Source organism: Eschrichtius robustus, chromosome 18, assembly GCF_028021215.1.
Source record: "Eschrichtius robustus isolate mEscRob2 chromosome 18, mEscRob2.pri, whole genome shotgun sequence".
Classification (NCBI taxonomy): domain Eukaryota; kingdom Metazoa; phylum Chordata; class Mammalia; order Artiodactyla; family Eschrichtiidae; genus Eschrichtius; species Eschrichtius robustus.
The window spans coordinates 24,795,820-24,867,908 of NC_090841.1; the positions used below are offsets into that span (position 1 = coordinate 24,795,820).

General features: G+C 41.1%; 1 protein-coding gene across 1 annotated transcript; it reads right to left on the reverse strand.

Annotated features, from left to right (window-relative positions):
* Nucleotides 1–18,502: 18,502 nt before the first annotated feature.
* Nucleotides 18,503–52,353, reverse strand: TNFSF11 (TNF superfamily member 11). The gene is made up of 5 exons (XM_068526489.1): nucleotides 52,117–52,353; nucleotides 45,177–45,344; nucleotides 24,911–24,956; nucleotides 24,732–24,830; nucleotides 18,503–18,924 (listed from the first exon to the last, which is right to left on the reverse strand). Exons 1-5 carry the CDS (start codon nucleotides 52,351–52,353, stop codon nucleotides 18,503–18,505), a joined length of 972 nt encoding a protein of 323 aa, XP_068382590.1.
* Nucleotides 52,354–72,089: the final 19,736 nt, after the last annotated feature.

The window sequence follows — 72,089 nt, forward strand, 5'->3', positions numbered from 1 at the left end:
TATGCAAGATGCAATATATCTGTGCTCTTATATTATATATCATTGGCTGCATCTTATAGTCAGATATAAGTTGATTCTTATATCTGGAAATATTGCAACCCATTTCTATAGCAATTTATTTTGAGCAGTCATCTTTAACAATGAATCAGTTCCAAAAAAAAAAAAAAAGTGGCCCTGTCTAAACAAGGCACTCCCTGAAGGTGAAGTTAGCAGCAACTGTGTGGCAGCAGAGGAGTTAAAGCTAGCTGAAGGGTGATGTTTTTCAGCGGTCCTACGTCTAATAAAATGCATGTCGAACTGTGACATGTGAATAATGTTACTTCTCCACTGCAGGCCTCGGTAAAAAAAAAATAGATGGATGTAAATGGCTCCCTAAAGACAGCACGTGACCCCAGTGCGGAAGGCAGGATTTATTAGTGTTTATTTTCACTTAGCGTAACCACTTCAGCCCTAGAACACCAGTGTCCAAACCCTCCTCCCAATAGATGGTAGTCAGCAAAAACTAAGGCAAACAAAGACCATCCTTGGTCTTCCTAAACGGAGGGCGGAGGAGGCTGAGCCTGTAGATCTGAGGCAGGCAACCGAATAAAACGACCCTTTGTGTTTTCAAACTTGTGATTTGACGTTGCCTTTAGAAGACCTCCAGGCAGAACCGACCCCACCTCCTCCGCCAAGCCCGCCTGGCTTTGCTGCACAGAGTCTAGCACCCAACTGCGGCTGCGCAGAGCCCGAGACCAGTGCGGTCTTCGCGGCCCGGCAACCTAGGGGTTTAAGACTCTGCCAGCACTGGCTTAAAGTTCTTAGTAATTTTATCTTTTAATTCCTTGCTTTACAACTGAAGTCTGTTAGAACAATGGAGCGTGAGCTGGGATCTTGGAGTGTCAGCTCGCTGGCAGTCCCACCTGCCACTGCCTCTCCCATCCCTGTCCCCATCCCCTCCCTGCCCCCAACTGCACCCCATCCTCCCCAGAGACAACTGTACCCCCTATGGCAACTGACATCCTATGGCGACCGGGTCGGGTGGGGGGGGATTGGGAGGAGGAGAAGCTCACTCTCAGCCCTTGGCCTCTGCCCCCAGCAAGCACAGGGAGGGGAGAGAGGAGATTAACTTCCCCATCGTCATTGTGTCCTGTCCCCTTGTGCACCTTCTCACACACTCCACTGCATTATTTACTAATTCAGTATTGTCGTGGTCAGAGGGGTCTATGTCTGAATGCTGTCTTCCTCTGGCTGGTTGCTGCCACTCTCCGCGCCTCTCCCAGCAGTGGGGCTGTGCCTGTTCACTCTTTCTTTCTCTCCTCCAGTTCCATAGTCATGAAGATAATAGTCATCATTTACAGTCTTAGTATCTTCATCTTAGTAATGAGGAAACTTTACACTGAGAGGTCTCATGGCTTGTTCAGGGTCACAGAACTAGCAAATGGCAGAGCCTAGACTTGAGCTGGATCTTGTGACTAAATCCAAATTCCAGATCCAGCCTCCCCCGCACTGTGGTCACTGGGGGCCTTGATTAGAGGACCTAATAAACGACGGTGAAGCCCAATTCCTGCCCGACCTCTAGAGTCTAAAGGTAATGGCTACATTTAGCTCTCAGTAACTGCTGTTGCCTGGTGTTTAGACAGGATGTGGATAGAAAATGGAAGACAGTGTATATCTGGCCCATTGTATTGTATATAATACCATGTTGCCTAGTGGCCTATGAAATATAACTGCCTGGATTTGAATTGGGGCTTTGCCACTTACTGTGTGCCCTTGGCCAAGTTGCTGACCTTTCTTGCCTCGTTTCCAAATCTGTACAGTGAGGATAATAATAGCAATTTTTAAAACATCTTTATTAGAGTATAATTGCTTTACAATGGTGTGTTAGTTTCTGCTTTATAACAAAGTGAATCAGTTACACACATATATATATATATATATATATATATATCTCCCCATATCTCTTCCCTTTTGCGTCTCCCTCCCTCCCACCCTCCCTATCCCACCCCTCTAGGTGGTCACAAAGCACCGAGCTGATCTCCCTGTGCTATGCAGCTGCTTCCCACTAGCTATCTATTTTACATTTGGTAGTGTATATATGTCCATGACACTCTCTCACTTTGTCCCAGCTTACCCTTCCCCCTCCCCGTATCCTCAAGTCCATTCTCTAGTAGGTCTGCGTCTTTATTCCCGTCTTACCCCTAGATTCTTCATGACCATTTTGTTTTGTTTTGTTTTTTAGATTCCGTATATATGTGTTAGCATATGGTATTTGTTTTTCTCTTTCTGACTTACTTCACTCTGTATGACGGACTCTAGGTCCATCCACCTCACTACAAATAACTCAATTTCATTTCTTTGTATGGCTGAGTAATATTCCATTGTATATATGTGCCACATCTTCTTTATCCATTCATCTGTTGGTGGCAATTATTTTGTGGGAATGTTAGGCTTGATGGTACCTGGTAATCTCTCAATAAATGTTAATTATCATAATGTGATAATATATAATTATTGTTACAAGACAATCTTTCACTTTTTTTTGCAGCTTGGCATGGGGGTGGAATGAGGTGTGTGCCCATGTGTCCTTACTGTCTTTGAACGTCAGTATTTTGGATGCTGAAATCAGACCCTGCAGCAACAACCTTCTGACTGTTCTCCCCACACTCTTGCTTTCCCACCCCCTCGTCCCCATAATCTTTATTTAGCTTCTAAAGTGACGCCATGTAGGAAATTCAACCACCCTGAGGCAGCCGTGGTAGAAAGCACCTCTAGCCAACAGCATCAACTGCCAGCCATGAGGGAAGACGTCTCTAGATGATTCCAGCCAAATGGTTGCTTTATGCAACCGTTAAGTTTTGGGGTGGTTTGTTATGTAGCAATAATAATCAGAACAATGACACAAATATTGAAGTTATCAAACATATCAAACACAGATTAATCAGTTCAAAAGTAGATGACAAAAGGGAGAAGTTCAGCGAAAAACTACTTATGAAAAAAAATCAAATAGAAGTCCTAGAACTGGGACTTCCCGGGTGGCGCAGTGGTTAAAAATCTGACTGCCAATGCAGGGAGCTCGGGTTCGAGCCCTGGTCCAGGAAGATCCCACATGCTGCAGAGCAACTAAGCCCGTGCACCACAACTACTGAGCCTGCGCTCTAGAGCCCGCGTTCTGCAACTACTGAGGCCCACTCGCCTTGAGCCCGCGCTCTGCAACAAGAGAAGCCACCTCAATGAGAAGCCAACGCACACAATGAAGAGTAACCCCTGCTCGCAGCAACTAGAGAAAACCCACACGCAGCAATGAAGACCCAACACAGCCAAAAATAAATAAAATAAAATAAATAAATTTATATAAAAAAAGAAATTCTAGAACTAAAGAATACAATAATTGAAATCTATACATTAAAAGGAATTAGCAGCAATAAGACACAGTAAAGGCTAGGATTAGTGAGCTGGAAAACAGATCAGTAGAAAATACCCAGACTGAAGCATGGCGATCAAAAATGATGGAAAGTGCAGAAGAGAGTGTGGGATGCACGTGGAAAGAGTGAAAGGTCTAATATACCTGAAATTGGAGTCATAGAAAGAGAGGAGAGAGAGAATACTGTGAAAAGCAGATTTGCAAAGGAAAGCCCAGAGGAACAAAAAGAGGCAAATCATCTGACTTCTGCATTCAGGTTCAGTGAGATATGAAAATAGATGCATTCTCGGGACCTTGTGCAGTGACATCCAAGGTTTAGAAACAACAGAGAACTAAAGAGCAGGGAAAGTTTATGAGGTGAGAAAAGAGGGTGATGAAATCTGAGGTACCCAGAAGAGAAGATTGAGATAACTAAATTGTAGACCACTGAAGGCCATGTCTAATTCTTTTCTTTTTTAATGGCACTTGGCACGTGACTGGCACGGAAAAGACTCTCAGTATAACATTTGCCGAGCGAGGAGCATCTGTTCCACAGAGAGAAGGCTGTTGCTCGTGCTGTTTAGGCTGGCTATTGAAGAGCTGCCTGGGGCAGCTAGACACCCTCCAGGTGCTACCTTCAGATCTTTTCATTACCTTCAATCTTCATTTGTATTCTTGGCCAGAGATAAGACCTGAGAGGGGGATGAGGAGTACTAGGATTTAGGACAGCAAGTTGACCAACTTCCTTCATTCCTGCTCCCTCCCTCCCTCCCTTCCTTCCTCTCTTCCTTTCCTCATTAAATATTCCTTGGGCAGCCCCTAGTTGCTGTTCATCGGGCTGGGTACCATGCCCACAAAGATGAATTTTAAAAAAGTCCCTGCTCTAGTGAGGGGAACAAACAGTAAGTAAATAATTACAATTTAATCTTTGAGCACTAAACCAAAGCACCACAGGGGCCCAAAGAAGGGACCAACTGGCTGACGGTCATGAGAATAAAGAAAGTTTCGTGCAAAAGATGATGTTGGAGCTGTACATTCAAGGATAAGGGACAGATATGAGGCAGAGAGGGGGAAAGCCCACCCAGAACAGCGGGCACAGTCTCAGATGTGTGAAGGGCATGTGTGGCCAATGAGGTAACAGGTGGTATTTTGGTTTTTTTCATTTTTTTGTTTTGTGGCCACACCACGGGGCTTGTGGGATCTTAGTTCCCCACCAGGAATCGAACCCGGGCCCTTAGCAGTGAGAGTGCAGAGTCCTAACCACTGGACCGCCAGGGAATTCCCAACAGGTGGTGTTTTGGTGTGACTGGAGCATAGCCTGTAGAGGCCAGGGGACAGAGGTTTCAGGAGAAAAGCTTGCAAAAAGAGGTTGATGCCAGTAGATGTTTTGCACGTAGTCTGTTGGCATTGAGAAATGATGTACGGCTCCAGTGAGTGACATGACTGTGACTGTGTTTTAGAAGATCGTCCTGTCAAGAGAGGACTGTGAAGGGGGATTGGGAGCCAGCAGAGGTGGGGGTCGGGTAGGAAGAGCAGACTGGGCTTTGGCCGCATCAACTGGCTGACACAAATTCGACTGTTGTTCAGTTGAAACATGTTTCTCCATCATCTGAACGACCAATTTTTGCAGTCATTTGGGCCAGTCGTGCAGTTGATCCAAAGCAATTGTTAAGTCATCTCAGAACTCAAAATGACTACTGATCTCATGTTCTGAACAGCCAAACAGGTTTGGAAGAACAAGCCTCTAGCAAGCCAGGAAGGGCTCATGTTAAAAGAACAGAAAGCTTCCATATTACATCCTTAGTGTATTGGCTAGAGCAGGACATTTAAGGGGGATTTCAGATTTCAGGAAAAATGTGTGTGTGCTGGAAATCCAGCCCCAAAGCATTACTTTTAAGCCAAGTAAGCACGGAGGGAAAGGTTCAGGTGAAGGTCACACAGCTGTGAGTGGATTAGTGCTCAATGGGGTTTTGCTGCAGAGAAATCCTCCAGTTTGCCTTCTGTACACAAAAGTGGTATAAAAAATCCTTATCAATATGGCTTTCCAGAAGCTGTGCATACAGCTCGCTCTGCTCTCATCTGGCTTCTAGCTAGGAGCCGGCTTGTGGGAATTGCAAAACTTACTCCCTTCACTGCTGGGAGCCCCTCAAGGGCACTGGCTGAGACTGGGCTAGCCGTGCTTATTATTTTTTCCTCTCAACATTGTTGTATCCGGATTTGATGCCCGGAACTGCTGTGACCATTTTGCTAACACCAAGAGGGTGAAGCCAACACATGAAGGAGAACAGATCAAAGGGAACAGTAAGAAGCAGACCTGGAGCCTTGACATATTATACCTGTAGCCTGATCGGCTGCTGGATTTCTTGTTATGCAAAAAAAACAATTTCCTAATTCCCCCATTGTTTGTTTAAGTCACTTTGAGGGTGACTCTCTTACTTACAGATAAAAGCATCCTGAGTTATACTTTCCAAATACACATGGACACAACACACATGTGCACACCCCCCCAAAATATCTCTTTTCTAACCAACCCTTGCTGTCTGAAATGCTTCTCCTTATGAGCCATTCTTTTTATTGGGGAATTTTCCTTCTACTGTAACACACATATCTCTTGGAGATCCTCTCTAAAACTTTTTATTTTTCTAAAAATTGGCTTAGATTTTGTTCTGTATTTTATTGAGTCCTTATTAAGTGCTAGACACTCTAGGCTGTGAGGATTTTAGATAGAGGTGGTCTTTAAATGCTCTATTTTTTTTTTTTTTTTTAATTTGGCCATGCCACGCACACCATGCGGGATCTTAGTTCCATGACCAGGGATTGAACCTGCGCCCCCTGCAGTAGAAGCACAGAGTCTTAACCACTGGACTGCTAGGGAGGTCCCTAAAGAATCATTTTTTTTAAAAATGAAGAATTATCTCAGATGCCATCTCCATGGACTCCCCTCATTTTTACCACAAGCCTGATCAGCTCCCCCAGGCTGAGAGTGAGAAGTATAGAAGTGCTCGGTGGACGGGGAGGAGAAGATGGATTTGGTCCAGAGACTCTAATTCATCGCTACTTCAAGGACATTTTTACTTTGCCTGCAGGAAAGAGAAAGTGATCCATTGTAACTAGGATGAAAATGCACTCCCTTCCTGCCTTTCCTCCTTTCTCTTCTTTCCTTTAGAAAAAGGAAAGTTGGAAAGAGATGAGCTCAGCCTCTGGGATGGGAAACCAGAGCTCAACAGGAGAAAAACCACTTGAAATGTCAAATCAAAATAGAATTCATTTGAAGATCTGGGTCAACATAGAGACCAGCACATGAATTGATCCCATGGACCCCTAAAATCTTCCCCAGAAATGATTTCTGGTTGGGAGATGGTACCAAAGGGAGTGAGAATGAGCTGGACTTCAGGACAGCTCCTAGATGCCAATCAGGTCCAATTGAGTAACTGGTCAGACTGCCTTCAAGAATTATGACACGATTCAACCCATAGTATAATTTATTCCCTTTGACACGTTTGCACATTTGTTTTACTTGAACTCTCAAAAACGCAAGGTAGGTGAAGTGGCTATTATTATCCGTTGGTCAAAAGGTTCTTTCGGTTTGTTCTGTAAGATGGCTCTAGTAACGCTTAGTTGTCTTTAACTTAATTTGAAACAATTTGGTTAGATTGTATGTGACAGCTGTCATATCAGCATGCATTTTAAAAGACATCAAAATTGGTGAAATCTGTGTAGCCTTTTTAATATTGAAGATGAAAGAAAAAAAAGCAACATTTTCAGCATATTATGCTTTATTATTTCAAGAAAGGTAAAAACGCAACTGAAACGCACAAAAAGATTTGTGCAGTGTATGGAGAAGGTGCTGTGACTGATTGAACGTGTCAAAGTGGTTTGCTAAATTTCATGCTGGAGATTTCTCACTGGACGATGCGCCACGGTCGGGTAGACCAGTTGAAGTTGATAGCGATCAAATCGAGACATTAATTGAGAACAGTCAGTGTTATACCACGCAGGAGATAGCTGACATACTCAAAATATCCAAATCAAGCGTTAAAAATCATTTGCACCAGCTTGGTTATGTCATTCGCTTTGATGTTTGGGTTCCACATAAGTTAAGCGAAGAAAACCTTCTTGACCATATTTCCTCATGCGATTCTCTACTTAAACGTAATGAAAACGTTCCGTTTTTAAAACAAATTGTGACACGCGATGAAAACTGGATACTGTACAATAATGTGGAACGGAAGAGATCATGGGCAAGCGAAATGAACCACCACCAATCACATCAAAGGCCGGTCTTCATCCAAAGAAGGTGATGTTGTGTATATGGCGGGATTGGAAGGGAGTCCTCAACATGAGCTCCTTCCAGAAAACCAAATAATTAATTCCAACAAGTACTGCTCCCAGTTAGACCAACTGAAAGCAGCACTTGACGAAAAGCATCCAGAATTAGCCAACAGAAAACACATAATCTTCCATCAGGATAATGCAAGACTGCACATTTCTTTGATGACCAGGCAAAAACTGTTACAGCTTGGCTGGGAAGTCTTCATTCATCCGCTGTATTCACCAGACATTGCACCTTCGGATTTCTATTTGTTTTGGTCTTTACAAAATTCTCTTAATGGAAAAAATGTCAATTCCCTGGAAGACTGTAAAAAGCACCTGGAACAATTCTTTGCTCAAAAAGATAAAAAGTTTTGGGAAGATGGGACTATGAAGTTGCCTGAAAAATGGCAGAAGGTAGTGGAACAAAAGGATGAATACGTTGTTCAATAAAGTTCTTGGTGAAAATGAAAAATGTGTCTTTTATTTTTACTAAAAAACCTAAGGCACTTTTTGGCCAACCCAAATATTTTAATTTTTTGAATATAGAAGGTAAACTATACAGAAAGATTAAATGTCTGATCCAAAATTTGAGACAGTTATTGCAGGGGTAAGACCAGCTCTCTGATCTCAAAACATGAAATTTGTTCTGCTTTCCACTCTGTTGTATCTCCCTGCCATGGGATTTGATGTAAGGCACTACACCTGAAAAAAACACATAAACGTGGCCCCATTGGTTCCATTCCCCCTCCCACCACTCACCCCATTCTGTGTAGCCTCAGCAGGAAGTTGGGGCCAAAATTCAAGGGGCTCTTAAGAGCTACACACACAAGTTGGGCAGTGGATGCTTACGACTGACAGAGGACAAAGGTGAATTCATCAATCATGTACTCAACAAGCCTGTATCAAGTTCTTTTCGCCTGCCCCCCTCCCTTATCTGCTTGGCACATTTGTGAGTACAAGAGAAGCACAGAGAACAGCCTCCCTGGTACTGAAGCAGCTCACACCCCTCTTGGAAGGCATGACCACAACTTAGGAGACAATCAAAAGTGGTAAGAGACAAGAGATAACTGAGTCTTAGATTTGGTTAAAACACAAAGAACAGTGCTAAATAACTCTTGGTTAAATGAATGAATTATTAGACTGGATACTCACGTTAGTTGACTTGGAGAGTATGTATATCAGTCAAGGTTAAAAGGAGAGAAGCAGAATCACTAGAATAGACACACATACCACACACACACACACACACACACACACACACACACACATGCACACACAACCACAGAGAACAATAGGAATTCACAAGGAAAAGATGACTGATGGATTCATAGGGAATGTGGGGCTTACACAAGGTCTTGAAGGATGGTGAGAATCTGGTCAGGGGAGAAGCGGCAGGACATTTCAGGTAGAAGGAATGACAGCAGTCACACTGTCTGTGACTGCAGGAGTGCCAAAAAAAGCCTACTACATTTTCACATTCAAATCCCAAACACACAGACACACACACACACACGCACTCCAGATGTCACTTATTATTTACGAGTCTATAAAATGGGATCCTAACAGTCATTACATTGAATTGTACTGAGGACTATAATAGATTATGTATGAAAATAGCCTAGCATAATGTTCAATATATAGGAGGCTCTCAGAACCTGAAAAGAAACATGTCTTACTATTGCCCGATTCACAATTTTTAACCATGGGACTAATGCTGGCACGGATTTGGTAAAAGAGAAGAAGTAAAGGCAGGTATTTCTTAATCATTGATCAAGGCAAAGAAAAATGCATGAAAATGCATTAATAGACTTGATTTTTGACAATTGGATGTACTATAGTTCATAAGCCCTTTTCTGGGATAAGAAGGGAATTTTTTTTTTTTTTTTGAAAGACTGGTGACTGCAGTGTACATTTTACAGAGCCAAATTGGGTGGGCTGGAGGAGCTCATGGCTGGGGCACTTGAAATGTAAGAAGATAGAGATGAAAAGGGTATATTTACTTCTCTGTGTGCCAGGAAGGACTTCATGTTTATCCGCTGGGGCATCCGTAGAGATTTGGCTCCTAAGGGGTGTGTTCCTCTCATGAAAGGGAGCTGCTGTGCTATTTACGGGGGTTCTGATGAACATCAGGAGTCCTTTTACTGAGTGATATGCAAGTTTGGGCCAGATCTGAACTGTTCAGGACAGCCAAAAGGAGGCTTAATATTGCCACCAGCAGCTCCCTTCTCTGCCTTTACATATTCATCACTCTTCTCTCTTACATAAATCTTGAACCGATATTTTTAAATGTTATTTTTAAGTGGCCTAAATTGGTCTACCACTTCTGGGTCAGGACCTGCATTCTGGTAGACCCAGGACATTAAATGACTCATTCCTTCCAGGGGTACCAATAACCACAGAAATCTCCCTAAGCCCCCTATAGAAACAAGATTATGTCATATTATGGCTTTTTAAAAATAATTTGAAGGCTATGATATTAACAGTACACAACAAATTTCAAAGGATTTTATTGTGAAGCACAGATAAGAAAGGTTTTCTGGGACTTCCCTGGTGGCACAGCGGTTAAGAATCTATCTGACAATGCAGGGGACATGGGTTCAATCCCAGGTCCGGGAAGATCTCACATGTCACGGAGCAACTAAGCCCGTGTGCCACAACTACTGAGCCCATGTGCCACAACTATTGAAGCCCGTGCGCCTAGAGCCCGTGCTCTGCAACAAGAGAAGCCACTGCAATGAGAAGCCCGTGCACCGCAATGAAGAGTAACGCCCACTGGCCCTACCTAGAGAAACCCTGTGCTCAGCAACGAAGATCCAACGCAGCCAAAAATAAATAAATAAATAAATAAATAAATTTATTAAAAAAAGGAAGAAGAAGAAGAAAGGTTTTCTACCCATGTTTGCCTGTTTTCCTCCCTTTAGCCAGCCTTTACTGATGGAAAAGCAGAATTTTTGCAACGGCATAGGGCCAGAAGCCGAACCCTCTTTTCAGGCCAGTAGATGCTCTATAGACACCATAGCTTGCAGGTTTGGACTTCTATGGGCCAATATTTCAGACTTAAATAAAAATTCCTAGGTTTTGAAATACCGAAGTTTCTGTTTTTAACAAACGCCTTTATTGCCTTTATCACCAATCCTTATTATGTCACAAACAAAAGTGTTCAGCTGACTTGTTGAGTTCCTTTTAACAATCTAGTTTAAAAAAAAAAACCCACAACTCACACCTTATTAAACAGCTGTGCCACAAGGATGCCATCTTTCCATCTTTACCCAAGGAGCTTGCCAGCTAAGGGGACATTTCAATTAACTTGTCTCTGTCTGTCAAGCTTAGTCCCTTGTTGAGGGCAGAAAACAAGGTGAACAAGTTGTCAAGTCATCTTTAAAAATTTAACTCAGAGCCTCTTGGGTTTAACACATTCAGGAAAAGATTCTTCTTTGAAACTGTGCTGCTTCCTCATCTTGTCTTCTAAAATCAGGAGAATGGTGGAAAAACGTGTATCAGAAGAGAATGAGGGAATGTTGGATGATAAGCCCGTCCCTGTTCCTAATTTCAACACTGGGGAGAGGTCACTTCTTCTCATTCTAAAACACACTTTCCCCATGCTTCTAGGGTATTCCATTTCAAAATCACAGGTCCATGGACCTAGAGATTATCATATTAAGTGAAGTAAGTCAGAAAGAGAAAGATAAATATCATATAATATCACTTATATGTGGAATCTTAAAGAAACTGATACAAATGAACTTATTTACAAAACAGAAATATGCTCACAGACATAGAAAACAAACTTATGGTTTCCAAAGGGGATAGCGTGGTGGAGGGTGGATAAATTAAGAGTTTGGGATTAACATATACACACTACTATATGTGAAATAAACAACAGGGACCTACTGTATAGCACGGGGAAATATATTCAATATCTTGTAATAACCTATAATGGAAAAGAAGCTGAAAAAGAATATATATATGTATATATATGTATGTATGTTAGTCTGTATGTATGCATAACTGAATCACTTTGCTGCACACTTGAAACTAACACAACATTGTAAATTAACTATTCTTCAATTGAAAAAAAATAGCACACAGGCTTACATCATGGAGCTCTAGGCTTATTTAGCACCAAAAGCTTCAATATCGTTTCTCTATTGAAAAGATCAGCTTTAATGCTCTTTATGATTGAACTCAATGGTAGTGTCATAACAGGAAAATTTTGAAATGAAGAAAATATCCCTAATTCCATCTCCATAACACAGCAACAGTCTCATATTTGTCTGTTCCCTCTGGGATCTGTCTCCATGCAAGTCACAGATCGAGGGATTTTTTGGATCATTCATTCTTTTTTTGTTTTTTTTTTAATTATTTATTTATTTTTGGCTGCGTTGGGTCTTCGTTGCTGTGCACAGGCTTTCTCTAGTTGCAGTGCACAGGCTTCTCATTGTGGTGGCTTCTCTTGTCATGGAGCACGGGCTCTAGGCACGTGGGCTTCAGTAGTTGTGGCTCGTGGGCTCTAGAGCGCACGCAGGCTCAGTAGTTGTGGTGCACGGGCTTAGTTGCACCACAGCATGTGGGATCTTCCCGGACCAGCGCTCAAACCCATGTCCCCTGCATTGGCAGGCGGATTCTTAACCACTGCGCCACCAGGGAAGCCCCATTCTCTTACTTAACAGTTTCCCCAGTCCCAGCCTCTTCCCTGGAAGCCATCGCCGCCGAAAGGAGGATACCAGGGTGGCTGGTCCAATTAATGGTTGGGATTTGGAAAGTTTAGTAAGTTGAATGGTGGCCCCCCGAAGACACGTCTACATCCTAGCCCCTAGAATCTCTGGATGTCACCTTATTTAGGAAACAGGTCATTGCAGATGTAATTAAGGATCTTGAGAGATCTTCCTGGATTATCCAGGCAGGCCCTAAATCCAACCACAGTTGTCCTTATAAGAAACAGAAGGAAAGAAGACATGGGGAGATGGGGAGAAGGCCAAGGGAAGACAGAGTCAGAGACTGATGTGAAACAGCCATAGGGGACTCTTGGAGCCACCAGCAGCTGGTAGAAGCAAGAAAGGAGTCTCCCCTAGATCTACCAGAGCAAGAGCAGCCCTGCCCAGGCTTTGATTTTAGATTTCTGGCTCCAGAACTGTGGGAATAAGTTTTTTTTGTTTTAAGCCACCGAGTCTGTGGCCATTTGTCCAGCAGCTCCAGGACACTAATATGGAGGGTAACAGCCTCTAGCGGTTTCTAGGTCAAGATTGCATGGAAGCTTCCTGACCTTTCCCAAAAGGAAGCCCACCAGCCTGTCAGGCCAGTTCTCCCAGGAACATGGACACTAGGGTTTCTACCCAGCCTAGGGCTCCCCCATGCCTTGGCAGCAGGCACCGCCCATACCTCCAGATGGCTGGGGCCGGACCCACTTCTGGGTATCCTGCCAGTCTTCTTTCAGAATTGAACCCCTGCTTGAGCCTTTGGTCACACACTACTCACCCCTGAACCGACACGGATTCTCACCCACAAGTTGCTTTCCTATTTCATTCCCATAGGCCAGACACTCCTCGCGGCTCCCTAACTATTGACTTGGGCCTAGTAGGGGATGGGACTTGCCTTTTGGATTATGGGCCACCTATTTGGTGATTTTGTAGAAGAGAAGGCAACGGAAGGTGCCGCTTCTGTTTCTAGTGTAGACCTGACACGCCGTGGGCGTCTCTTTCTTCCTCTGCTGCAGTGTCTCTCTGCACCTTGGGATTTAGGTAAACTCCTCTAGATGCCCCTTGCCTATTTCATGACGTGTTTCCTCACTTGGACATTCTTGCTAAGTCTCATTTATTATTTGTGCTTTCCCTAGAGTTGTGTGTGAACTTTTCTCCTTTTACTTATTAGGGTCTAGGATGTCTTCCTTCTAAATTTGAATACTCCATCTTAAACCTGAACAAGTGTCCTCAGCACAGGTTTCCCCACCCAGAGAAGGTTCAAGGACCCTGCCTCAAAGCACCTCCACCCCAAGGTCATGGCTGTGGCCCCGCACTTCTCTCCTTTCTTGCTTCTGCAGGGTGCTCTGTTCTGCATATCACAGTGTTTGGGCAAATGCTGTCCTTCCACTGGCTCCCACCAGAAATGCAATAAAAACAAACACATGATGATGCTGGTAACTTACCAAAGATTTCAGGGTCCCAGGTACAGTTCTGATCTCTCAACCCCCCTGCCCTTCCTGCCACCAGCCACGTGACCATCCTGCAGCCCCAGGAAATTAATACCATCTCTCTCCTGGTGTCCCCCACAACTCAGAGCATAGTGCTTTGCTCAACACAGGCAGTGCCGGGCAGCTAGAGAAAAAGAGGACAAACTGTGTGTGTGACCTGGGACTCGGGATGTAGCAAATGGGATGAGAGGTTAAAAACGGGGGCTCCTATTTGAGCACCTCCCATTGCTAATCCTCACAACTCTTCAACACAGACAGGGAGACTCCTGCTTTACAAGGAAGGAAACTGAAATCCGCATGGTGGCTATCTGCCCAGGGTTACCAGGCAGCAGAGCTCAGATTCCAAGCCTGAATCTGGCTGATGCCCAAATCTGCGATCCTTCTTCCAAAAGATGTTCATGTCTCATGAGGTACGTTCATTCCACCAACGTGGGATTGTTGAGATCAGTCTTTTGAGGCAACACAGCTTCTTCAGAATCCATAGGAAAAGGAAGAAAATGGATTTTTCCCAAGAGAATGACATCCCTTGATTTTAAGACCCTGATAAGGGAGATGGAAATATCTATTATCTTTTATCGGGAGAACTTCTTGTCTCTGAAACCAGCCCGGATCCCTGGTATCTTAGCTCTGGCTGCTACAAACGGAGCAAGTGACCCCTAGCTCATTCCTTTGCCAACGGAAAGGGCTACCTCTTTGAATTTTCAAAGCAGATGATTCTACAGGATTTTTCTACAGATATGGAAAGCCAGTAGCATATGAATAATGTTGTAAGTGGTCCACATCTGATAATATCAAAGAGCTTGTCACTGCAAATAGCCAGAGCACTGGTCAAGATGCAGTAACAACAGAAAAAAATCAGTCAGTAAAGGAGAAGGGAGGTGAGGGTAGGTGATTAGGAAACAGAATTTTTAAAATACAAGACTAGAAGAGTAGCAGTATCATAAAAGTATTATTAATCAAAAGGATAGATTTTTGTTTTATAGCTAACATCTAACACTCACTCTGTGCAAATTTTTTATTGTACAAAGGGACACAAGGCTAAATCATAATAATGTGACTCAATAACTAATTAGCATTTATAAATGCAACTACTGGGGGACATATATCAATTTCATGGCAAGGAAGCTAGAGAATCCATTAACAAAGCCAAGCCTGAAGCCAGCACGTGCTTGGAGGGCCCCCCAGTGACTCCACAGGCTAAACGTGGAACTGCAGGTTGAGTCAAAGTTGGGTCCCTAAAATGCGTATGTATAACCCCAGGCCGCTACCCCAGGCCGCATTGATAATTATACACACAGAGAGAGGATGAAGTGTGAGGTGCTTAGGTTCCCACCTAAGTCACTGGGGAAATGGATCTTCTCTGTTTAGTTCTCTAGGATGGCCTGATGGAGATGAATGAGACAAAAGGAAGCAGGAGGAAAGGGAGACAAAAGGAAGCAGGAGGAAAGGGAGGAAAGCAAATTTGCTAGACAAGGATGGCTGCGCATGTAGTGTTTTGGGAAGACGCAAGGATTCATGGACCTGGTATAGCTGTCAAAACCGACTCAAGAACAGAGATGACTTCAAATTTGGCACGCTTCCCTTGCTTCAGATGTGGCAGGTGTTGGGAAGAAGATTGAAATGGAGCAGGTAAAATAAGCAAACAGTTCCATTTGCCCTAGCATCCAGTATGTGTTGGTTTCCTGACATATTTTGTCACTCCTCAACCTTCACTTCACCGTGCTGAGGGCTGACATGGTCGGGTACTATTACAATCAGACGCAGCAGCCTTCTGTTCCACGAGGGCCATCGGAGAAACTAAATGGTCCTCGGAGGCAAGAGCCAGGCATTAGGGGAAAAGAAAAAAAAACAGGATTGAAACACTCAAGAGTGGAAGTGGAAAAGGGGGTGAGTGAGAAGAAAAAGCAGGAGTAAAAAGTAGCATGTGAGTGGGAAAAGTAGGGTTTGGATCCTGTTTTGGATTCTGCTATTCAGATCCTGGAAAGCCTTGAGTGTCACTAGAAAAGAGAACAAGCCTTTCCCAGACCTCCTGGCATATCCATTTGCTACAGCTGCCTCCTTCAAGGCACAGGCCAGTTCACACCAACATTTCATTGTCATAGATTCATTCCAGCGAAGCTCTAAATACCCCTGACCTATCAGGTTGTCAACATACACGAAATTCACATTACGGTCAGGCTGAATATTCAAGGTCTTCTCTAGAGGATCTCTCTTAGCATGGCAGACCATCCACCATGTTAGTTCTCCAGTCTGGCTAGTGCCACCATGTATTTTCTTACTAGATTCCAGGTTTTTTCCATCCCTAGGCCTTGGGTTTTAGCTCATTTTTGAGAGACTGCAAGTTAGTTGCGTCTAAGTTAAAAGTGGGAATGGATATTCAGCCCACCTCCTATCCAGTTTTGATTTCATTTCTAGACCTTCTGTGATCCCCATTATTGGGTTCAATGGCCTCCTTTCTGTTCCTACAGCATTCCGTAGATGCCCAAGACTTGGAGATTACCACACTCTTACTAGGCTGGCTCCCCACTGAAATGAAGTTTCCTGCAGGGCAAGAGGAGTGCCATAGTATCCCCAGTGCCTGGTACAGTGCCTAGCACATAGTTGATGCTCAATAAATAATGTGCAGCAAACAAGCAAATGAATGAATGAATGTTATTCACCTTTGGAAATGATAGAATCATATTCTAGAAGCCAGGGTAGCTAATAAGGCTCTCTATGTAACAAGATTTTGTGTCAGTGGAGAGTAGAGAAATTCTCCAGTGGCCCCTCAAAGTTAATTTTTCCTTAAACGAAGAATATTTGGGACCAGCAATTGGGATATGTAACAGACATTTTGTACGAATCTACCTCAGATTTACTGATAGTTTGAAAACAATAGGTGTATTTTGGTCAATGACCAAGTCCCACCCCAAAAAAGAATTGACAATTTTTTTCTTTGTAACCTCTGCCATTTTTCTCCTTTTATCCTGTTCCAAGCATCAAGAAACATTTATCCACAAATGGCAAGTGCCTTGAATTATAGCTTCCTGTGTCTTCCCAAGCTGTTCATTTCCTTCTGTCTCATGTGGAGTAATCAACATGGGCTAGATGGCTCCCTCACATGAATTTCCATGAGGACGAGCATCCATCCACTGTTAATGCTTCTTCACTAGTAAGAGATACAACATTCAGGGTTTCCGCCAGGTCAAATGATTGTTCTGCAGGGCCTTATGAACTTGTGCAAAGCACTATTTTTTCTCACGATATAGGCGTAACAAACTTTTCTTTTTTGAGTGGTGAAGCCTCTGTGTTCTATCTGGCTACATTCTTGCATACAAATCCCTTGTAAATTATTTTTCAAATTCCGAGGTTCAGCAATTTAATTGAATGGGTTCCTAATTTTTAATTAAATCTGCATTTCTCCCGGTAACCTTTGGAAAGATAGAAGCCACATTACCATATTGGAGAGAAAGGATCACAGAGCAAGACAGACATAAAAGAGAAGCACAAAATCACAAGGCAGGTTTTCCTATAAATTTATTTTCATACCAAAAAAAAATAACATTCTAAGGCAATGTTTGTATTGTATAGTATAAAATAACTTCCACTAAATTAAAAATGGAATTTTTTTTTTGCTATAAGCCACTGATAACTTTTCCATGAAAAAAATTTACAATTTGCAGCACCTGTAGAAAAAAACACCTGTTCAATAATTATATAAATACTCTTGACAGATCCCAGTAGCCCATTATGTATCCTTTTTGGCAATGTCAGCTTTCTAAAGTCAATTAGCTTCTAAATTTGAAAGGCACCTGGTGGCCAACATTCTGCTTATTATTCAAGGCATCCATTTTAATTTTTTGGAAACAGACTTGAGAAGTCTGAAAAATCTATTAAGTTAAAAAGAATGAAGAAGTATCATACAGTTGATATTAGCAAACAACATTTTTCCCCTTAGCTCTAAGTTTTCCCCAGGGGATTTACAAAGTGCACCAGTTAAATACGTCTGTACATTTAAAACATTAAATATGTCAACAGCAAGACATTTTTAAATATTTTGAATCAAATACTATAGCACAAATATAATTTACAATACTTTGCACAGAAAACATTACATCTGAAATATAACTTTAGATATTATATAAAAATACATATATTTTTTTCTCCTCATTAGAAAAAGTATTTATTTGCAGGTTCCAGGATGATGTAACAATTCAAAAGAATTTAACCCTTCAGATGGTCATCAGTTTGCTGTTAGATGACACCCTTTCCACTTCAGCTGCATCGTGGCACCTAACCACGGATTAGAGACAGAGAATTAACCCCTCCCATAGCCCAAAGGCAGTTTTTCATAAAGGCAACCATAATTGCTCCAATCTGCTTTAATTCTAGGAATTCATTACAAAATTTAAAAACCACTGTGTAAGAAAACCCTTAGATTGTAACACACCTTGAGTCCAACATCTCCCATTGGCTGTAAATACATTCGCTCCCTACAGAGTCAAAGGCACGGGTCTTCTTGTACCCTGTGGGTCATAGCTCTTAGTAGTCTCACACACCTACATATATCTTTCTTGGCTTGTTTTTAAAGTTTTCTATACATCCTAGGAAATATGTGAAAACGCTTCATAAAATGGGGCTCAATCTATATCTCGAACTTTAAAAGCCCCAAAGTACGTTGCATCTTGATCTGGATCCAGTAGTGAAGGGTTGGATACCTCAATGCTTATTTTCTCACCAGACCGTAGCTTAAAAAATCCTCCAACGTTTATGGAGTAAAAATGGAATTCAGAATTCCCCGACCAGTATTTGGTGCTTCCTCCTTTCATGAGGGTATGAGAACTCGGGATTTTGATGCTGGTCTTGGTGACATACACCATTAGCTGAAGATAATTTGCAGTGAGGTTTCCTGAAGTTTCATGATGTCGAAAGCAAATGTTGGCATACAGGTAATAAAAGCCATCTTGGTTAACTATTAGTTTTCCATTGCTGAAAGTCATGTTGGAGATCTTGGCCCAACCTCGGTCATGGTACCAGCAGGACAGACTCACTTTATGGGAACCTGAGGAGAAGAGAGGCACGTGATTTAAAACCCATCCCTTCAAGGAGAAGGACATCCTCACAATTCTATGAGGTTGGAGAAAGACTTACTGTAACAGTCATTGTTCCAATGGGAGAATAATTTCTCAGAATTTATTTTCTAAAAGGGGAGTATCAGTACATTAAGAAGTACTTGTGCTCTCTGCTAGGCACCTGAGAGGGACAAAGACAAAATTTCAATTTTCCTGCCCTCAAGGAGCCTATAGTACACAAGGGATAAGTATGATATATGTTCAGACAGGAAGCAAGGCACGGGCCCTGATAAGAAAGGTGTGGATATTGCAATGGGAATTCAAAGGAAAGAGATTACTTCCTCCCAGAGGGCTCAAGAACGATTTTGCTGGGCTACTGAGCCTGATAACTTAAAGGAGGAATTCAGCCAACAGAAGCATAAAGGTCACTCAAGGTTGAAGGAAGAGAATCAGCCAAAGGCAGTTGAAACAAGAAAGCACGAAACAAGTATAGGAAGAGAATATCCAGACTTCACATGACCCCACCTTCTCTTTTAATTCGTGGAGACAGGTATATAGAAGGAGCTGAAAATCTGGGTCACAGCAACTTTGACCAAAAAGTCTAACTCTTAAACTCTATATTCTCATCACCATTGATTTTTCCCTCCTCCAATAGCCCAAATGCCTCCCAAGGTCACACGACTGAAAAGCTGCCCCCAGAGAAGTTCACAAAGAACATATCCTTGGCATTGCACTCCCCAGCTTCACAACTTCATGCAATCCTTTGTGCCCAAAGGATGGTAAAATCTCTTCTAATTATTAGACCAGAATTCTCCTTTGGCTCCTTCTCACACCTGAAATGTGACAACCGATCTTCATGTCACTGTTTCTGGAGCAGCAGAAGTTTCTAGAAAATCTTCTAAGTCAGAAAAGTGTCCAACGCTTTGAATATTTCAGGTCTTTAGTGTACTTTATTAGGTCTTTAAAAATTGGGACTACCTCCATGATAAACCTCATTAATCAAATATTTATATTTATATGGATACCTATTAGCCAACTGGAAAAGATGTCAGCTAGTGGGGAAAAAGCTGTTATACTGTGGAAAGTCCAGAGTTTTCCTCCAGAGGATTTTGTAAACACTTATGCTAAGTTAAGGTCGTCATCTGCTAGGATTTCAACAAGGCAAGACAGAGCTGAGGAGTCTCAGAATGGGGTTGGGAGTAGTTTCTGCAGCCAGGGAGAAGTTCTTTGCTGCCTGTCACCCAAGAGAAATCCCCCCACGGAATTTAGACTTAAAGTGGATTCCACGGATCCATCAGAGCTAACAACACTTCGACTAGAGTGGGTCCTTGGGAGATCTTTGTAGAACCAGAAACCCACACTGGCTAACTTTCAAGACTGGCCTGAATCCTGGGAAAACGTGAACACCTGCATCTTTCTCTGGAGAGCCACAAAAAGGAGAATGTTCTATTGTCCCTGGAGGGCTACTGGGCAGCTGGGATATGGTCTGGGGACCTCAATACCAGGCTGTTCCAGAACCAACTAGATGGTAGGGTAAGTGGAAGAAAAAAAAATGCAGCGGGGTCCAAGCTATGGTGGGGCAACCCTCCATCCTTAGACATGCCTGCAAAGGCAAAGAAGCCAATGGTTCCAATCCCCGTGCTCAGGGACAGGACAGATTTCCTGAACTGCACATCGTATCCACAGGAGGGCGCACGAGCGAGCCTGAGAAGCCATCACAGGCACTGCTGCCTCCAGAACCCAGCACAGCGCCCTGCCCTTTTTCATCGGAGCTCCTACCTCAGATCATCCTAGATTAAAGCATCCCAAATGTAAATATCATTCCATGGTCCCAAGTGAGTCAAAATGAGACTGTAAGACTCTATGCATCACATCCTCATGAGCACTAGCAAACTAACTTCTCCAGGCTGGTAAACAGCCACCTAGTCCATTGACAGAGCTAAAAAAACTCAAGGTGTTTCCTATCTCAAACCATCCCATGGCTACCTCCTTCTTCCCCTACTCTTGTATTCAATCCTTTATGCAATCAATTATCGGTCTTATAGTTTATCTCCTATGACGGCCCTTAACAGATAGCAGCAGAATGACTAAGGTGACGTCTACCCTCTCGACAGGTTGGATCAGCTAGCGTTAGACCAAGGGCTCAGAGATACAGTCCAGGGAAGGCAGGGAAGGATATGAAAGAGAGAGGAGAACACAGAAACCCTGACCGCATACCACTCCCGTTGCTAGCTCAAGTCAAGTGGAATGAGTGTCCTTATTTCCTTCTAAACATGCCTATATTTATCCATTCGCTGATCAATCTAGTCATTTAGTAAATATCTGAATGGTGCTTTCTATGGGCATTCACGCTATCCACAGTTAAGAATTGCACCAAGCAGTATACCGTCAAGGCACTTAGTAGTGGAGAAAAGAAGAAATGGGCACACCAAATGAAAAATATAACATTTTCATTTCTGCATGTCACAGAGCACATGGTTGAAGTTCAGATAAAGCACCTGCCAAGTGGAAGCTGCAGAAATTAGTGGCGACCACGTGAACTCAGCCCAGTGACAGAGGGCAGGGACGACTTGGGTCAAATGTGGACGGGCTGAGAAAAGGGAGAGGATTGTGAGCGAGGGAAACTGTTCGAGCAAAGAACGGAATGCACACAGCACGCAGAGGAAAAGGGAGAAGAACCGTCAGTGTGAACTGGAGAGCTCATGAATAGCGATAGTGGGAGAAAAGACGAGAATAGCGCCCCCATCAGGTTGGAGGACCTCACACAGCAAGCCTGGGTTTCCATCACTAGACGACCTTCAGCCTCCCCAGCCGCCCCAGCCCCTAGGGTCACTGCTATTAGATATTAGAGAAGAAGTCTCTCCAGATATTTAGTCTGAGCTGCCCTTAAGAAAGCCATGAATCCTGACCTCACAAAATATTCCCCAATGCATTTTATTCAAGAAGCTTTGAAATACAATCAGTATAAGGCAGATTCTGATTTCTTTCTTATGTGTAAATAAGTACAAATAGGTATGAAACAGAGGCCCCGAATGAACATGCAAAACTAAAGCCATCTTCCTCTGAAGTATCCAATCCTGGCTCAAACTGGGAGATAAATGGACTCGAGGAGTCATTGGCCAAGTCAGAAGAGCAAATTCTATTTTCTTAAACAGAAGCATACACTAACTCATTTCACTCTGTCTCAAGCTCAATAACCATCAGAAAATAACCAGTTTTGCCTTCTTTTTGGCAATGATTTGATGCAAGGTGCCCGGAGGGAGAGCTATATAACTAAAACATGCTTGCTATTGCCAAATAGACTTTGGCACACAGTCTAATGCAATATTTATCATATGCCATTTAAAATGAACTGAAAAGATAAATGCAGACTACATTCACAGCACACACAGCTGATAGATCAGTATTAATTTGATTGCCTTTGCTAACATGCAAAATAGTTTTCCACTCAGAAAATTAGTGTAGTTCCACCATAAGGCACACACATACACACACACACACACAGAAAGAGAGACAGAGAGAATTTGTTTATGAAGCAAATATGTGGGACAGTATAGATAGTTTAGGAAAATCTAAAAATCAAAGAGTTGGTTTCTCCTTTCTATGTCTGCAGTCAGGAAAAATTCCTTTGTGGCCCATACTATATTAGTAGCTTCAAAACTGCTTATTAAAACTTGGATTTTTTTTAACTCTAAGAAGAACTTGCCTTGAATCATTTTTGTAAAACAAAAAATAGAATATATAAAATTATTTAATTAAACTTTAAATAATGACAAATTACATTCACTAAGTTCTTACTATATGCCCACTTCCATGTAAGCATTTTAGTATATAACCTCATTAAATCTTCATAGCTGCCCCATGAGGTACAAACTGTTACCACCCCCATGAAGAAGCTGACACACAAAGGATTCCAATAATTTGCACAAGGTCACCCAGCCAGGTGGTACAGTGGGACCTCAAACCCAGGCCGTCAGACTTGAGACGCCCTGTTATTAAAACCACATTCATGGGCTTCCCTGGTGGCACAGTGGTTGAGAGTCTGCCTGCCGATGCAGGGGACACGGGTTCGAGCCCTGGTCTGGGAGGGTCCCACATGCCGCGGAGCAACTGGGCCCGTGAGCCACAACTACTGAGCCTGCGCGTCTGGAGCCTGTGCTCCGCAACAAGAGAGGCCGCGATGGTGAGAGGCCCGCGCACCGCGATGAAGAGTGGCCCCCGCTTGCCGCAGCTGGAGAAAGCCCTCGCACAGAAACGAGGACCCAACACAGCCAAAAATAAATAAATAATAATTAACAAAACAACTCACATTATTTAACAACAAAAAAAAAAAAACCACATTCATCTACTTCTTACACGAAAAGAGGAACATAAGCGCTCTGAATTTATTTCCCTCTGACAAAGCCAAGTGGCCACAAGGTACTTATGTGATAACCTATAGTATAAAAAGCATGGACTTGGGAATGAACTAGAGTGGAATTCAACTTCTAATCCTACCACGCTGTAACCTCGATCAGATAACTTACACTAGATGGACCTTGGTTTCCCTGTTTGCAAAATCTGAATGATAATCACTACCTTGCAGGGTTGTAGTAAGGTTTAGAGATAATGAATACAGAGCAAAATGCCTGATACAAAGTGTGTGTATAAATGGTATAAGAATAATAACAATAATATTCCATTGTCACTCCATCATAATGTTCTTTGTGATCTTTCTGATGCTCACCTAACGCAATGTGAAGTAACCAGTGGGGATTATATGATGGAAATCACTGGTACGTTAGGTAGATGTAGACATAGAGCTCTGGGTTTCCTCATTTCCAAAAGATAATGAGGTCTCCAGTCTATTGAGCTAAATTCTTAGTCAGAAAAAAACGATAACTCCCTGGAGAAGGAGTATGTCTCATTTTCTAGAGGGCTATTATTGCCTCTTAAATATCACTCTGTTGAGCTCCTGCCTGGAACTCTGCAGGAGATGGCTGAGTATATGACCACCTGGAGGAATTCATGCACCTCACGGGCCAGCGAAGAGGATGTGTCAACTTTTGCTTGGAAAAATAGAGATGAGTATAACACGGGATTATCCTTCCCAGTTATGCAACCTCAACTAGCAATGTTTTAAAATAAACTCACTCTGATGATCTGAAAATGAATATAGTGATGATGTCCATTCCGGCACGATTGAGAATCACTGTTTCCGTGATGTGGATGACTAACTGAAGAATAGATGATTTTTCTTCTGGTCTAGAAGTTAAGGGCTCTCAAAATTTTGCTAACAGGCTAAGAATCGGTCTGAGTATTCAGATGGGCTGATAAATGACTCTTTTTTTAAACATCTTTATTAGAGTATAATTGCTTTACAATGTTGTGTTAGTTTCTGCTGTATAACAAAGTGAATCAGCTATTTGTATACATATATCCCCATATCCCCTCCCTTTTGTGTCTCCCTCCCACCCTCCCTATCCCACCCCTCCTATCCCACCCCTCTAGGTGGCCACAAAGCACGGAGCTGATCTCCCTGTGCGACGCACCTGCTTCCCGCTAGCTATCTATTTTACATTTGGTAATGTATATATGTCAATGCTACTCTCTCACTTCGTCCCAGCTTACCCTTCCCCCTCCCTGTGTCCTTAAGTCCATTCTCTATGTCTGCATCTTTATTCCTGTCCTGCCCCTAGATTCATCAGAACTATTTTTTTTTTAATTCCATATATATAGTGTTAGCATACGGTATTTGTTTTTCTCTTTCTGACTTACTCTTGAAATATTTTTCAGGCTGGATATAAATGGAACTTACCTGATGGGATGTCAGTGGCATTAATCGTGAGATGGGCAAAGGGCTGCGTCTCAGGCTTGTTCCTTCTGGCCAGATCTAACCATGAACCTTCCACCATGGCTGGAGATGAGATAAGCCATGTTAGCTCAAAGAGGAGTCACCCTAGGGGTTTTCAAATATTTATACAGATCCATGCTTACCTTTTTCTGCTCTGATGTGTTGTGATTTAACAACATGTTGCATTTCCTGCAATAAAAAGAAAAAAGAATCTTATTTATACACTCTTTTGATAAAGCAGTTAAGAATTCAGGACTGTTGGACATACAATAAATCAATCCTCTTTCCCTCAAAATATGCCAGACGTACATAGGCAGTAAAATTTCTTGATGTTCTAAGTAGCTATCAAGGGAAGTTCACCCCAAAGAATTATGTTGATGTGCTTAAAAAGCAGACTACACACATACCATCCAATAAAATACTCTGGACAATAAGAGGAAATAAAAGACAATGTAAATTATAAAACACGGAATCACTGAACATAATTAAACATTTGTAGCAGGTACACAAATGGAGATGAAGTTAACTAGGAAAATAACAATTACCACAGAATATATGACCCTCTTAAATCTTTAGAGAGTCTCTTTTTATGTCTGTTTCATTAGTGAATTCCTGTTATAATGTTGAAGCTCAGCCCATAAGAAAGAGAAAGATGCTTGGCTCCCAGTGGTTAATTTTTTATTTTAAAAAGTCACAGTGTATTTAAATTACTACATGGAAGTCTAAGAGCTTTTAGATTACCAATCATTAACTTAAAATATTGCCACAAATAGAGGTTTAGAAGTGCAAGCCAGGGCTTCCCTGGTGGCGCAGTGGTTGAGAGTCTGCCTGCCAATGCAGGGGACACGGGTTCGAGCCCTGGTCTGGGAAGTTCCCACATGCCGTGGAGCAACTGGGCCTGTGAGCCACAATTACTGAGCCTGCGCGTCTGGAGCCTGTGCTCGGCAACAAGAGGTCGCGATGGTGAAAAGGCCCGCGCACCGCCATGAAGAGTGGCCCCCGCTTGCCACAACTAGAGAAAGCCCTCGCACAGAAACGAAGACCCAACACAGCCATAAATAAATAAATAAATAAATAAATAAATAAGAAAGAAAGAAAGAAAGAAAGAAAGAAAGAAAGAAAGAAAGAAAGAAAGAAAGAAGTGCAAGCCAGTAAAAGAAAGAACTCAAGTACATAAAGAACGTAGGTAATTGCATATCTCAATTTGAGCCCTGACAATGAAGGGTCCAATAAGTAACTGCAGGCCCACCTGAATCAAGACCTTAGCTACCATTAAATAGTAAAGTGATGTGGATGGAACTTCAGGCTTTGACTTCAGCTCAAATCCCTTCTCAATCACCTAAAAATACTGAGGATATTAACAGCACCTTTATCATCGGTGGTTGTGAAGACTCAATGAGATCATGCATGTAGGCACTCAGCAGAGGGTCTGGTAACTCCATACATCTAAATACTACTAGAAACACTCTGGAGAGATTCCTAATTTCTCTGTTATTGGGGTGACCATCCATGCTAACTACCCCACCCCCTCATGATGTTTGAAAGGTAGGCCAGATAGCTTAAGTTCTTGGAATGTCTGGAGAGAAGGGCTTTGAGATAGATGATAGTTAGATAGATAGAGGTTATAACAAAACTTCGACTGTTCACAGTTGGAAGGGTTCTAGTGGTAAAATTACATTGATTCTTCTCTCTGCCTTCAAGATCCCCAAGAGAGAAGAGAATCAATTCTATTTTTTTAAAGCTATTTTAATTAATTAATTTATTTATTTATTTATGGCTGTGTTGGGTCTTCGTTTCTGTGTGAGGGCTTTCTCTAGTTGCGGCAAGTGGGGGCCACTCTTCATCGCGGTGCGCGGGCCTCTCACTCTTGCGGCCTCTCTTGTTGCGGAGCACAGGCTCCAGACGCGCAGGCTCAGTAGTCGTGGCTCACGGGCCTAGTTGCTCCGCGGCATGTGGGATCTTCCCAGACCAGGGCTCGAACCCGTGTTCCCTGCATTGGCAGGCAGATTCTCAACCACTGTGCCACCAGGGAAGCCCCCAATTCTATTTTTAAAGACCCTTGGAGGATAGCACAGCTGTCTTCAGTTACCTATTCTAACATCCTAAAGAAGTCACAGCATGACTGACTTTTAGAAGGAAACTTTACAGCCTCGTCCAAGGCTACTTCCTGCCCCTGCCTTGACCCAGGGCACTGCCCTGCACAGCTCTGGGAGCACCTCTGCAGGAAATTCCAGGCAAGTGATGGCTGGCTCTTTTGGGTTGTGCAATGCAGTGGCCCTTACCAGGCTTTGTTCCTCTCCCCACACCATCCAAGATTTATTTCTCTCCCCTGCTGACTGCCAATCTCCCAAGTCTTTTCTCATGATCTTTGGATTCCCAATGGTACCCTGATTTCTGGAATTTCCTGGTTTAGTCTTCCCTGCGTTCACAACAGAGATTTATATATGCACAATGTACCTATTATACATTGTGTATACCTTTATACATTTATATATACACAGTGTATCTTTTACCTTTATAAATACATAATACATTACATATATAATGTATATATAGTGTATCTTTATTCATTGTATATATCTTTTCACATTTATAATGGTGATATATACACACACACAATGTTTACTATACATTTACTATACATTTACTATACATGTATATAGCTTTATGCATTTATGATACAATATATTTTATACATTGTATATCTCTTTATATACTTATATATTTGTATATAATGTAACTTTATCTGATTATTATCTCTTAAAAGATTGGAACAAATAGGAACCTGATGACAGTAATTCAGAGATTTAAAGCTACCCCTCATTTTCCCTCTAGCCCCGATCTGCCTCATCATCAGAAGGAAGAGGGGAGAGGGAAGAAGGAAGCAAAGCAAAGTATAACATATGCCTACAAATGACTGCTTGGTGTTTTTCTATTGAGAAAAGCACACTTATTATTGAGAAAAACAAGGTAAGATCCGTTTTGCTAGCTCAGTGGTTCTCAACCTTGAACATGCAGCATGATCTCCCACAGGGCTTGTTGAAACACAGTTTCTGATCTGCTTGGTCTGGGGCGGGACCTGAGAATTTGCATTTCTAACAGATGAGCTGGTGTTGCTGACCTGGGGCCTCCATTTGAGAAGAGCAATCCCTCTCACATCCCAAAAGATTTCAGAGATGAGCAAATCTGAGATTTTCTTGAAGCTTGAGACCAGGCCAAAGGAGCAGCAGACAAAAGTCACTGATTAAGTGGGCAGGGAAAGTTTGTTCTCTCCTACCTGGGAATGAACTTCTCCTGCCCATTTAATCAGCAGGTGCTAGGTCAGAGCTGTCACAGAAACTTTTCATGTCAAGAAAATTCAATAACCAGTGCCATTCAGAAACACTTTCAATGTCTGCTTAAAAAAGAAAAAAAAAAGTGTGTCATGACCCAAGATGAATTAAAACTTGAGCTAAAGACCCATGAGGTAATGCTGTTTTCATGTTATATATTGTTGGGTATCCAAGAATTGCAATTCCTCTCAGAGACCCTATAGGGAAGTTTCCACATGAAAAGCAAAGTACGTGATGTGTCTATAGCCTCAGGCTACAAAAAATGTAGTCTCAATATCTGTTCTTATATCCCTACCCCACCCCAATCTTTTGAACTCAAGATCATTGTTATTTATGTGCACAGATATCAACCACGAACATAACATTCTTCTAAGACTACAGTTTTAGGGTACCCTGGCCCAACTCCAGCCAGTCTAACTCAATTAGTCTGATATTGACTTGGTAGCTTTTTACAAGAATCTCCACAGGTGATCCTAATATGCAGCAGGCGTTGAGAAGCATTATTACTAATTGAGCGTTTCCGTGAATGGTTGCTTGGTGACAGCTCTATTTAGTCCTAGATTTATTATATCCTCACGATTTATATATATTCCAAGTGTTGAAAATTAAATCATCCCTTACATTTGCAGCCAACAAAAAGCCAACTATCTCCCCTTGTATTATCCTGTTTGATTCATGTTAGAATCAGAGGCTGGGTAACTACTACTAAGCTCACTTTTCAGACTGGAAAATCGAGGCCAAGAGAGAATAAAGATGCCCCTAATAACTCTGGGACTTGAGCCTACGCCTTCCAAGTCCTCTTCTAGAGCTATCAGCCCACCCCCTTCACAACACGTGGTCATCAACTCTACGCCTGGAAGCTGGCAGGAAAGTATCAGTGGCCTGTGATGGGGTTCAGGACATGCTACCCCCAAATATGGTGCTTTGGCAAGTGGAATATTTTAAGCTAAAGGACTTTGGGAAATGGCAGAGGCAGGAAGGACTACCTGGTTTTGTCCTTCTCCCCTGAAGCAGGTCACAGACCCTCATGTGAGAAGTGCCTTACCACTGGGAAGAAAGGAGCATCTTTATCTCTTAAGACGGGAGAACGCCTAGAGGAATCTGAAGGAACAGGCCTTGCTCCGTTTCCCCCAGTGTACCATCCTTAGCTCAGACCCTGTCCTGTCCTGTCCTGTCTCATTTTTCTACACCTTTCCACCCTTCATCAAACTGGGTATAAAAACCACTCAGCTTAACTATTCCTGTGGGTCTCCATTTCCTAATGAAAGCTCCTGCGTCACGTAAAACTTACATTAAATAAATTGGTATGCTTTTCTCTTATAATTTATCTCTTGTCAGTCTAATTTACAGGGCCCCTGTAAACCCCTTAGGTTTACTGGTGAACCTAACTGGGGAGAGGGAAGAAATTTTTTTTCCCTCTTTATACCTGTCAGGAAATTCTTAGAGGGTGGTCCCCTCCCTGAAGTAGAAACTCTGAAAGGAGGCCCACCTTGACCAGGGATCTGACAAAAAGGAACCTCAACATCAGGAAATACGGTCTCACAATTCTTGGGGAGGGGGCTTCAGAAAACAGCAGGCTCAGAACCTGCCAAGACTTGTTCAGAGCTTAGCTGGTGAAGCCTCCAAAGTAAGCCATGAGGGCCCTGGACATGGGGGCCTCACGTCTCCAAATGTGACTCCATCAAGGCCATTCCACAGAGCAGGGCCACTCTGTTTGGTCATTTTTCTCAAAGATCAGATACTTTGCTATGTACATACCAAGCAAAGTTTTCTCTTGAATGGCCCCCTAATATTTTTAATTTTCAAAATTATAAGAAACTCTTCTAAAGGAGTACCCAAACTTCACCCCAACGGACAATTCCATTTATTTCCTAAGCTTTGAATTTACGATTATTTTCATCCACAGTAGTCCTCTTCTTTTGTCACATTAATTAGAATGTTTTAAAATTTGCAGAGTTCTTTAGTCCCAAATTTAATCATTCAGACATTGCTTCTGGTTTCTTTGAATGCAGAAAGTTCTGATTCATCTATTAATAATTTGGGGAAGACACTACAAAGAACATCCTAACTCCTTTCCTCTGAACAAATTATTCAGATGAAGGAGATCTTTTAAAAAATGTTATATGTGTTTGATCTTATTTTATATCCAGCTATATTAGAAAAAAAAATTAGAAAAAAAAAGTTAACTCTCTGGATACACATTCAATGCACTCATATGTTGTCTACACTCTCAGAATGCCCACAGCTCTGCATAAAGAAGTATAGGTAGTTCTGATACACCTCCCAGCAAACAGCCTCCAAAAGAAGCCAGAAGCAGTTTCCAGGGTGAGGAAGCTGGGCAGACAGCCCTCCGTGTGATCTTCTCTTGGCTGAAAGCTACTAAAGAGGACCCAATGCCCTGCTCCCAAGGAAGATCAGCGATCTACCTTCTCAGAATACAGCATGTTTAGCATCTGTCACATGCAAGGACAAAGAGAACTACCCCCTGGTTTCCAAAACCTACTCATGACCATTAGGATCACCTGTAAGTTACTAAGAAAAATCCAATGAATGAATGAACTTATTTATGGTCACACTGTAACAAGTAGGCTTTTCAGCGAATTTATGCATTTATTAAATAAGCATAATTTGCGCCTAAATTATGAGAGCTTCATTTAACCCTTCAAAACAGGACAAAAAGGAAAACCGACCTACTGGTAGACAGCCAAAAAAATCGCTGCCAATTCAAGGGTAGAAGAAATCCTCTGACATACTGCCACCTGGTGGACACTGTCTAACATTGCCAAGCCTGGGCTTCCACAGCCAGACCTCGCAGATTTGAAACTGCCGTTCGCCCCCAACTCCAAAGTCTAAAAACAAGAGAGATGCGGAAGTTTCACAACATTTGAAAATCTGCTCCTTGTGGTATCTTCCTATTTAGACTGCACTGACTCTTCATCTTTGCTGTCCGAGTACATTTGAACAGACAAGAAAACAACTGGTATGATTTTTCTTTCCTTTTTTTTTTTTTAAATTTCGACTTTTTATTTCACTCATAGAAAAACTGTTGGGATTTCACAATTTCTCCTCCAGGAAAGAAAGTACACAAAAGATCAATATGATTGTGTAACTGTGGTCTCTAGGACTGCTTCTCTTTAACGTCTCCTGAATTCAACATCCCAGAAGTACAATTCCCAGGAGTGTGACAGGGAGACTGCTGGGACAGGCTCCCTTGATCATCTTTTAAAAATATTTTTGGATCTTTTTCCAAAAGAGGGAGGAGGGAGACATCCCAGAACTGGCTCAGTCTTGATATATCATAGCCACTTAGGAGAGATTGTACTCCGCAAGAATAAATATAAACACCTATCAGTACTTTCAACTTCTTTTGAGTAATTATGGGAATTTTGCTCCAGGTAATTTAAACATTTACAGCAAACGCTTAAGCCAGCCTTTGCAAACTCAGCTGGATAACTGCCCCAAACAAGACTTTGATAGCATACCAATTCAAGAGCGAATGTTATTAAACTGGCCTTAGTTTGTTTGACTGAAGTGGTTTTTTTTTTTTTTTTTTTTGGTCTTAAAAAATCATATGTATAAATAGATTTAAATTTCCACTGAGGACACTCCCAGCTGTAAAGATTCCCTGAAAAAAGGTCAAGCTCCTGGAGTCTGGCCTTATCAGACTGAAAATCCCACCTGCTCATTGTGATGTGAATTGTGTGATCCATGTGGGACCTGTCAGTCAGCACAGGAGAAGCAATTTGTCTAGCCAGATGCTTCCGGAAACCACTGGCACCAGCTCCTACCTGGGGTCTCAGGTGGCTGGCTCCCCCTGCAATCCCAATAGCAGCTGCAGGGACATCTGGCTGGTTGAACAAGGATTTAACACCCCGTTTGCCAGATATAATACAGGGTTCATACACTTGTTAACATGTGTAATGCATTCATTTTAACATCTGAATGATACCCTTCCTTTAATTCTTCTCCAACCTAGTTACAAGAATAGTGTTTTCATCAGCTGAGTTAGCACATAAATGCCACATATGGGTTGCTTCTGAAAATGAATAGCCAGTTTCCTAATCTTGCAGAGAAATCCTGCAGACTTCCACCTTGTAAATAGCTCAGAAATCCATCCTCTCCTCTCCAGCCAGAGGACCACTGCCTTCCTTCAAGCTTTCATCATTTCTCATTAGGATTACAATAATAACCTCCTACCTCCTCTCCTGATCTGCTTTCCTCTAACTGGTCCATTGCTGCTAGAGTGAGCATCAGAAAGTCTGCATGGGAGCAAGCCCCTTCTCTTCTTTTTTGAAAGGTTTTTAAAAATTCTTATTGAAATATAGTTGATTTACAATGTTGTGTTAGTTTCAGGCACACAGCAAAGTGATTCAATTATATAGATAGATAAATGATAGATAGATATATTCTTTTTAAGATTCTTTTCCATTATAGGTTATTACAAGATATTGAATATAGTTCCCTGTGCTATACGCTAAGGCCTTGTTGGCTATCTATTTTATATATAGTAGTATGTATATTTTAATCCCAAACTCCGAATTTATCCCTCCCCCTACTTCCCCTTTGGTAACCGTAAGTTTGTTTTCTATGTCTGTGAGTCTATTTCTGTTTCGTAAATAAGTTCATTTGTAGTATGACAATCTCTGGGTCCATCCATGTGCTGCAAATGGCATTATTTCATTCTTTTTTTATGGCTGAGTAATATTCCACTGTGTATATATATACCACATCTCCTTTATCCATTCCTCTGTCAATGAAGTCCCTTCTCTTCTGAAAACCCTCCAGGGGCTGCCTGCAGACTTCAGGAACAAGTCTACATTCCTTACCTGGGCTTATAAGGCCCTGCATGACCAGGCTGGTTACCATTCTGGACTCTCCAGCTATTCCTCCCCTGCACCCCCAAACTCCATCACCCCTGAGGACACTCTGGACGCTCAAGCCACACAGAACTACTTAGAGTTATTTCTCTCTGCAGGTCTCCTGCCCTCCCATCTATGCAGACTTGGCGTACAACTGCTCCCCTGGAGAAATGTCTTACTGTCTTATTGATAGCTCATCTTTAATTGTAAAGATTCTTTTTCCATGGCATTCTTGGCTCACAAGGCACTGAAACAATAGCCACCAGGTGTTGTGGAGCAACTAAAAAGACAGGATTAGAATTGATGCCTTAGCTTCGCTTGCCTCCTCTCCGAAAGCTCACATGGAAATTCCAATCCACAGAACGTGGGGGAACACTTTGTATGCACCTGGATGGAGCTGGAGGCCCCCCAGCTTGTCATGAAGAGTCAATGGTGACAGTTCGAAAACACCTCAAAGCAAAGAACTTTAGGAGCAGGAGCGATTAAAGGTTCTGTCACCTAAATACGTGTCATTCAGGCATAGTGGAGCCTGTGCGTCTCAGCCCAGATCCCCTGGAGCAGAGCCCTACAGGGTACCGGGTACCAGGATGCAGAGGGCAGAAGCACTGGGAAGGGGGAAGGGCAGCTCCCCCCCAATCCCCACAGGGGAGGGGGAGGGGCGGGGGAGATAGGAGGGGCCCAGGGTCCAGCAAGTGTCGGGGCAGGGGAGACAGTAGATAAGGCGTAAGCCCCCCTAATCCTGAAGGTAAGAACCATCTCGGACTCGAATTTGTAACTTTACCCTCTCATCCCTAAAATTCTTTATTTCTTACTATGAACTACTGATTTTAAAAATTCTCTCAAAGCCAAAGTCTTCTCAACAGGATTCTACCTCCCCCACCCTCATGCACCCCCCGCTGTGAGTCTCCTCATCTCTTTGTCTCCTCACTGAATCAGCCACCAACCCACGACCATCTCTGGAAATTCTCAAGAAAGAGCTTTACCAAGAAAAATGTGGACCGGCCTCCTCCTTCCACCCCAAGTACAGTCAGCGAGGGCTCACTTCTCCCAGAAGAAGTCTGCTGATTGGAAAAGACATGTCTTTGCACACAGATAATGTACTCTACCCACCGAAGGGCTAAAGAATACGGTGCCCTTGTTTTCCTAAAGCAGAGTGATGCTTTCCCGGCAGGGCGATGGCTATGCTGGGAATAGAAAATTCGTTTTTATTGTTTAACCTTCATGGTTTAAATGAGGAAGTTTCGCTCTAGTTAAAGGTCCCTTTGGGTTTTCATGAAGTAGTCCTATGACAGCAATATTAGTCTTCATAAAGAGCCCAATTTTAAAGTGTCTTGCGCTAGGGTACTCGTTTAAAAAGTTTCATCTAAGGGCTCTGCAGGGTAACTGCAGTGGGGAATCTTGGGCTAACTGCGCTATTTACCATGTCTCTGCTCTCTTTTGCCACTTGAAAGGTAATTATGCCACCTCACATTGGCAGAGCTTCTGACATTCACAAAGCCCTATCTCCTCTGTAGAAGACTTACTCTCACAGACTCTTCCCCAAAGTATTTCTGACTGCTACAAATGGAACTAAAGGGGGACAGAGGTACCAGGCCAGCCACTGTGGACCAGTGAGGCCAGGGAGGGAAGGGGCAGGATGGCCGTGAAGGTCCTCCAGACTCAAAGTCCCTATGGTGCTCATGCCCCAAAGAGGGAAGACGCTCCCTCTTGAAGAAGCAGGAAAAACACCACACATGGGAGCGACCTCCACCCCTTGATGAGAATCTTCCAGGCACTGGCAAGGTGGCTGGCTTCCGACAATATTACACAACCCAGCCACCTGATGACACCACGAGCAGGGATGAGCACAGATCACTCATGTATTCGTTAAAAGTGTTCTTTAAACATTAACTGAGCGCCTACTCATTGTACCTGTCATTGGCTAGAGAAACCAAACATCACATAGTCTCTGTCCTTGGAAAGCTCACCTCTGGGTGAGTCAGACCCGCACCCGGCTCCTGGGGTCAATGTTATGACGGGGTGAATACAAGAAGCCCTAGGTGTGCACAAAAGGGGCCCCTAACCCCAAAGGTGGGCAGGCGGGCATCATTGGGGGACTCTTTGGGAAGTAATGCCTGAGCTAAATTTTGAAAGACAATTAGAAAACTGTACGCAAAGAAGAGCCTGGAATGGCACATAAAGAACATGCACAAAGACCCATAATTCATCCATCCATTTCATCCATCCATCCATCCATCCCACAAAGCTCACTGATGGCTGCTAGGGCCAGATGTTCTGCAGGATACTAAGATGCTGCGTGTCCTGGACGGATATCCTCTCTGCCTTCACTGTGTTTATGGCTGTAGCACGGGGGCGGGGGTGGGGTGGGGAAGGGCACAGCCAGGTTAGGGAACTTCTAGCACTTTCCTGAGGTGGGTCCACTGAGCACAAGCTGAGGTGGGGTGAGGAGATGGAGCCACAAGGTAATGAGCCTGGAGAGGCTGACGTTGGAAGGAGGGTTCCAGAACACAAAAGGCTTTGTGTTATGTGTTCAGCAGCTCAGACTTTATCCTGATGACTACAGGGGGTCCACCAAAGGATTTCCTTAAGTAGGAAAGTAAGATTTGAATTTGAGAAGTCACTCAGCTGTGGAGAGGATAGGCTGGAGGTAATGTGAGTAGGATGGGGTGCCCACTTGCAGTGGTCCAGATGCAAAATGGCAATGGTGATGGCGACACCTGTATTCAGGTGGCAACAGCAGTGACACAGAGTAAAGTATGTGAAGGTTTAGTAAGGAGGTAGAATTCCCAGGATGGGGGTGAGGTGAAAAGTCAATGTGTAAGTGTCTAAGACCATCTTCTGGCTTCTGATTTGGGGTGATGGAGATAATATCATAGTAATTCACCGCCAAGGGGTAGATCAGATGAGAAGCAGGTACAGGCACCGAGAAGAAGAGATTCTGAGCTCACCTAAACTTTCTGATGAAGATAAGCCTTACAGTTGATAATTATCAAGATTATTTTTACTGCTGCTACTGCTGCTATTCCCACCCAGTGTTCTCAAAGGGCAATGACTAAGGACTGGGGTAGCACCCTCGTGATGAGGAAGCTACGAGAGAATGGACCTCTCAGACCCTGAATCTCAAAAAGTTCAAGCAAACATTTATTGTCTGGTCATCTCAGATATAGACTGTTCTCTGCAACTTCCAAGACCCATCTTCTCCACACAACACAGGCTGAATCCTACTTCTTAAATATAGTCATTCATTCATCAATGGCTTCCCTGTCCTCCAGTGGCCCTCAACTCTTCTTAGGATGCTTAGAACACCTCTTTGGTCAGTATCCACCCTGAAGCCTTCTTGTAAAGACGGACCAGCCCCCAGCCCTTCTAAAAAAGGATTTCCCACGTCACAAAGTCTACACCTAAACTACCAAATCAGAATCTTTGTAACAGATCTGGGAACCTTTTTCTTTCTTTTGTAAACAAGGTCCCCAAGTGATTCTTAAGATCAAGCAGGTTTGGAAAACGCTGCTCTAGGGCACGCCATTCTCTCCAGTTCTACAGGCTGTACTTCTCCTAGGACGAGCCACTCCTGGTGGAGCAATCCAACCATCCTTTACCAAGTCCCCTCCAACTGAGGACCCTCAGTCTTACTGACTTCTGGAGTCTTAGCTCAAGATCCCCATGCCACATAACGAGATGCTCCTCTTTCAGGAACGTCCTTCTTCTTCTCTCTTTCTTTAAAAATGTCAAGCCAGAATATCTTTCCTTCCACCCTGGAGTACTTCTAGCACGAAGATAAGCCCACCTCTGACGACATCACTCCCTGGTTATTTCCCTCGTGCAGACCCTCCTACCTTTTGCCCTGGGTCTCCCCTGAGATTGAGCACATCACGGCCAATGGCCCGTTGTTGGGCAAAAGGCAGTAGATGGCCTTGGTTTTGTAGGAAAATTCTGTGGGTCATACTTGGCTTTCCCATAAAGGCAGCTTTTATAAATGCTAGATATGATTGGGGTTGATTGAATTGCAGTTCCCAAAACTGTTATGGCAGAGATGAAATCCCATTGGAAAACCACTACATGACTAACATCTTGATTTGGGAACGTCAGTGCCCCCAAACCCCAAGTTGCCTTGTGGGTTTACAAGAAACTTTCTTGGGACACATACTCTTGTATACAAAGGAAAAGAGATAATGAATGGGGTTTAATTTTTCCCCTTGTTTCTGTTGTGTGTGTATTAACTAAAAAGCAAATGAGAAATAATGGCTATGTAACAACTCCAGTGTTTACAAGTTCATAAACAGTTAAGATCTACTCAACTTTTAATTGATTTCTTATGTACTTTAGTTTTAAAAAGGGGAATAGGTTTCCTGTAATAATTGACATTGGAATTCTAAGGAATCAGCTTTACAGATGAAAAAAACAACCACTCAATTTGATGAACTTTCTGGTTTTAAATTAATGTTCTTGAATCCACAAAACCTACTAAAAACTGGACAAGTGAGAATCAAGGTTTATTCACAGATCACAGATGCATATGACTCAATGAATCTTTGAAAGTTCCTCAGAAAGATGCATGCTGTTAAATCTACCTCCAAATTTCTCTCTCTTCTGGAATCTAAATAATCTTAAAGTACTTTAACTTTTAGAAATAAAATCTTGACTGTTCCAATTTTTCAAAGACTTGTATATATATACAGAGTTACCTCTTGTTCATACAGTGAACCCACTTTCTTGCCTAAATAGGGTTTAGTGAGTACTGGAGACCACTCATTGTCCCCCTAGAATCCATCCTCACCTCTCTCCAGTTAGTTATAGGCAACCCCTTTCCTCAAGCTTTGGTGCAAACGGTTGCCCCGCTAGAGACTACAATGTGTAGCCTACTTTGCATCCATGTGTCATTTTATGAGTAAGTTCCAGCCAATAAGATGCTACTAGAAATGACTGACGTCTCAACTTCCAGGTACCGCCTTGACTTTTTCTTTCTCCCTTTCCTCTGTCTGGAGATGACAATACATGGAGAAACCAATTTGGATCCAGAGATGGAAGGTACCTGTTGAGGATGGAGGTGCCTTCCTGCCAGCCCTGAACTGCCACCTCCGGATTATTGCACATGAAAGAAAAAACTTATATCTTATTTTGTCCAATGAGTGATGAGTCTCTTTGTTAGGGCAGCATAGACTATATGAAATAACAGTGAATATATGACTGAGGATCATATATGAGGCTGTGAATCTTTGGGTACATCATTCTTAGTACCAGGAGATAGTTTCATTTATATTGTGACTCCTGCAGGAGATAAGGCCAACTATGCACTGATTCCCAGGGAATAAAATAAGAATTCCAGGTAAGAATTAATTGTTCAGTGATTATGGCTCTGGTCTTACTCCCCATTTTCCAGTAAATCTTTGGAGGCTCAGAGACTTACTGACTCCAGGAAATGGTTAGTCAAGGATATGCTAACAACATAGCTTACTGGTAGTCATCACCATTGGCTTTTCATATTCTGGGATGAAATAGAGAGTTTTACAGAAACATAAAAGAAGCCAGAGCTGTGTTTTTAGTTCACATTGTAAACCTGCCTCTATATAGTTTATAAGCTATGAAGAGGCAAACAGACCTGGGGAAAACATGATTAAAGCAAGAAGTCCAGATGAACATAACTTTCAACAAAAATTAACCTGTAGTATGATTCTATGGAGGCATTATTGCTTCAGGCTATAATATTAATAATTATCAATTATAACATTGGTAAGACATCCAATAGATGAGAACCAGGCTTATAACATTCTGAATGGCTTTGTGAGTTGGTCAATGACTCATGTTTATTTAAAAATATTAGTTTACAGAGTTCAAGAAGTCATCAGTCATTTACTTGTTCTTTTCCTTCAATCTTGAGTCTAAATTAGATGTGATATATTCAAATGTGAGCAAAGTGGCTGCAGTTCTCGTCCTGATGGAACTGCAAATTCGTTCCAAGATCTCTAAGCATTTCTGACTGTGCAGCTTCTTCAGGGAAAATTTTTTAATGCTCCCAAACGTGCATATTTATTTATTTAACTATTAAATAAAAACGTTCCTGTATATTAGCTACCTTATAAAATATTCACAGAAATATTTTGAAGCCAATATTAAAATATACATATACATGTAAATCACCTTGCTTCCTTCCAGCGGCCTAGGGAGGTCACCTTGAATGCACTGAACACCCCACGTTCGAGAGCAAGGTGATTGGTGTGATTTGTATATTGATCTCTCTCCTCCATATCACCCTTTCAGATACATTTCAAAGTAAGTTTCAGGAAGTCTTTCACCAACAGGTACCCAATGTGAAATCAACAAGCAGGCATATTAACATCAAGCAGAGTCACATCCCAGGGCTCAGGATGTATAAATATGTATAAACAGAAGGCTTTCCACTGAGACTGGTCGGGAGGTCTGAAGGCCAAGTGCTCCTGTTCAGGCCTGAGCCCCCGCACTGCTCCTCAGGCTGGCAGAGGCCAGAGAGGCGGCCAAAGCTGGAGCAAGAATTGCTTTATAAATCGGACACCGTATTTGTACTAGTGTTCTCTTTATTGTCATAGACTGTTATGAGAGACTTTGTAAATTGTGGTTGGTAGGGTTGGATCACTAAGAGGCTTTCAGAGTTCTGTGCTAAAGGGAAAAAAAGCCAAGAAAACCCACAGCCACAAACAAAAAAGGCGGAAAAAACAGCATTACTTGTCTGACCAAAGACGGGCTGGGTAAACACCACTTTTTGCACACATAGAATGTGATATTGTGCTTATGTCTAGCATTTGTTACCATTGGATCGGGAGATCTCTCAGTAATGATTGCAGCCACAAAAGTAATTGTGTTTTATGGGTTCACCCAATATCTATATTAGAACTGAAGCTAAGATACAAACCTGCTTATGAATGCCTGATACATCCATCCTATTTTTAGTATCAGCAAGAGAAATGAGAAATCTGATTATTTTGGCAAGACGTGTAGACTGTCACCTTAACCAATAATCCTCATCAAAGGATAACACATTTGGCATTATTTGGCCAAGGTAAGAGAAGGGTAAGTCCTTGGTTAAAGGACAAGTTATAGCAAAGTGCCTAGCACAGTGTGTGCACTGAATAAAATTGCTTGAGTCTAATGATAAGATGAATAACGTGTGTCTCCTTCCTAAAGGGTCCCTTGTCTGGGGGAAGAAATGGCGTCTTCTACCTCCAAACACACAATGGTATATTATGACAACTTCTTATTCCTTAAAAAGAATTATCTGTGTGTAATATTGTTACCCATGAGTAACAATCCCATAGCACAACAAAAACAAATATTAAATTAATGAAATAAAGTTCTACTCATCCTGTGAGTCACACTAGTCTGTTAGTATAATTAAAGCTGTGTGTCTTGGGAACTCCCTGGCGGTCCAGTGGTTAAGACTTCACCTCCCAGTGCAGATGGTGCGGGCTCATTCCCTGGTCGGGGAGCTAAGATCCCACATGCCTCACGGCCAAAAAACCAAAACATAAAACAGAACAACACTGTAACAAACTCAATAAAGACTTGAAAAATGGTCCACATCAAAAAATCTTTAAAAAAACCCAAAACCTGTGTGTCTTTAATAAGAGCAGTTGACTATTCTTGTCTGCCCACAAATCTTTCTCCTTCTGGCTTCCCAGGCACTGAATCTCTCATAATTAGTGTTACTCATGTGGAATGAGGCACCCTGTCTCCAACAGGCTCCTAAAATAGTGAAAACTCTGTCATCATTGTTCATCAACATCTTTAAGTACAAACTGGCTTATCGTACTCTCTAGACAGTCAGTCAGAAAGCTCAAAGGAAATGGGACAATGAACAAGTAAGTTCTGATGGGGGAGTTAGCGGCGGAAAGTTCGCCGAGGGAGCAGAAGTGAGGACTGCCAGGGAGCAGCTATTGGCCATGTTTCTCCATCTGGCATTTGTTTTCACTTAGGACGTGAGATAAGGCTATCACTTGAAAAAAAAATAGCACACAAACTGTCCTCCCATTTTTGAATAACCCAAATTACACCCACTTATTCAAAATAATTTTCTATTATATTAAGTTATACACACACATACATTCACACACATACAATGAGGTCTACTCCAAGGTGTCTGTTCTCGTTCATGGACTATGGCTTTGCTTAGTTCCGTCTTTACATTATCCAATCCTATTTTAAATGCCTCTATAGAGTTTTCTAGCTTTGTACATTCCTTGTTAAGCTAATTTTTCAGGCTTTTTAAAAATTATGAATGAAATCTTTCATTCATGTTTTCTAATTATTGTTTGAAATGGGGGCAGCTAGTGATTATTACCTATTAACTATTTTTTAAAATAAATAAATCAATTTATTTATTTATTTTTGGCTGCATTGGGTCTTTGTTGCTGTGCGTGGGCTTTCTCTAGTTGCGGCAAGCGGGGGCTACTCTTCGTTGCTGTGCGTGAGCGTCTCATTGCAGTGGCTTCTCTTGTTGCGGGGCACGGGCTCTAGGCGCGCGGGCTTCAGTAGTTGTGGCTTGCGGGCTCAGTAGTTGTGGCGCACAGGCTTAGTTGCTCCACGGCATGAGGGATCTTCCCGGACCAGAACTCGAACCCGTGTCCCCTACATTGGCAGGCGGATTCTTAACCACTGTGCCACGAGGGAAGTCCCTACCTATTAACTTTTACAAACTGATTTATTTTGCTTGTAGCTTTTCAGTTCTTTTGAATTTTCCCAAGTATACAATCATATCACATGCAGATTCTACCTTCTATATATGTTATTTCATTCTCATGTGTAATTACATTTGCTGGCACATTCTGAACAATGTTAAATAACATGGGGACAGTGGGCATCTTTGGTGTATTCCTGATATTACGAGAAATGCTCCTATTTTTCATCATTAGCTAACTTTTAGTTTGAGCTATTTAGGATAACATCAAGAATCCATCTCGTTCTGTTTTCTAATGGATTTTAAACATCAGAAATAAGTGCAAAATTTTGTCAGTCACTTCTCAGTGTCTATGAGATGATAACATTTTTCTCCTTTGACCTGTTAAGATGAACCATCCTTGCATTCTCATAGGTAAATGTTAATGGTATCTGTTCTTCTTAATATTACTTATTTTCCAAATTATCTTGGCTGATCTTGCATACTTATTCTTCCAGAGGAAACCCAAAGTATAATTTTTAAGAACCAGAACACCATTGAAATTAAAAGTTTATCTCTTTTTCATTGTAAGGATATACAGTATGGCTTGATTTAAACAGAAAATTAGGAGACAATCATTTACCTAACCAGAATTACCTTAATTAGAGGTTCAGCTTTGAACTAACAGATTACCTCTGGTACATGTCAATGTTTATACATAGACCACTCAGTATTTAGGAGGTGGGATAAAAAGCTGACTACTGAAAATGAAACATAAAACAAAAACAATAAAAAATGAATTAGAATTTGTCTTTTTCTGTCTGACTTAACTTCACTAAGTATAATATTCTTTAGGTCCATCCACGTTGCTGCAAATGGCAATATTTCATTCTTTTTTTTAATATATCACTTACATGTGAAATCTAAAAAACAATACAGAAGAATGTATATACAAAAACAGAAACTGACTCACAGACAGAAAACAAACTTGTGGTTACCAGAGGCGGAGAGGGAGGGAAGAAGGGACAAATGAGGAGTATGGGATTAACAGATACAAACTACTATACATAAAATAGAATAAGCAACAAGGATTTACTGTATAGCCCGGGGAATTATATCCAACATTTTGTAATAACCTATAATGGAATATAATCTGAAAAAAAAATAACTGAATCACTTTGCTGTATACCTGAAACTAGCACAATATTGTAAATCAACTATACTTCAATTAAAAAAGAATAGCAAATTGAGTATTAGATTTCACAATATATAGCTCAGTAGATCCTCTTTTTCCCAATGTAGATCAGGATTTTTGACGATAATTTTAAATTGAGGGTCTTGCAAATGTTATGTCTTTCTCTCCTCCACTAATACACTATCCTTCAACATGTAGCTTAAAATGCCTTAAGAATAGGCTGTTTAATTACTTACTGTATAAATTAAATTAATTAATTATACATCTTAAATAGACCTAGAAGTTTCCTAAGGATAGTATATAATCAACATGTTTATTGCTGCTGGTGATAAAAATGTCACAGTGGTTTTCTGCAACTTGCTTCTGTGTCCTATTGTTTTGTCCTCTTGCATGTTTAGAAAAATGATCAAACCTGCTCTATCTAAACTTTTAAAATATGTCTTTGATTAAATCATCAACAATGACAATGAATTAGTAATAATGGTGATAAAAGTAATATATAAACATTTAATGAGTGCATACTATATTTCCAGTACTGTGCTTAGGTCCTTTACATCTCTTATTTCAAATCAGCCACAGTCCTGCTACGGAGGGATTGTGAGCTCCACTTTTTAAAGATGAGGAAGCCAAAGTGAAGAAATATTAAGTATTTTCCAAGATCACATTTATTTAATCATAAGTCTATCTGACTTCACATGCCACGATTTTTCCCACAAAATATATATGAATTAAGATGATGTGAGCAGAGGTAAATACAGTATAGTAGCCATTCAATTTCCAATTTCTTTCCGTAGTAAAAAATCAGAAGTTACTCATTTTTCTCTTATTTTTAGTAGTTTAATTTTTTGCAAAAGCAGAAAAAGAAAATGTTATAGAACTTTAAAAAATTAATTAGACTAGTGGAATTGCTGTTGCTATAGCTCAAAAATTACAATGTAAGATAAAAAGATCAAATTTAAACCCACATTTTAAAATATGCATCTACTGTGTAAAGCTAAGCACCTACACACTATAATGAAAATGTAATATTTTTAAGCAATAGCTCTTATAGATATTAGAACGATATGTACTTCCTTGATTCTATGATGTATTTTTTTTATATTTCAGAATCTCTGAAATTGATACAACTAGAATCTATAATGATCATGTTTAATTCTTTAGTTAAAATTTTTTTCTTTCTTTGTGATGCATGAAATCAAGTAAGCTTAAAATTCGTGGTATCTTAGATTTGTTGAAATATAGCAAATATCAGTTTTAAGGGTTATACAAAACAGCTTTATCGCCCTACTTCTATGTCCAATACATATCCTCTTTTTAAAAAATGCTATTACTATTTGTGAATCTTTAAAAAAGAAACTAATTAAATTTTAGTTTAGATGTAAGGCATTTGAGAACTTTAGTATTTACTCTAAGATGATCAGAGATAGCCCAGGCAGTTGCAAACTAGAGGTTGGGATGTATGAGCGGATGCAAGAATCCATGCAGATGTGCACGCAAGTATGCAATGTATACAGATGTGCATGCACTGGAGTCACGGGATTCTACCCGGTTCTTGGGTAGAAGTAAAATAATTGCAAGGCTGCAGAATTGTCAAGTGACTTTATCCAGGAAAGTAAAACAGGCAGTTATTACAGGGTTTCTCAATTGAGGCTGTCGGTGTAGAGAAGTCATTCGTCTTCTCTGTCCTCATCTCCTCCCTTCTCACCCAGCTCTCCCGAAGAATGAAAAATGAACAGAGAAATTTCCATCTCACCCACCACAACAATTCTTGCTCTACTCGCTTACCCCCTCGCTTCGGATGACAACAGTGGACCAGCTATAGTTATTCTCAACAGAGACCTGGATCCACAGATGTGGAATAGAGGTTCCTACCATTCTAAAACCAAATATAAAGGAAGTAGCCAGCAGAGAATCCTGTGAGCTGAGGGAATGTCTTCTAAGGCAGGGAATTCAAACTAGCAAACTGACCCACTGACTACCACAAACCATCTTTGTCCTCCTTCCAAGTGTGAATGTAAATCCCTCCTCCAAAATAAAAGAAAGAAAGATAGAACGAAAGAAAGAAAGAGAGAGAGAGAGGGAGGGAAAGATGGAGGGAGGAAGAAAAGAAAGAAGGAAAGAAAGAAAGGAAGAAAAGGAAGGAAGGAAGGAAGAAAGAGAGAGAAAGGAAGGAAAGAAAGGAAAGAAAAGAATATTTGCATGAATGTTGCTGGTCACCAAAACTAACCACTACCAACTTCAAAAGAATTCTGCTAATCCCACAAAAAAAAATTCTCTTTAGCTCTTTTACAAATTATTAAAATAAAAAAGAACAAAGTCAACAGCACGTAGCCAGTTTTAATTTTCAATATTAGGAGAGTCAGTGAGGGCCCTTGACTTATCTCAATGTGTACTCACCTTTTGCACAGCTGCTTGAAAGGCCTGTTTAATTCTCTTACACGAATCAGGTATTAATTTTGAGTCTTGACTCTCCAGAGTTGTGTCTTGCAAATCCGTGTTTTCATGGAGTTTGAAAATTCTGTTAATGCAGTGAGTGTCATCTTCTGATATTCTATTAGGATCCATCTGAGGGGGGAAAAATGTGAGGACGTTAGAGTGGTTATCACTGATCATTCTGTTATTTAATAAAGTGTGACTTAAGGACAAAAGAATTCATTCTTGCAAGAGTCATTATGTCCCCAACAACTAATAGTTAATACAATTACCATCGAGTTGGTGAAAAAGTTGACTTCTAATTCATTTTTATGAGTAGCTGACTACCATCCACAACACACCTGTACACATGTGATTCATGGGGAAATTATCAAAATCGTCTGACATTGTAAAAGTGCTCACTGAGGGGAGGGGAATCAAAGAAATTACATGTGTTCAGTACAGGGAGAGAAAGCCTTTTATCCTTAAGTCCCCCCCATGCAGCACGCTACGTGGGATTATGAAGCCCACTTGGATATTCAAAGCATGAAACCTATATAAATCAGGTGAAATTAACATCATGTTCAGCTGCCATGTTTGCCTGGCCTTTTCCCTTAATCAATGTGTGTTTTAATCAGCTGAAGAAGGGAGGGAGCAATCCATTTCCTAGCTCCAAAGAAAAGCCAGAAGTATAATTTCCCTTTTCGTTGAGCCTCTCATCAGTTTTCTTAACCTGGAGTGGTACGTCTGTCAGAGGGTGCCCGAGAATGTGTGTGGTGCTATTTGGTGTCAGCTGGGATGACGGGGGCTCATGGAGTGAGCAAGCTCTATGGATACATGCTGAGGGGATGCTAAAATTCTTGTAGTGTACGGGATCGTCCCACCCAAAATATCCCCATCAAGTTATTAGCTGGTCCCCTGGTTAAAACAGGTACCAGCATTAGCACTTCTTTAAGTATTACTCTTTTCTTAAAATTGTCTGCCAGCTCCTCCAAGCCTTTGTAGTGGTTTCAACTGCCAAGTAAATAGTAGAGGTAATTAGCTACCTAATTGTTTTAATTTTTAAGTGGTTTAATTTATTGTCCTCTTCTTTCAAAAAATTCAAGGTACTTCATGTGCATTTGCTTATGACTAGGTACAGGCTAGATGAAAAAAAGGGAAAATTATGTAAGTTTCCAATAACCAAAGCCCAGTCAATTAATATCAAGTCTCTCGTTCCCTGGTTTAATCATCTTTTTGAAAGTCATCAGAAGATGTGCAGGTTTATTAACCAGCTGTCAGAAGTAAACTAAGAAAGTACCCTATCCATACCCGTGATTCTCAAAATGAAATAACAGCCTTTCAACAAATGTGCACCCACTAATGCAAATTTTATCATTCCACTTTTGCACGGTGTGACTCAGGAAGCAAAACTATTTGCAATCCAAGTTTACTTTTTCTTTCTTTAAAATAATTAGTATGAATCAGAATATCTGAGATTTTATATAAGGCAAGTGTTCAATTCCATACTTTCTTTAAAAAGCTCACTTATACCAATAAGTTTCGCAAAAAACCAGAGAAGCCTGGACAACTGATATGAAAAGTCGTTGGATTCAGACCTCAAGAAAGAAGAATCCTGCAAGGGCCTCAGCTATCTCACCACCAGAAAGCCGCTGAGCTAAAGGAACAGTGTGGTATTAGTGGGGAAATGCCTGGGTACCCTAACATTGGTTAAGCCCCAGTCCCGCTGACAAGCTAAGTGCCATCAACAGAAGCAGCAGTACCGGCGACTCTTGCTATGGAAACTATAGTCCAATCACTTGCAGCGTTACAGGCTCACCCAGAATTTGTTAGGAATGCAGACGCTCAGGCGCCACCCCAGGCAGTGCCTGTGAATCTGCATTCTAACTAGATCCCAGGTGATTCTGATGCACGTTAAAGTTTGAGAAGTAATGCTTTCAAATACCGAAGATACAAATATCAATTGTCTGCTATTAAAATGTCTCCAAATTTCTTTGGACACCAATTTTAAAATTTTTTCACAAGTAATACCAATTAGTATTAATACAAAATTACTGAAATGGTCAATAATGGCTAAGGGTTTAATGCAAAGAAATATAATGCCAAGATTTTTGTCTCTTCTCTATTAAAAAAATGTCCATGCCCAGGTCCCACCCTTGGCCAATTTAATCAATATTCCTAAGGGGAGGGGTCAACTGAGTCTCTCTCCCCAAGTGTTTCTAATGTGCAGGTGAGAACCACTGTTTCAGAAAGTCACATTAGAGCTAAAACATATATAAAATGTCACCAATTGTTTCCCCAAATGGAAGTATGGCATAATTAATTTTGATATACTCAATTAATTTTGATATACTATTTTGTTTATTTAAGGGTCATATGTTAGAATGTTATTTTTATTATTTTTAAAAAATTATTTTAGTGAAGTATAGTTGACTTACAATGTTGTATTAGTTTCTGGTGTACAGAAAAGTGATTCAGTTACACATATATACAACAGTTTGCATCTGCTAATCCCAAACTCCCACTCCATCCCTCCCCAACCCAGCCCGCCCTCTTGGCAACCACAAGTCTGTTCTCTATGTCTGAGTTTATTTCTGTTTCATAAACAAGTTCATCTGTGTCATATTTTAGATTCCACATATAAGTGATATCATATGGTATTTGTCTTTCTCTGACTTACTTCACTTAGTATGATAATCTCTAGGTCCATCCATGTTGCTGCAAATGGCATTATTTCATTCTTTTTTATGGCTGAGTAATATTCCACTGTGTATATGTACCACATCTTCTTTATCTATTCATCTGTCAATGGACATTTAGGTTGTTTCCATGTCTTGGCTAATGTGAATAGTGCTGCTATGAACATAGGGTTGCATGTGTCTTAGAAATTTATTTTTAACCTACAAACAAATGTCTTTCTTATTCCAGTGCCCTTGTAGCTCTCCTTTCCTGAAGGTGGAGACCAGGAGAAAGGGTGGCGTAGAGGTGCAGGGGTGCAGGGCCACAGGGCCAGCAACACACACAGGCAAATGATGGCCTCTGCTCCTGTGGTCTCAGCACTGCAGGAGCTGCAGGGCAGGGCGTCGGACTGATGCTGGACCCTCCACATTACTCACCGAGTGGCTGGACAAATGTAACCTCTCCCCTAACAACCCATCCCCTGACACAGCAGTCTGGATAGAAAATTTATATGATGGAAAAATTACACTTCTTAGTCTATTTTAGCTACTAACCAGATCATTTACACATCACAAATTAGAAAAAGGTATATTTCTAGTGCTGCAAATCATTTGAAAAGCTTTTTCAGTAAATTCAGCATGCAAAGCACTAGGCTGGATGCTGTAAAGAAGGTAATGAGCAAAACAGGCAGTCCTGACCTGCAAGGAACTTACACTCGACAGAGGAACGAAGAAACTCATCCAAAAATCACAGTAAAAAAAAAGAAAAAATCACAGTAAACAGTAAATGAATTCATTTTACCTAGAAATGACTGAAAATATTAAGTGAATCTTGAATATCTGATTTAAACTGGACTTCAAAAATACAGTGATCAGATGATGTAGTTCATGTGAAAGGAACTCAATCATTAAAAAAAAAAAAAACTTCCTTGAAACTTAATCATTTGTAGGGTTAAATGAGGCAGGATGCTTGACATTTGTGCTACTTTGTTTTCTGTTTTTTCAAGTAGGCAGCCTACACACCTCCACATCAGATTTTCGGTAATGACTGCTCTCGTGTTTGGGTAACAGACAGCCCGGGGAGGTTGGTGTGCATATTGGGGGTTTGGCGGAAGGGGTTAAAAGGGGACAGAGATTGAGTTTCCTGAAAAGCTTATCTTGTAGCTAAGCTCTAAACTTTGAATATGGTTATATGGATGCTTAAAAAAAAAAAGGGCACATAAATTTTAAAAGCAATTTTTTGTAAGGGTTTTTTTTTCTTTGTAAACCAAAGTATGAATACTATGTGGTAAATATATAGCACAAGCCACATGCTATTTTTTCTTTGGCAAGGTTGGTAGGGGAAAAGCCAATCTACACTGGATCTAGTACTTTTTTTTTTCTTAATCTAGGCACAAGCAATCTACAAACATTCAGGAGGCTGATTCACGTTTAGCTATTCAAACATGAGTGGAGCAGGGGAAAAGTTTTTGTCACTATAATTTTTACATTATTTGGGGGCATTTTTCTAAATGCATTTAAAACTAAATTGAATTGTTTTTTCTTGAGGATTTGCATGGCTCCCCCCTCCCATCTTTAAACAAAAACAATACAACTGGCTCCTTTTCTTTTTTTTTTTTCTTTTTTTTTTTAACTGTCAACTGCAAACATATTACCTGATGTTAGATGATTTCATTCTAGTTCAAACACATTCAGAAACCCCAAGTAGTTGACCCACAAATTTAGTGGAAATCAAAAAACTATCTCTTATTTGGTACCAAGTTCTAATCCAAGGAAGCTGATATAAGTGAAAATGTTAAATCAGTGTCAGGTCAAACTGAATCTACTCTCTCAGCTAGAACTTTGAAAGAAGGCTTCCAGCATATGTGAAAGTGGAGAGAGTTGTAGACTTGTAGAAGCTCCACGTACCCATCACCGAGCTTCAGCGATTACCAGTGCGTGGCCAATCTTGTTTCATCTATAAGCAACCACTTCCCTGTTCCCCAGGCTCCCCACCTATTATTTTGCGACGAATCCCAAACATCTTATTTCATTTGTAACTACTTCCGAATGTATCTCTAAATGATTAGGACCCCTTTCAGCATTAACTGTAGATACCATACTCAGCAAAACGTAAGCACATCTAGTGGAGTATCCTCCTATGAAAACATTGCTCCGAATATTACTTCTTAACTGAAGGAGATGACCTTTTAAAAATGTAATACACAGTTGGGTTCAGAGTAATGGCTAATATATTTTGCATAAGTCTTGGAGAAGCCCAATCTTCATGGCATTTAGGAAAACTGTACCCAGAAAGTCGATGACATTAAATTCTCCATCTGAAAATTTTCTATCCATGTTACATCAAGATTGCTAAATGATCATCAGAAGGCTAGACCCCTCAGCCCACCAGGCCATGAATATTGAGAATCCCTACAAAGAAGCTGAGCACTTTCTTCAACAGCCCAACAGGTCATTCTTTCCTAAATGGTCACGCCGATTTCCATGGTTCCTGCCAATCTAAGCTGTTCCTGGTCCCTGGAACTCATTCATTTCCTACTGCTCTTTCAGTGCTGAATACTCACTTCACTACTACTGCTATGAAAATGCCATAACCCCAAGGTGTTAGAAAAGATAAAAGAGAACTACTGAATCTTCTGTCCCTTTTCTGAATGCTTCTCTCTTATTTGACTAAGAATTTAAAGTCTTTTGTTATAGGCCCCTTCATTACCTGGCATCATGCAATGCACATAGTATGTGGACATTGTATGTTGAATAAATGGTTCTTAATTCATATTCCATACCATTTAATAGTGTCATGTGCAATGCAGGCACTCAGTATACAGACATTAAATGGCGGGGCGGGGCAGGGGGAGGAAGGGGACAGGACCACATGCTGGATGAGAAAATGGATAAATCATTCATTCTTGGCTGCAGCATACTCCAATGAAAGAAAAATATTTCATCATTTTCATATAGATTTGTGTAATCTATGTTGCAAGTAAACCACTTGAAAGTTGTATTTTTAGAAAAACTTCCTCTCAATAGGAAAAGATTACTTTTATTAATATACAAATACAAATTTTCTAAAGCACTGCGCGTAGTATGTCTACCTTTTAGTAGATAAACTAGTTCTATAAAATGCAAATTAGTGGATACTGAATATTTCACAAAAAGCCTGTGATTACAAGTAATGGAGTTCAAGACTCTGGCACATGTCAAAAACCCATACAGCCCAGGCAATGCCTTGTTCTGATGCATTCAATTTGGTTTAGTAATCACCTTTGAATCTGAAAACCAATGAAGTCCAAACCCGTCTCTTTTCCCATAAAAAAAAAAAAAAAATGCACAGTCAGCCCCCCACTTCCTTTGAGAAAGAGTTCACAGCACCAGACAAGAATACTTGAATGAATCCAACCAACTGCACTGCAATTTCCAAGAAAACACAAGAGCATAAACCACCAGAAAGCATAATGTTACAAATTTACCCCTTCCTTTCTACTATCTCTCTGCCGTTCCTAGCCGGCTTCCTCACCTTTGAAAAGCTTGGTTACTTGCTAGATTGTCGCTAGGCTGTGCCGGGGGAGAGAACTTCACCACCTCCACACACACTTTGCTTCCTTCCTCCGCCCACTTTAGTGGGAAGGCACGAGGGCCCTTCTTTCTTCTTTCACTCCGCGCGAGCGGAGCCCGGGTCCTAAGACCAGGCTTCTCTGGCCGCGCTATGTCTTTCGGTCCATCTGGCGACTTGGGCATCGCCCCCCAGGGCTCCAGCAGCTGCCGGCAGCGCACGCACTGCGCGGTGCAAAGCAACCAACCCCAGGACCCCAAATCCTCCCGGGGGTGGGTGGGAAGGGAAAGGGTCGATTCCCAACGGTAGGCGCTCAATTTTTTTTCCCGCGTGGACCTAAGTTCATTCTTTGCTTCAAGTGGGAAGTGGAAGCAGAGAAAAGTGTGCAGTCGTTTCCCAAAGAGGTGAGCGGCCAATGCGGTCTCGCCGGGGGAAATTCAAACGCACCAGGCCGGGCGAGCTCAGCTTCGGCGCGCAGCGGGGCCGGGTGCGTGCGCGAGGACCAGAGGCCAGCGCGCCGGGCCCCGCGCCTGGCTGTCCCCGAGCCGGACGCTCCCTTTTTAGGGTCACTTTCCCCTCCCCAGATATGAAAGCTCTGGGGAGTCAAGCCGGGGGACTAGACTCCATCGCCTGCAAAGTGCTGGAGGATGAAGGCGGGTGCGCCCCGCCCGCGCGCCCCTGGAAGGCGAGCACTCACCTGCGCTCGGAAGTAAAGGAACAGGGCGACGCTGCACGCGACCTGGCCCAGCCCCAGCCCCAGCAGGGCCACGAACGTGGAGCGGGAGGCGGCGGCGGAATGGTGCGGGGCGGGCTGCGCGGGCGGCGGCGGCGGCGGGGCGTGCAGGGCGCCCTCGTGCGGGGCGCCGGAGCCGCCGCTGCCCATCTCCTCGGAGCCGCGCAGGTACTTGGTGTAGTCTCGGCTGGCGCGGCGCATGGCGCTCGGCCCGCCTCGCTCGGGCGCTCGCCTCCCTCCGGGGCTGTTCGGCCGGCGGCCAAGTCCAAAGGCGGCGCAGAGCCGGCGCGCGGCCAGGCGGGCCTCGACGTAGGGGCGCTCAGAGGCGGGCGCTGCTCCTGGGGCGCGCGGGCGAGCGAGAAGGGTGCCGGCCGCCCCAACTCTTATAAACCGCTTCGGGAGGGCTGGCCCCGGGAGCCAATCAGCCCCGGCCGAGCCTGCCTCTTCCACTCCCACCCCTGGCTCCCCTTCCTTCCTTTCGCCCTCCCTCCCTTACTCTCTCCCTGAAAGGCCTCCTCCCTCCCCATCGGGGCCCTCGGAGGAAGAGGCTGTGGGTTGTTCTAGCGGTTCCAGAGGCCACTTGCCCATCCTCAGCGGCCTTTCTGGAGGTCCAAGAGATGGGCTGGGGGAGATGCAGATGAATGCCTTGGTCAAGGATAAAGGTGACATCACAGACATTCCTGGGGCAGTTGGCATCCCCGAGCCTCAGTTTCCCCTATAGGATTTAGAAAGTTGGACTTGGTGATGTCTGAAGGCCCTTCCTATTTGCCTCTCCTCCTCCCACCACCCCCCCTCACATTTTTTTTTTTTTATAGCAAGGAACACCCTCAGAGATCCTGAGGGTGCAGCCTCTAGCATGTTTCCAAATATAGGTTCCGAAATATGTATTTTGGCAGGCTTAGAAAACCAGAACCCTCTTCCCAAACCCCTGTTTCTGCACCCTCAAAGTGGCTTTAAATGAGACAGATTTTGAATGTGGCAGCAGAGAGCCGATAGGCACCAACTGTGACTTAAAAAAAGAAATTTGGTACAGAGAGAGGGGTAGGACCCAGTAACTTTACATATAGGACCATATATACGAAGAGAGTTCAGTCACATGCCATTCCTACTGCTTGGCAGTTACTTTCCTTCAGTGTCCTAAAAATAAGAGAGATATACACCCAGAGGCGGGCCACCCAGGAGCGCTCCTCCAGCTGTCAATCAGGACAGAAAGATGTTACACAAAGCTGAGGTGGAATTAAATGTTGGTTTCCTTGCTAAGGAAAACTTTTTTAAAAGTCTGTCTTCAGAATTGTGCCCCTTGGTGAGAAAATGAGAATACGAACATTGCTCACAGATTCTGATACATCTTCAGCAGGAAAGAACGGAGGTACTAGCCAATTTAAACACCTATAAAAACTTAGGATGTTTTCACTTTTTGTTATTACGTTTGAATTTTGTGTCCTCTTTCTGCATAGTTCTCGAAAGGGCATTTCACAGGGAAGATTTTTCGCAAATGGCACATCTCTGAGTTACTAAAACCCGTGTTTGCAATTAAACAGTTAGAACTCAGCACGTGTTGAGGAAGAGCAACTAGGGTGGGTAAAAAATAAACACCCAAATCAAATGATTTGTTCAAATTCAAAGATGCTTTTAGCATTCATTTGTGTATGTATCTCAAGTTTGATGAGGAAAGAGGGAAAAAAACAATTTTCAGACTCCAATAGAGAAACAACAAATGTTGTTGTTCTATTCCATGCAGTCTGGGCCTCTTCTTACTTTTTGTTGGTTAACTTTGGGAAGTAACGGTTGTTTTCCCTCTCTTTCTCTTCCTTCTCCTTTTTCTTCTTTTGGGAAACAATTCTATATTTCATCCTTTTTATAAATCTCTACTAGAATCAAAGATTTTTAAAAATGTGTTATAACAACTAAACCCACAGTGACTTTACTGTATAGCCCTTTCCATTCTTTTTCAATGTTTTATACATGTCTTTTATTCCTTGGCATCTTGATCCTCAGATTAGAAGAAGTTCCCTCAAATCTCTGAATCTGTTCAGTTGTGTTTGACCTAGTCGCTTCATGGATAGGACCGTATATTACATTCCTACAGAGTTCTTCATGCGACATTCCTCCTGCAAGGCAGTTGTTTTCCTTTCCTATCCTAAAGGTGTCATCCCTCTGTGTTCCCGCATCCACAGGCTGGATTGGAAACTCCACTGTCAGTCCACTTGTTGCTTCTTCAAAGGTAATGAAACTTTCTGGCGTATTAATTAATTAATTTATTTGTCAACATTTCACTCCCTAATTACTTGACATTCGCTTAATAAAAGGGCTGGTCCCATGGTCGGCTTCACTTGGAAAATCCTGCGTTAAACAAAATTAGTTGTTTTTTGTTTAATGCGGATCATATCAGTGACACGAATGTACAAATGTATTTTGTAAATCTCCAGAAAAGAGGTTTGGTATTCTCTGCTTTTCAAAAAGTTTTCATCTTTTTTTTTTTTTTTTTTTTTGAGGGGACGGGAGGTTCACATATCAAGGGTTTAAGAAACAAAATTTGGTAAAAACCAGATGAGAAACATCTGTAGAACACGAATGGACAGTGCAGCACAAATGGCCTGAATGTCAGTAAAATAGCCAGTAGCCCGGGGAACCTACAAGGACTGAAGGAACAGGAAGAGAAGAGACCAGAACAGGACCATGGAGGATACTGAAGAGTCTGTCAGATTGGAGAAAAGCATTCAGATCCATTTTATTTAACTTTTATTTTTTAAATTTTTATCTTATATTGGAGTATCGTTGATTAACAATGCTGTGTTAGTTTCAGGTGCACAGCAGAGTGATTCTGTTATACATATACATGTATCTATTCTTTTTCAAATTCTTTTCCTATTTAGGTTATCACAGAGTATTGAGCAGAGTTCCCTGTGCTACACAGTACAGATCCATTTTAAAGCATCATGCTGGCCATCCAAAGCATTTCCACAGACCTGCGGTTTTCTGTCCTTGCCAGGGCTTCATGGAGCCCCTCTTAAACACCACTGGCCCAGAAGGTGACTCTCAAGCTCCTTACCATGTTTTAGATCAACTTCTGGTTCCTATTCCTTCATTGCCTCACTTTTTCCCCTCCAGCCTCGCACTTTATGCCCCAGCAACACAGGACTGCTTGCACCCTCCCATTTCTTGCTCTTGTACCTTTGGTCATTCACTGTCTTCCACCAGGATTGATCACCCTGACTTTTTCACCTGATTATTGCCTTATCTTCAAACATTCAGTTAAGGTTCCTTGTCCTTAGGAAGCTTTTCCTGATAGCCCACCACCCCCAGGCTGTCTGTCACGCCCCACTATTTCTATCTAATTCTTTATTACATGATGTGCATATGTTTATCGTAGTTCTGAAACTTCTTTTTATGATCTTTACTTTGCTTCTCTGTCTCACCTACTAGACTGTAAGCTCCCTGAGGGAAGTCATGACCTTTGTATTCCTACCGCCTTAACACAGTGCTTCATGAAGGTCTGTGAAATGAATGAGTAAGTAAAAAAAAAAGAATATAAACATTTCTGACATTCCAATAACAGAGGGCTGAACTGGGGAGAACACTAAGTGTTAAATAGAAAACTACCCCAAATAACATCACTCTCTAATTATACTGATAACCTAATTTAACTAGGAAAACATACAGCAAACTTAAGGGCATAACATGCCCAGACAATAAGGAGAAATAGATCTATGTATTTTTTAAGGCTGATATTGTAGAATTTTATTATCAAGCTTATAGAACTTAAGAAAATTTGAACCTGAGTGACTTTCAGATTTTATGTAATTATCTATACACTAGCAGCTCTCAAACTTTTTAGTCTCAGAATCTGTTTACTCTCTTACAATGGAAACTTCCAAAAGCTTTTTTTAAATGTGAGTTGTAGCTGTCAATATTTACCATATTAAAAATTCAAACAGAGAAACGTTTGCTCGTTTGCGGTAACAACATTAACATTATTTATGAAATACAGATCATTTTAAAAATAAAAATATAAGTGAATAGGATTGCATTGTTTATGTTTGCAAATCTCTATAATAGAAGACAGTTGTATTCTTCTGTCTGCTTCTGTACCCACTCTGATGTGATACATTATTTTTCTCAACGTGTATGAAGAAAATACAGCCTCACACAAACATATAGTTAGAAAAAGGAGGAATATTTTAATTGCCTTTTCTGATAATTGTGGTGTTTTCCTTTTCTACTACACCAGAACTCAACAAGTGGTCACTTCTTAGCCATTATTTGCACTATGGAATCTAAAACCATCAGTGGAGTTTTCCTCCTCTGTTACAATAATATCCATTGATCTATATTTTTATTTGAATGGTTCTCTTACCCAGGGATGATTTGTAACACTGGTCATTTGGAAAATATTAATTCACTGAGTTCCACAGATTTTCCAAGTGTTGACATATTTCATTATACAATATCAAAAACCTACATTCACTAATATCACCACTGATTTTATCAGGAAAGTAGTATTGGGAAGCTGTTAAGTTCACAGAGGCAAATAGGAGTTCACAGAGGCAAATAGGAGTTTTTCAAAGTTCTAATTTGTCCTTGAAAACTTGAATTGTATTGGCAACAAATACTGCCAATTGCTTTTCTTGAACTGACATACTCACTTTGTTCATTTTTCAAATGAAAAAATACCCAAGCCTGAAAAGCATAAATGTTTGTCATTAATTCATCTTGCAACTTGAACAATGACTTGAATGCTTTTTCTGATGACAATCCTACTTAGTTGTGTAGCAGAAGTGCTTCAGTGCATACATCCCATTTTGTCCCATGTAATATAAAAAAGATGTATATTCAAGTATTAAGACTTAATAAAAATAATAGTTTTTACTCCATCAAAGATATATTTTTTTTAAAACTATTTTTTAAAGAAACTCTGAAGTGTGTAGCAGTGAAGAATACATGACTACTAACGCAGTTTTCATGTCAACTGTACTGATTTATGCTATGGCTCCAGCATTTTATACATTAGTGCAAATGCCTACAAAGTAGAAAAACAAGTTATGATCTTAGTATTACTATAAAGGTAGCTCAGATCTTGAGGATCCCCTGAATGGGTCTCAGGGACCTCAAAGGTCTGAGGACCACACTTTGAGAACCACTAATCTGTTGGATGGAGGCATAAGTTGGCACACTCTACATAGTCCAGCCTAGTTCTGTTAGATGTGGCAAACACTTGGTCAAAAGGTCTTGGAGACATTTTTAAATAGGTAAGAGATAAAACAGATAGAACTTGATGACTGGACATGAGAGGTGGCTCGCAGGAGTATTGGCTTGGATGACAGGGTAGATGATGGTGCTGTGAATCCAGATAAAGAATACACAAAGTTTTAGCGGTGCTACGAGGATGAAGTCATTGTGAATCATTTTGTTGTTGTTGTTGTTTGCCGTGCCGCATGGACCAGGGATTAAACCTGGGCCATGGCGGTGAAAGCCCAGAATCCTAACCACTAGGCCACCAGGGAACTCCCAAGTCATTGTGAATCTTATAGAGAGAGAACACAAGAGAGAAATCAGGTGTAGGTAGATTGGGGCAAAGAACAGTGAGTTTTATTTTGGACATGCTCTTCTTCCTACCCTGGGTGTCCCTGCCTCTTCTGATCTCAGGTCCAAGCTGTTTTTGCTCACTGAGGACCCATTGAAATCTCCCATCTGGGTCTGGCTTCCCTAAAAATCTAACCCACCATTTCCATTACCTTTTTTTTTTTTGTAAATTTATTTTATTTATTTATTTTTGGCTGCGTTGGGTCTTCGTTGCTGTGCGCGGGCTTTCTTTAGTTGCAGTGAGCGGGGGCTACTCTTCATCGCGGTGCGCGGGCCTCTCACTGTCGTGGCCTCTCTTGTTGTGGAGCACAGGCTCCAGACGCGCAGGCTCAGTAGCTGTGGCGCACAGGCTTAGTTGCTCCGCGGCATGTGGGATCCTCCCGGACCAGGGCTCGAACCCGTGTCCCCTGCATTGGCAGGCAGATTCTTAACCATTGCGCCACCAGGGAAGCCCTCCATTACCTTTTATAAGCAACCTGTTCTCATCACATTCCCTTGTGCTAACAAATTAACTAATAAACTATAACAACTTAACATTGACCTGTGTCAATAGACAGTTAAATTAAGGCTTTATGTTTGCAGTCATCATGAAATATACTGCCTTATCCCTAAAGGAGTCTCTATTCCCTGAGACTCCAGGGAATCCTGAATGGGAGGTGGAGGTGAAAAAAGATCTTGATCGTGTTTGAAGGAAGTCCACAGCTGTATGTCTCTTCTGTGCACAATGCTGGAACTATCTAAAGTAATTTTAACCTCCAGCTTTCTAGGAAGCAACTGTGCTTGATAGGTTTTTTTGTTTTTTTAACATCTTTATTGGAGTATAATTGCTTTACAATGGTGTGTTAGTTTCTGCTTTATAACAAAGTGAATCAGTTATACATATACATACGTTCCCATATCTCTTCCCTCTTGCGTCTCCCTCCCTCCCACCCTCCCTAGGTTTTTTTTTTAATTGAAGTATAGTTGATTTATAATGTGTTAATTTCTTCTGTACATCAAAGTGACTGAGTTTTATATATATATATATATATATATATATATATATACTTTTCCGTTATGGTTTGTCACAAGATATTGAATATAGTTCCCTGTGCTATACAGTAGGACCTTGTTGTTTGTGTTTGATAGGTTTTTAATTCATTAACATTATCTCAGACTTACTCTTAAAATGAAATCATCTGAAGTATTAGACCTTTTAAGTAAACTTTTGGGAAATACAGAAATTAATCAGAGAGATTGTAGTTGTTTCTAAAAACATAATCAAATGGGATTAATGATATTAAAGAGCCTTACTGTATTTATCTCCCAAATGTTTTCTGAATCTTTTTCCTCTTCAGTTTTGCTCAGGAAGTAATTATTATTTCTTCTTTCTTTTTCTTTCCCCTGCTTTGAAATTCCTGTTTTCATTATATTGGGTCTCTCAGATGTGTCTCTCATGATCCCTATAGTTTAACTTGTAATTTCCATCTATTTTATATTTGCTTTTCATCACGAATATATTCTTTTATTTGATATTCTAGATCTTTATTTCCTTTTTCAGCAGTTTCAATTCCATTCTTCAGGTCATCTGTTGGATTTTTAAATTCAGAATTAAATTTTATTTTAAGAAATCTTTTCTTTTCTCTCTGATTGATCTTTTGCAATACTTTCTTGTGTCTCCTTAAGAATTCTCCTTACAATCATTTTTAAATTCACCTCTACTCCTTTACTAAACCTCCTCTGACAGGCAGCTGTTTTGTTTACTTGGGCTAGGTTCCTCTTTCGAGCTTCTGAGATCCTTTCAGTGACATTTGACCTTTTGACCTGTGTGTATCAGGTTACTGGAGGTGTCTTTGGCAATGGTGGACACACAGGAAGTGACGGGTAAGGAAGATGTTTCCTCACCTTACCAGGCAGCTGGCTTAAGGAGGGCCAGTGGGATTCTCCCAGGGCTCGGAATTTCAAGTAATTCCCAGTGTCTCTCAGGATGCATGCGGATCACCTGTCCAGAGCCTCTCAGGAAGCTATGGGATTGTTTCTTTAGATTTTCCAGAGTCTGTTAATGCTTAGGTCTACTCATTGCTGTCAGTAATTTTGTCCAGAAATTAGCCTGTGCTTTTCTATTTCTCTACTGAATCCTCAGGACGTGAAGCCTCAGGTAAACCTCCCATCCCCACATACTACATACTTTATTCTTTGAGATGGGAGTGAGAGGGTGACAAAGGTATTTGATGCCAGCTTCCCAAAATGCTTGTTCCCTCCTCTTTGCCTCTAAATCAGCCTTTCGTCATTTCTTGCCTGTAATACTAAAAACAGCTTCCCTTTTGTCCTTTTGCCACCAACCTCCTCCTACTTAAACCTGTTTCCAGAAGGATCTATTTATCATGTGCAGCTGGCTGTATCATTTTCCCATTTGAAACTGGTCAGTGGCCTGTGATTACTTAAGATAAAATCCGAGCTACAAACCCCTTCTTAATTTTTTCCCATCTGTATCTTTAGCCTCATCTTCCATCACTCTCTCCTTGTACTTAAAGTTCTAGTTTTAGAACATAAAGAATAATTTATAATTTCCCTATACTCTGTGCTATTTATTTCAAACCCCTATGTCTTTGTTCATGTTGACAATTATTCGTGTAACAAACATTTACTGAACACCAGCCACGAGTCTGGCACTGTGGTGGGCATAGGAGGTATGATGCTGAGTAAGGTATATAGTTGTCACCACAGAGCTTACACTCTAAGACGGATGTTGCACTTACACTGAAAGAACAAAAACCTAATAAGTGCAAAAAGAAAACGATGTGCACTATTTCCTGCCCCTGCAATGGGACTTTAAAGCCATTCAGTAAACTCTGCTTTTATTTATTTATTAGGTAGACGATCTCAGGCCATTGCTAGCACCATAACCGTAACCAACTAGACAAAGCCAGATAAACTTTTAAAAAAGTATCTTTAAAAAAGAGATCAACAAGCTGCAGAGGTGAAAATGATGCCAGGAAATTTAAAGGGACTGAATTCTATATGAAAAATCTTTCCTGGGGAGAAAATATCACTAGCCACTTTCCTCCCCGAGAGCATTTGCCAAGCAAACACAGGCAAGTGTAGGGTCAAGTTTGCTACAGGCAGAGAGATTCTACCGGAAAAGACATGACACATTAAAATCTGGAGGAACTCCAAATGCCTAGGTAGTTTTCTCCAACTACTTGTTTTCTCCTTCGCAGGACTTTTTCTGAGTACTGGGCAGCTTACAAGGCTGGGGGACTGGATTGAGACGGTAGAGGGATCTCCCAAAAGTCTCACAGTGTATGTGAGAGAATATTACTGGAGAGAAAGGTTTACAATAAGCACTAAGCAAATATAGCCACAAAGATATTTGCAACAAGAGTTGTGCTGAAACTAATTAAAGCTACAGCCTAGCTCAATTTCTGATTGGATTGAAGTCCTCCTCACCTTAGCTGCTAAATAATATCTACGTCAGTTCTTTAGTACACAGTGTCTGGTGTGCAGATTTAAAAATTACATGACATGATAGGAAGTTAAATGTGTGGTTCATAATCATAAGGAAAAAATACATCCAATAGAGGCAGATCAACAGATGACCCAAATATTGGAAATAATAGGCAAGGATTTAAAAATAACTATTATAGGGGCTTCCCTGGTGGTGCAGTGGTTGAGAATCTGCCTGCCAATGCAGGGGACACGGGTTCAAGCCCTGGTCTGGGAAGATCCCACATGCCGCGGAGCGACTAGGCCCGTGAGCCACAATTGCTGAGCCTGCGCGTCTGGAGCCTGTGCTCCGCAACAAGAGAGGCCGTGATAGTGAGAGGCCCGCGCACCGCGATGAAGAGTGGCCCCCACTTGCCACAACTAGAGAAAGCCCTCGCACAGAAACGAAGACCCAACACAGCCATAAATAAAATAAATAAATAAAAATTTAAAAAATAAATAAAAATAAAAATAACTATTATAAGTATAATAAGGAACATAGAGGAAAAGATAAAGAAAATAAATGAAAAGATAGACTATTTCAGCAGAGAAATGGAATGGTTTAAAAATAATCAAATGGATATTCTAGAAAATAAAATAAAAATAAGACACCTGAAATTAAGAATTCATTAGATTAAACATTTTTAAAAATAAAATTAAATTAAAATAAGACACCTGAAATTAAGAATTCATTAGTGTAATAGCAGACTGAATACAAAATGGGATCAATGAATTCAAAGGCAGTTCAATAGAAAAGTTCCAAACTGAGGCACACAGAGGAAAATAATTAGAGTATAAGGGAATATATCATTAGAAATATGTGGAACATTATCAAATGATCTAATATATGTGTAATTAGAGTTCCAGAAAGAAAGGAAAGAATAGGGAAGGAGTAACATATAATGAGATTATTGTGAGAATTTTCCAAACTGATTAAAAACATCAACCCATGGATTCAAAAAGCCAGGAAGCCCCAAACAGGCATATACAAAGAAATTCACACCTAGACACACCATAATCACACTGCTAACATCTATATTCTTAGAAACAGTAACTCATATTTTTCTTTTCCTTTTAGTTGGAAATCTCAGGCAAGTCTCATAATTTTTTTGTTCACACTTAAATAATAAAATGTCTTCTGGACACTTTTAGTCATGAGAATACCCTTGGTTTGGTCATTAAAAGGAGGAATTCAGTTTAATAATAACAACGTTGATTCATTTAAAGTTAAATTCTCTTTCCTCCCACAGTTTAGAAAAATGAGTCTGGAAAGTTTATGGCAGGGGTGCAGCTGTGGGTTGGGTGGAGTAAGGCGCAGCCAAGGATGGGACACAGTTATAGCCTGGATTGGTGCTCTTTGGGCTTGGTGGGTCAATGGTCAGAGCTACTCTTTTCCTGGGGCATTTTCAAGTTCCCATGAAGATTTTCCCACCAAAAACATCTGACTGAAGTGCCCTGTCCTCTGGCTAATTATTTATAATTCCCACCTCGGTTTCTGTAACCTGTCTCTGGCTAGAAGCCCTTTTGGTTGGAATCCCGTTAAATATTATCCTCAGATTGTCTCCCCCTTGGTTGCCCACATCATGTCCCTGGGTACACAGTTCTGCCCTGTTGTCCGTGAAAGCATATTTTGTTCCCAGTGCAGCTTCATCTTAGCCCTGCCACCAGACAGGCAGCTTTAGACATACCATTTCCCTTTGGTCTTCTTAGACATGGGCCAAATCCTGGTCTCTTTGTCATCTCAAGCTTCAGAACAAATATCAAGCTTCCTAACTGGTTCTTTCAAAGCCCTTCTCATAGTTTCTCTAAACAAACTGTCTCTTTAATTTATTTATTTTAATTTTTAATTGAAGTATAATTGACATATAACCTGATATTAGTTTCAGGTGTACAACACGATGATTCAATATTTGTTGATATTGCAAAATGATCACCACGATAAGTCTAGTTAAAATCTATCACCAAACGTAGTTACAAAAAAGTTTTTCTTGTGATGAGAGCTTTTAAGATCTACTCTCTTAGCAACTTTTAAATATGCAATACAGTATTGTTAACTATAGTCACCATACTGTATATTTCATTTCCATAACTTATTTTTTTAATAAATTTATTTATTTATTTATTTATTTATTTATTTATTTATTTATTTTTGGCTGCGTTGGGTCTTCGTTGCTGCCCACGGGCTTTCCCTAGTTATGGCGATCAGGGGCTACTCTTCATTGTGGTGCGCGGGCTTCTCATTGCGGTGGCTTCTCTTGTTGCGGAGCATGGGCTCTAGGCACGCGGGCTTCAGTAGTTGTGGCACACGGCCTCAGTAGTTGTGGCTCATGGGCTCTAGAGCTCAGGCTCAGTAGTTGTGGCGCATGGGCTTAGTTGCTCCATTGCATGTGGGATCTTCCCGGATCAGGGATCGAACCCATGTCCCCTGCATTGGCAGGCAGATTCTTAACCACTGTGCCACCAGGGAAGTCCCCCCATGACTTATTAATTTTGTAACTGGAAGATTGTACCTCTTGATTACTTCAACTTCAATCATTTACATCCTTAACCTGGTTTCCAGATTCCTTTTCTGCAAGTATCTTTTTTTAAAATATGGGAATTTTTGCCACCTAGCATCTTATTCCCACCTTATCATTCTGTTACACAAGGAAATAACCACTTATCATATAGTGTAATTAGTAAAATGTGTTCTGGGAGAACGTAAGAGTAGTTCTTCACCTAGATCTGGGAGTTCAGAAAACACTTTTTGGAGGAAGCCATATTTAAAATGAGACTTTTGGGATGAGTAATTGTTATCACAAACTATTGGGAAAACACACATGTAGAGGCCTAGAAGCAAAATAAGATGTATTCAAAGAACTTAAGAAGTTCAGTATAGCTTGCTCAGAGTGTAAGAAAGAATTAGGCAAAGGTGATACAACTACTGAGCCCATGCGCCGCAGCTACTGAGCCCACGCACCACAACTACTGAGCCCGTGTGCCACAACTACTAAAGCCTGCACGCCTAGAGCCCCTGCTCCGCAACAAGAGAAGCCACTTCAATGAGAAGCCCACGCACCTCAATGAAGAGTGGCCCCCGCTCACCGCAACTAGAGAAAGCCCACGCACAGCAATGAAGACCCAACACAGCCAAAAATAAATTTAAAATATTTTTTAAAAGGTAATGTTAAAGAAAAAAGTAAGTTGCAAAGTGATATACGTATGTATATGATATAATACCATAAAAAGGAGACTAGAAAAATAAGCAACATTGAATCATCAGGCCTTTGTCAGTCATAATAAAAATTTGAATTTCATTCCAAGAGCAATGGAGAATAATTGAAAGATTTTTATTTTCCCCTCAAGGAAATATTTAGGATAATATTTAGAATGTGCTTTGACTACAGTGTGGAGAATGAGTTTGAGGGAGGGTAGTAGAAAAAGGTGGGTAGGGCAAGCCTGGCGGCTGGGAGCTGGTTACCAGACCATTGCCAACTACAGGCAAGAAATGACCACGGTGGTGGCAAAAGTGGTAGAGAGAAGTGATGGGTTCCAGAGCCGTTTAGGAAGTGGAATGCCTTGGGTTTGGTGACTGACTGGCTGTGGATGGTGAGGAAGAAGATCAAGTCAAAGACACCCACAGGTTTCTGTCTTCTGCAAGTGAGTGTCGCCATCCACTGAAGGAACCCTGGCAGAAGGCCAGGTTGGATGCACTCCACCTTACAATTAAAGGGCTGAGGTGCACCTGTGACGTGTCCTGCCAATTCTGTTTATTTGGTTGACTCTTCAACCTTTAAGTCTCAGAGCAGGTGATAACTCCTCCTAGGCTTTTCCCCCTAATTTAAACACTAGATTTTTCTAAGAACCCTTCCTCTCTTGTCCCTTACTCACCTTTATCCTATCACTTTCTTCATTACAGTGACTTTCTCCATACGAGTGTCTTCTAGACTATAAGAACCTTGAGGACACGGAATCTGTATTGTTCATTATTTAGCCTCGTCACCCAGCAAAATGCCTGGCACACAGCAGGCACTTAATTAATGTTGTTGAATAAAGTGAGTCCTCCTGAATCTTAAAATATTGAAACAGCAATGCATATGCAAAAATATGTATGATAAGATGTTTCTGAGCAAACACACTTCAGAAATAACCAGTATGGCAGATATCATAACCACCGCAACAAACATGTATTACACACTCATATGCAAAGAAGACACTGTTAGTCTTCTAGGAAAGGTAGAAGAAAAAGACTAAAAACTGAAGGGACTTTGTTCAAACTACTATGTACTGAATGCCTGAGCAAATGTCCTCTCATTTCTGTTGGACTATGCATCTTATGTTCTTTCTGTTATACCAAGCTGCCTCTCATAAAACAGTACATGGGTTTTACTAAAGGTCCTCATGCAAAATAGAGGGTGAATTAGTTACGACAAAGGAGGCAAGGATATACAATGGAGAAAAGACAGTCTCTTCAGTAAGTGGTGCTGGGAAAACTGGACAGCTACATGTAAAAGAATGATTTTAGAACACTCCCTAGCACCATATACAAAAATAAACTCAAAATGGATTAGAGACCTAAATGTAAGACTGGACACTATAAAACTCTTAGAGGAAAACATAGGAAGAACACTCTTTGACATAAATCACAGCAAGATCTTTTTTGATCCACCTCCTAGAGTAATGGAAATAAAACCAAAAATAAACAAATGGGACCTAATGAAATTTAAAAGCTTTTACAAAGCAAAGGAAACTACAAACAAGACGAAAAGACAACCCTCAGAATGGGAGAAAATACGGACAAAGAATTAATCTCCAAAATATATAAACAGCTCATGCAGCTCGATATTAAAAAGCAAACAACCCAATCCAAAAATGGGCAGAAGACCTAAATAGACATTTCTCCAAAGAAGACATACAGATGGCCAAGAAGCACATGAAAAGCTGCTCAACATCACTAATTATTAGAGAAATGCAAATCAAAACTACAAGGTATCACCTCACACTAGTTAGAATGGGCATCATCAGAAAATCTGCAAACAACAAATGCTGGAGAGGACATGGAGAAAAGGGAACCCTCTTGCACTGTTTGTGGGAATGTAAATTGATACAGCCCCTATGGAGAACAGTATGGAGGTTCTTTAAAAAACTAAAAGTAGAACTACCATACGACCCAGCAATCCCACTACTGGGCATATACCCTGAGAAAACCATAATCCAAAAAGACACATGCACCCCAATGTTCACTGCAGCACTATTTACAATAGCCAGGTCACGGAAGCAACCTAAATGCCCATCGACAGACGAATGGATAAAGAAGATGGAATATTACTCAGCCATAAAAAGGAATGAAATTGGGTCATTTATAGAGACATGGATGGATCTAGAGACTGTCATACAGAGTGAAGTAATTCAGAAAGAGAAAAACAAATATCGTATATTAACGCATATATGTGGAACCTAGAAAAATGGTACAGATGAACCGGTTTGCAGGGCAGAAATAGAGACACAGATGTAGAGAACAAACATATGGACACCAAGGGGGGAAAGTGGCGGGGTGGTGGTGTGATGAATTGGGAGATTGGGATTGACATATATACACTAATATGTATAAAATAGGTAACTAATAAGAACCTGCTGTATAAAAAAATAAATAAAATTCAAAAATACAAAAAAAAAAGAGGATGAAAGTAAGTGATTGCTTAATATACATATATCCATGCGTTATTACAGAGTGAAAACTTTAAAAAATCTATCTTAAAACTAAATGGTTGAAAACAGGAACACCGGGGCCATATGTCCAGTGATGAAATCCAGGCTCTGACTCTTACTGGTGGGTAGCCTATGATTCTATGCCTTGGTCAACTCATTTGAAAAATATAGAAAGTGAAATTTACCGTATGGGGTTGTTATGAATACAATATGAGTCAACATATCCAAAGTCCTTAGAAGAGAGCTTAATACATGCAGGTTACTGTTTTTCTTTTTTTTTTTTAATTTTTTAATTGGAGTATAGTTGCTTTACAATGTTGTGTTAGTTTCTGCTGTACAATGAAGTGAATCAGCTATATGTATACATTCTTCTTCTTCTCTTCCTTCTCTTTCCCCTCCCCCCTCTTCCCCCTCCCCCTCCTCCTCCTCCTCTTCTTCTTCTTTTTGTTATTTTTACTATGACTACTACACAGCATCATTTATCAGCCAGTGAGATTTTCTGTCATCATCAGTCAGGCCTGGAAGTGAGAGGAAGGGCACTGAGAAAAAGAGCTGTCCCAAATACTATGCACTTTATTTAGTGGCAGTAATTAGCGATCTTAGAAGAATAGTTGTTTCAGGTTCTTATCTTTAAACATAAATCCAGTGTGCATGAAAAGAAACAGAAGAATTGAAGCAATAAGATCTCCCCTATAGTAAAGGATAGCCAACCCCAGTTAGAAATGATTGGTGAGAGCAGTGGAAGATTTGGAAGAATTACTCACAAGTAAGGAACGCACAGCAGAGTGACTGCAGAGTTCAACAGCCAGTGAGCCTTGGTGGTGCGGTGACCAGCCTCAGTGCTCCAGGGCTGAGTACAAGACCTTCAGAAAAAGTTGGGTGTGTCAATACGCCCTGTTAACTCAAGCAGAGACATTCTATGGAAATATTTCCATCATGCTTGATTTTTTTCATTCTCCTGATGTGGGTGTTGTAAAAGGTAAACTTAATTTTTTTATCTGGAAAATTCACTCATTTTTCAATGGTGAAATGTATTTGAGAAAGAAGATCATTAGAAATGTGTAAGATCACTATTAATTGTAAGTCATCTGTTTGGCTGTGTTAATACATCCAAACCTAATTTTTAAATTATTTTTAGCATACCACAAGACACAGGGCAGACAACTGCATAACCTCATTTTATTTTTGACATTTGCATATTTGACATTTATTCTTCCTATACACATTTGTAATGAAATTGTGTGACTCATCTGTAGAGGGATTAATAACAATATGGACTTCCATAAGGTTTTCAAAGAAAAAATTAGCATTCTAAGAGCCTTGTACTGAATTACACCAACCATTTTGGACTAGGGGGAATTCACTGACAAAATCCACTGCCTTAAAAAGTGAATGTCTATTTCTCAGAATTTTCGAGCCCAAAATAGACAGAGAATTGGTAGAGATGTTATAGAGTGGATTAATCATCAGATGGGTAGTTAATCTAGGTAATCTTTAAGGTTATTTCCAATCCTGAGATATAAATTCAAAATCTTAACTGGCCCTTCCAGATGTCATAGGCTGCAGTTTGTAAAATGTTTTTTTTTTTTTTCACACACACACACTATATTTTATTTTTACAAGAGATAAATAGACTGACACCAAGCATTGTACATGGATGACCACAACAAGAGCAACAATGATTGCAATTACCAAACATGAAACACACTCATACTATGTCATAATATTGACATTCAGTCCAGTAATCCTCCACTGTAACAGCTCCTTTACTTTGCAGTGAAAATTGATTTGTATATTCTTTGCCTCTGAGTCCTTGTGGGATTTTTTTTTTTTTAGTTCAGACAGAAAGTCACAAAAATTATACTCATCCTCATCAAATGTTTTGAAATGAAAAATAGTCCATATGAACCCATATTTCATTGTTCATTATCTACATCAGTGCTGCCCAATAGAGCCTTCTGCCACAATGAGAATGTACTAGGTTTGTGCTGTCCAATACCGTAGCCATTAGGCATGTGTAGCTATGGAGCATTTGAAACGCAGCTAGTGCAACTGAGGAAATGAGTTTCCTCAGCTCCTCATCAGCCACTGAGAGTGGTGGCTACCATATTGGAAAGCACAGATCTATATTCACTTTTCTTTATCTCTGATTTACAAATGCTTATTAATATTTAGCATTTAAAACATCGTTTCACAGAAACTCAGGATCACTATGACCCAATGATTCTAGAGCCAGCCCAAGTGAGTAGAATTCTTGATGGGACTGAGAAGAAAATTCAACTTTACTCCAATTCCACATCCTAGCACAGTGCCTGGCACAGAGTATCTGTCAAAAATATTATGCAAATTTTCTTCGAATTCCTTGAATCTCTTAATTCAAACATTAAATTCACCCCATCCCATAGGCTTCAAAAAGAAAGCACCAGTTTCTTATTTCATTTTTACTGTGCCAAAAGTCCAAAGATAATACAAGTTCAAGAACTTCATGAACCAGCTCAGCACATGAACTCAGAGATTAGTCAACAGCCTAAACAAACAAGGCTGGCCAGCTGGTCCTTGCTCTCTTTTACCACAGTCTGGGACAGGGACAAAAGGCATTTAGGAAAGGAATTGTATTTCTTTCACCTCATCACCCAACCCCCTTGCTCACAACCCATCACTTTAACTTGCAAAGCATTTGACTGATGATAAACAAGATGGCAGCTGGTCCTGGAGACCATGCCAGGTATCCCACAACTGTGCTCAGGAACATCTCTCTCCATGGGACCCAGGTGAACTTACGTCATGCAGGGCCCCAGCCCAGTGAGATGCAGTGTGCCTTCCTGCACCTCCCCACCACAGACCTGCAGCCACAGGGCGGATGGTTATCGCTCGCTACATGGGATCTCAATTTCTTGCTGTTTAATGTCCAAGCGGGCAGTTCTGCAACACCAAGAAGAGTTTAGACAAATAAACAGGATCAGGACACACTATAATTAATGGGCTCCACCACACAGCCAAACTGCCCAGCTTCAGAGTTTCAGACTATTTTGGATTCACCATACAACTTTGCTTTTTCTGCAACTACTCCATTTAGAAGGAGAGCAGGTCCAATCTAGGCCAGGATTGAGTGGGAGGTTCACGCAGTAGCTGCTGTAAGACTGAAGTCTTGCATTCAGTGTGTTTCCTCGTTGGTTTTCCCCACCCCTCTCCCACTGGTATAAAGAGTGTAGGACCCCAGACCTATAGACACTAAAGATTGAGAGATACTCCTATGCCAGAGTCTACCATAGCCAGAAACGAGCAGGCTTTGTTATGGTTGAACTGTATACCCCACAAAATTCATATTTTTTGAAGTCCTAACCCCCAGTACCTCAAAATATGATCATATTTGGAGATAAGGTCTTTAAAGAGGTAATTAAGTTAAAATGAAATCGTTAGGGTGGGCCCTAATCTGATATGACTGGGGTCCTTATAAGAAGAGGAAGTTTGGATACAAATACATGCAAAGGGAAGATGATGTGAAGACACAGGGAGAAGATGGCCATCTATAAGCCAAGGAGAGAGGCCTGGAACAGATCCTTCCCTCACAGCCCTCAGAAGGAACCAACCCTACTGACACCTTGCTCTCAGACTTCTAGCTTCTGGAACTGTGAGAAAATGGATTTCTGTTGTTTAAGCCACCTAGTCTATGGTACCTTGTTATGGCAGCCCCAGAAAATGAATACAGACCTCTTCCGGCTCTATATAGGGCTATAAACTTCTTAGTAGGGATATGATCTCTTTACCTTCTATCTTCCTTTACTAGCTTGAACACACAGCCAGAAGAAACACCAAGGCACTCTTCTCCCCAGATGGGGGCTATTTTTCCTCCCCTGGATACCTTTATCCAAAATGTAGCAAATAAGTTATGACAATTGGGGATGAGAAAACATTCAGCTTAGGGTGCTCTGGCTTTGTTATCTACAGCTGTCATCTAATCCATCACCTAATCCAGCACCTAAAACTGCACAATGTATAGGATGCCTTGGGAGAAGTAGAAGAACTCCAGCCCTCAAGGGTTCCACCATCTATAATAGGGGCTTATACTGAAAGGGGACTTGAATGTGGAAAAGTGGTGAACAATAAGGAACTTATTAATAGCACTGGGCCCTTGGAACAAATATTCTGGCCATCTCACTGGTAAAACACTTGCCAGAAAACCATGGTCAAGAGAAAAAACATGGTCATTTCATGCTGCAGCACTAAACTCTCCTTGCTTTGCCTCCATAATTTAACAGATATTTAGAACGCAAGAGGTATCAGTGGTCTAGATTGCCCACCCCTCAGATTCACTAACCCTTCCAGAAGAAAAGTGGGCATCCTTTTTCCATAACTCTCAGGGAGAAAGTAGCCACACATTTTCCTTGAGGATCTCATTTCAAGTATTTAAAAACATTTTCCATCAATATGTTCTCCTTTGTAGTTAACCCAATCCAATACACTGTCACTTTAATATTTTTATTATAAAATTTTAATTGAAAAAGCAATATGCACCTATATGAAAAAATACATTAAAATATTGAGAAGAAAGTAATCACTCATCATCTCTCACTGGTGAAATCCATGTAAATAATTTAGCATGTGACTATCCTATATATTCATATAAATATGTTTATATTAATTAAGTTACATTGTACATGCACATGTGTGTCCTGATTTTTTTCTTGATATTGTTATGAGTATTCCTCTTCATGAATAAATACCCTTTATAAATATCACCCTCATAAGTAAAGGTTTGACCATTTTTTTTTGGTTGTCATGTTTAACATCTACAGTTATCTGGTGACACTAAAAACAAATCGTTAAGCTTTTGATTTTAAATTATTTGTACATCAGATAGACTCATCTTATCTCTAAAATCCACCCAATCACTAAGGTCCTGGGGTTAGGGTCAAAGTAGGAAGAAATAGGGTTCCAGAGATGGAGCACATGTTAAATACATCACTTTTTTTTCAACTTACGAATTGAGTAGTTTGTTCTTTGGGGACAGAAAATATCCATGGTATCAAAACAGCCATAACTAAGTGTCCTATTTTCCACTTTAATGACTACACCCCATAATTTACTTAGCCATCGCCCATCACTGGACTTTAAAATTGTTTCCACCTTTTGGCTGTCATCAATGATGATGTGATGAACTTCCGGGTATGGATCTTTTGCTAATTTCCACATCATATCTG

What these genes read in the sequence shown, in the direction of transcription:
- TNFSF11 (XM_068526489.1), bottom strand. Translation starts at nt 52,353, where the DNA reads ATGCGCCGCGCCAGCCGAGACTACACCAAGTACCTGCGCGGCTCCGAG. An exon ending in TCCTTTACTTCCGAGCGCAG is followed by an intron (nt 45,345 to 52,116) that starts GTGAGTGCTCGC and finishes TTCCCCCCTCAG; the next exon opens with ATGGATCCTAATAGAATATC. An exon ending in ACACATCAGAGCAGAAAAAG is followed by an intron (nt 24,831 to 24,910) that starts GTAAGCATGGAT and finishes TCTCATCTCCAG; the next exon opens with CCATGGTGGAAGGTTCATGG.